The 72,089-nt window shown below is 48.4% G+C and overlaps 1 protein-coding gene across 1 annotated transcript; it reads left to right on the forward strand.

Moving 5' to 3' along the window:
* Positions 1-1,837: 1,837 nt before the first annotated feature.
* On the forward strand, positions 1,838-23,170 carry LOC146772274 (SURP and G-patch domain-containing protein 2-like). The gene is made up of 11 exons (XM_085639886.1): positions 1,838-2,023; positions 4,696-4,824; positions 5,216-6,718; positions 7,365-7,470; positions 7,562-7,869; positions 10,959-11,070; positions 11,881-12,188; positions 14,538-14,596; positions 15,218-15,360; positions 15,752-15,866; positions 21,850-23,170. The coding sequence occupies exons 2-10, from the start codon at positions 4,704-4,706 to the stop codon at positions 15,864-15,866; spliced, it is 2,775 nt and encodes a 924-aa protein (XP_085496012.1). The 5' UTR covers positions 1,838-2,023; positions 4,696-4,703; the 3' UTR covers positions 21,850-23,170.
* The last annotated feature ends 48,919 nt before the right edge of the window (positions 23,171-72,089 follow it).

Below are 72,089 nucleotides of genomic sequence, written 5' to 3' on the forward strand. Positions count from 1 at the left end.
AAAGGTTACGTTAGTAAATAACTACATTTACTCCACCTCTCTTCACCCGCCTTCTCCACTCTCTGTCGCCAACCGGTTCCTGGGTTAAAGAAAAAAGACTAAAAACAGGTTAGTGGCCCCTCCAGGGTCCCCCCGTGCAAGGGTACAAAGGGACCCTTTTGGGTCCTCAGTCGTCGTCTTCATCTGATTGGTCCAGAGATGCGTAGTCGCGCAGAAAGCTGTGGATCATCTTATGGCATGCCAGGGTCGATGTCTCCTTCTTCCCTACTACCAGGCGGATTTTGGAAAACAGAAGAACATCTTTAAAACAGTACAGGAGCCTCCAGCAGTTCTGGAGGTCACTCAGTGTGTGTGTCCCTGGGAACAAACCATACATCACAGAGTTAATGGTGATGCAACGTGTAGGTATCCAGGCCCTAAGCTCTGTGCCTAGGGCCTTCAGCAGGTCTTGCGCGTAGGTGCACTCCCAGAAGGGATGGTATGTCATCTCGTCCGCGATGTACCATCTTGGGCGGGACTTGTATCGGTTGAGTCCTCTTGCGTGCATGAAGGCTCTCAAGGGAAGTCCTCCTTGGATGGCCATCCAGGCGATGTCTTTGTGCTGGTTGGTCAGGCTCTTGAATGCAACGTTTCCGCACACATGGCCTGCTGTGGCAGAGGGGAGTGCACCGATCAGTTTGCTGATGTCCTTTGCTTGTATCTGATAAACTATCAGTAATGAGAGTCCTATTGCCATTGCAAATGTTTGTATAAACAAGCAGCTACTTCGGAACGGGTGTAATTTGTACACATTGCTGAGAGTGGGGTAGGTCTAACCTGCAGAAGTGCCCTGGCAATATATGCTCCTCACCTAAGCAAAGTATGTGATATCCATGCCCCGCAGCCGCCAGTAATCTTGTCCATCAACATGTAGAGCCCGATTCAGCAAAATAAATCCATTTACAATGCAATAGGTCTCGCATTACTTAAAGGTTGAGTAATTGCCATTACACATAATAATAATGCAAGGCCAATAGCTCAAACTTTTAGTAGAGACCTATTGCATTGCAAATTCTTGTTTTATTAGGCACAGGGAGATTAAAGGATTTTCCCAGAATCATTTTGAGCAAATGCTGAGACTTGAACCTGGCTCCCCAGCTCCAAAGTAGGCAGCTCTGGCCCTAAGGGCACTTCCTCTCCCCTTGCAAGATCCATACATGTCCAGGGATGGACTTGCCGTAGTGGGCACGGGCATTTCCCCAGTGGGATGCCAGGGTGGGTGGCAGTTTTGGGCTCCTGGGGGAACATTTTTCTTGCAGTGCCGTTTTTGCAGCATCGCAAAATTGGCCGAAACCGGCCCTGGAAAACAGCTTGGACACATCCCCAATCCCCAGGGGAGGGTGGAGGAGGCAGCTAAGCACTTTGCCAGGGTAGGTTTTGGTTCCCAGTCCGGCCCCAAAAAGCTATAGACCCAATGCAGGCCACAAAATGGGAGAAATCCATTATCCCGATTTTTTTTTTTTTTTATCTCCCACTTTCCTCTTCAAACGTTGCCATGTAGGACCACATATGATCTCTGGTTTCAGATACTGTTTATGGTTATTGTAGTTTCTGATTCTGACTGGTGTTTCAATAAAGAATGACACGCAGATTTTCACCTCAGTGACCGTGAAGGAAATTAGACGTTTCTTCGCCATAGGTAGAACATTTTAAATCCATATTGGTCTACATGATTAATGAATGGCATTGTATCCGCAACCATCTTAAAATGTCTGCCGGCGTGCCTGCCACCAGGCAGCCATAAGAATTAGTCCTCTTTCTAGCCACGTAGAATATGCGAGCAGGGGCTGCAGACAGAGCGCTGATTGGTTGAGAGGAGGCTGTTGACGCAGTGAGGGGAGAGGTGGCACGAGGAGTGCAGTGCGCAGCGTTTAAACCGTGACGCCTCGCGCGTGCCCACTACCAGTTTGTCGAGAAGGGATTCCATCAAGCGGCCGCGCGGAGAAGGGGAACCGTCGGAGGGCAGTTGAGGCACTGTTAACCGGTAAACTTTCAATTTCGCGCGGGTGGGGTTTACGAGTCAGTCGTTGATGTATACTACAGTACTATCCCGTTAACTTAGGCCCCTTCGGTCTCTTAGTCCATTGCTAGGGTCTCGAGCGGGGCAGGCGCCCTCGCCTGACGTTGTAACCGGCGCCTTGCCGGTTCCGTTTGCGCGTGGTTATGGACGTCGCTCGCGTTTGTAGCCTCTAGCGCGCGACCTCGCCATTGTTGCACATAGGGTTGGGCGCTCGCGCATGTGAGGCCCAGAGCTGCGGCGCGCGCCTCTTGGCTTGTGAGAGCCCCGTTTTCAGTTGCTCCCGAGCGTGCAACGGCGCGCGACTTTTCGCGCCAAGCGCACCGTGGCTGCACGTCTCACGCACAGTTGGTTGCACGCCCGTGTAAAATGGCGGCACCGCAGAGAAAATGGTTTCCGGCGCAGCAGGGCCTCGCCCGATTTTCTTGCCCTGCACATTGCGCCCTCAGCGGGCGTGGCAGCCACTGGAGGATCCAAATTGCTATTTTAATTCCATTGCTAGAATGTTAGGAGAAAGTTAATTTTCCACAAATTTTCTAGGAGGCTTAAATAGTATTTCAACTAAAGACCTGGAATATTTTGCGGAAAGTTATACATTCCCAAAGTATTTTTTTTTAGGAATGGTTGAAAAGTAGTAATTTTGATTGTCAGAAAGTGAGGGTGCATTGGGGAAAAACATTTGGAATACAGTAGGAGGGCCTCTGCCACGGGCCTAACAATTGCTACATATGTTGGACCCTCAATATGCACTATCCTCCCAACTCCACATTCAAGCAGTGAAGCCATGTAAGGCTTTTAATTTAAGATCGTAAACTAACTTGGCTGGCACGTTCAAACAAACCATTGTCGAACAAAGGTTAGACATAGTGGCTTCCCCTGTGATTTATAGACCTGCGGCACAGCATCAGTGATTTTGTTTAAATCTATTTTATTTCATTTTTTTTCTGTTTAAAATCTCATTACAATTGATGAGCAAATTCAGTAAAAGTATCGCAGTACATAGCATCGCTGGCAACCACTGTTACTTTTACATAGTGCATCAAAACTGAGTGACAAGCTTAACCTCCCAGCTATCGTATGCCCCGGCCGCGAGTCCTTAACCCGTAACCCATTGTTGATCGTCGGGGGGGGGGGGGGTCATCTACTGATGGAGCGTGTATGTGTCACTATTATATGATCATGATGGTGGGGGGTGGGTAATAAGTCGGGGGTAACTGAGACTTAACTGGGTTAGGGTGTAGGTTCGTGTCGCACCTCCTTGCGGCCAGAGCAATAGTCGCTGGGTTGTGATGCTTGCTGGGGCTGTTGGGTGTTCATTTGCGGGGCGTGTATGCAATGCCTGTTGTTGCTTTTAGTGTTTTCCTCTATAGTCGCTGCGCTTGGGTATCGCATGTGTGAAAGGTTGTTTCAAGGCGTGTGTAGAGGCTCCCTTTGCTAGTTGTTTGCTATTGGTTCTGGGTTCTCGATCCCGCCCAGGAATTCGTGCAGTATTGCATCCGAACCCTGCGATTGGGACTTTACGTAAGCCCAGTGCATCTTTTCTGCGCAGTGCTACGCGCTCTGTCGTGGCCCACACCTGCAAAGAACGTCCCCGAGCACCCTACGGCCGGGGGCTCGTGTGACCACCATCTCTTTGTGATCAGCCTCTTTACAACAATCAGCCCTAGTGCTAGAAACTAGGAGGTGACTCTTGTTCGTTTGGTGTTTGTGTAGAGTACAGGTCTCCCTATTCATCGGTATTGTTTGGTCTGTGCAGTCGGCTTCACAGCAGGGAGACATAGACAAAAGAGGTGCCCACCAGTTAATAAAGTGTCATATGATAGGAAAAAGTAGTTTGCCGAAAGCAAGTATAGATGCTTGTCAATTGGACACCATGAAGAGAAAATGCCCTATTGGAGGCACAAACAAAAGATTGGCAAGTTGGGGCACAAATAAGAATCTGGGATGGGAGTGACCTGAAAGGTACCCAGTGGTAAGTTGGGTCTGGTGCAAGGGAAGACTAAGGCATCCACTGTAGGTGGCTGTGTTTGACCTCATGGTCACTGGTTCAAATCCAGGAGGTGGGGAGGAGCTAGGGAAGTGGGGTGGTTCACTCAGCCTTTCATCCTTCTGATGTTGATAAAATAAGTACCGTTGGGTAACAGTTAACAAAATCTTTTTTTTCAGCGCCAAGGGGTGGGCTCCAAGCCTTTTTATGATATTGGTCAATTAGAATATACCTTGCAGCAGATGGAACATGTGCTTGACCTAAAAAGTACGATAATAACCTCCTATCCTTTGGCATTAGTGATGCCAACTGGTTGCTGCCCCAGGCCCAACAAACTCTGACCACAACAGTTACCTTTATTAAGAATTAAGGCTGCAGTTTATTGGGCAATTTTCAACCTTCAAATGCACCTAGATGGCCATTGAAAATGTTATAAATAACAAGGGAACCTGCTCAGGCTTTGCTAATGCAGTACCAATGCAATGTAATGGGAGCTTCCTTTCTACACCCCCATCAAACATTCTCCCAATGAGCATCTTTTTGCAGCACAACCTTTCATCCGTTTCTGGGAACAGGGCCTCATATGTTAAACTAAGTATGGTAGTTTTTATTTTTTATTAAGCCTATGCAAACTGTCTCTTCTCTTGTGTAGGCCCAGAAATGGCAGCAAAACGAATGACAAGGGAGATATTTGATGCCGTTGTGCAGGAGAAAGCCCGTAAATATCGGCTCACCAGAGACGAAGCCATTGAAGAAACACTGCATGAGTTGAAATTACAAGGTGACTTTAGTATCATTTGTATTTTTGAAGAGTGAGTTTGTCATTGGTGTAAAAACAAAGTGGTGGCTGCTGTGAGGTACTATATAGATATATATTTATTCTATAGAAGTGACACATTTGCAGCAATAGGGTAGCTTTTATTTAATGTATCATGTCAACCTGTTACAACAAATCTGCACTGCTACAATCTTGTCCCACCTTTTGATGCTAAGTGTTGGGAATTGAAAAGTCCTCACTGTAGCCCGGTATTCTTACTACTGTGGTGACAAATACATTACAATATACATTGAAATATCCAACAGCATGCATATTATAGTCCGAAACTGTGTGCGTTTATAGAAACAAAACTATTTTCTGTACATTAAAACATGTTTTTTTTTTTCTTTTTTAGCTGGTGTCACTAGACCGAGTTCCAGGACTGAGAGGTATGATGATTATCTGGAAGCTGAAAGATATGGCCGTGACGGACCAGGACGCAGCGGGCATGAAGTTCCAATTCGTGATGTTCCTATGCGCAGTCCACATGATGCTCCCCTACGAAGTCCTCGTGATAGTGGGAGCTGGCGAGAAGATTCTAGAAGGGACTCGTTCACCAGTCCTCCAGTGCGAGAATATGAAAGCAGCCCTTTTGATCCTTTCGCTGAACGCAGGAGATCTAGAAGCCCTCAACCTATAGCTAAGGATTACTTAACAGAACGTGCAGTTCGTTCTAAGTTTGACAGAGATGACCTTCCCAGGTCTCGAGATAAATCCTATTCTCGTGAACCGGAGTTTCGCGAACCTCATGACCCCCCTCCACGTCGTGACTATAGTCCACGAAGGTCACCTCTACGTGATTTCGTGCCGCCTCCAGTGTACGATGAATTTCGCCCCCGGGGTCCCAGAGAAGAATTTGTTGATCGGGTACCTGAGCGGTTTGATCACCCAGGGCCTATAGCTCATGAATTCAGATCTCCGAGAGATGAGGTACCAATGCGAGGACGTGGGGCACCGCGGGGTAGAGCTCCTCTACGAGGAGATGGAATGATCCCACGTGGGCGGGGGTCAAAGATTGGACCACCAGGTCGAGGGGGAACCTTTGGAGTCATAAGAGGCAGGGGAGCAGCTGGTGCAGCTAATGCTACAAGGCCACCTATAAAAGACCCTATAATCGATTTCAATGACAATCACAACATTTTTCACAGGTATGGTAATCAGTTGATACGATGGGCTGGGTTTGACTCTATTCGAATGAGCATTCATTACACGGATGAACAGGAACTATTGTTTCAACATGAGACAGAAGCATGTTCGAAAGCAGTTGCAGCTTTCAAACTCTTTCTCACACAAACGTACAGAGATTACTGCTTCTTCTTGGCAAAGGATTTGAAACACCCAGCGCTAAAAAGTCCTAGAATAGACAATGAACTGCTGAACATGCTGATAGACAAAAATGCTGTGAAAACAAAGAACTGCTTTTTCGAAATAATAAAGCCCTATGATGCAGGAATGAGGAAGATGCAGACTGGGATTCTGAAGAGCATTATACCTCTACTTATGGCTTGCAACAACTATGAGCTGAAACAAAAAGTGGGCTATGGTGGACCAGGAGATGTGTCGAGTGCCTTTGAGAAGAATATTTCTTTATGCCGCCAGTCCCTTGTCCTCCTTGGGCAAACCTTTGCGCTAGCAACATCAATCCGGCAGGAAAAAATTTTGGAATCAATGGGTCTCCAGGGCGTGGCACCAAATCCCAGCGATCACCCAAACCTCAAGGACTCGTTTCTGTTTGGGAAGGAGTATATGTTCCATTTGAAAGGTTGGCTATCAAAGAGTAGTTATCCAATCAGCATGGCCCCTTTACCTGTGAAAGAAGTGAAAGCCCCAGAAGTTAAGATTAAAAAGGAAAACAAAGGTAAATAACTTGATTTCAAATATGGGTTTTCTTTTGTGTTCTGTCCGAACTTTTTTGCACAGGAGCTGGATCCAGATGTTTGTATATTGGCTGGTGACGTGCCTAAGATCTATAGAATCCCCTCAGTGTCTGAACTATGCAAGGACACTTTCAGTATGTCAGTGTGTAGTTCTTGCATCTTAGCCAGATCCACTGGGATTATGTGATTTTGCAGTATTTCAGTATATTTATGTATTTGCTGCATTTGCCACATAAGCCATCTGCTGCGCAATCTGCAGATCTTTAAAAAAAACCTATGTAAAACGGATCCTCATTTTGCAAAAACTCAGCAATGCATGTTGCTGTGCAGTGGAAGGGCCTTGGCAAAGGGTGAGAAATCTTTGTTTCGCTTATTGATGTATTTGGCTGCTCAACTGGTACTAACCAGATGAACCTTTCCTCAGCAAGTCATCACTTGTAAAAATGACAATGAACCAATACTATCACAGTGTGCAGCATCATTTGCCCTTTATTGCCACTTAAGTTAGTGTGCCACATCATTTGGTCCTTCCCGCTGCGTAATTCCAGTAGGGCTGGACTGTGAAACTTGTAGCAAGACCACTAAATGTAAGATCTCAAATGCTAACAGTTCTTTGTTCTGCCTTAGACAAAAAACCCGCAGATTCCAAAATTGTTGAGACCATAGACAAGCTTGCGGAACACTGCATAAATCTATTTAAAGGGAAAAATACTGATAAGCAACCTGAGTTATGGTAAGTTACGGTGTCCAGTTAGAATAAAACAAAAATTACAGTAAGCACAAGGAACTATGATGACATTGGTAATTATCAATTTGTTTTGCAGGTTCTTCTTCGACGAGAAGAGCCCAGAGTACCAGTATTATCGTTCAAAACTGTTAGAGACTCAGAAGGTGCGCCAAATTGTAAAGGATGGAAGACAACAGACAGCCAAACCAACCGCAGAAGAAGCTGCTGCCGAGTCTGTGAAAGCTATAGAGTTTTCACGGAAAGTAAGAGAAATGAAGACCAAGCTATTCAAGAAAGTAGCACTTGCGAAGCGCCGGAGGCTGAGGGCAGCTTCTGAGCCACTGCAAGCAACCAAAGTCTCAGAGCGTGCTGCACCTGAGGAAACAAGTCGTCAGAGCGCAGAAGGTAGGCGATCATTGGACTTCATCCTATTGCGGTTACACCGTAAAGGGTTTGTCTTTCGACTATCTGTGTATATGAGCCTCACAATCCATTTTGTAGAGGACAACCATGGCTGATAGATTTTAGTTGATGATATTGTGAAATGAAAACCTGTGCACATTATTACTCTACAACTACAGTGGTACAGAACAGATTCCATTGTTGGTGTGTTTAGCAGCTACCACGAAAGGGGCATTTGTCATGGCACTGAGCCGTGCTTGCACTATTCGATGCATTTTGTGTAGTTCTACTGCCCATCACTGGGAGCGACACTCTTGCTTTAGTAGACTGTTGCTGCCTTGGCAAACTGCCTTGGCATAAAACTTCGAATGTTATCCATTCACTTTCATAATTGGGCAGTACAGACTCCTTCTTCCTTGTGCACAGCTGCATAGGCAGGCAAGTTTAGTAGCTTCTCAGTCCTAAAATGTAATGGTGCAATGTAGCCCTCGTTAGGTCTCGCCTATCGCAGCGCGCATGCACTGCTGTATTGGAGGGCCTCTTGTAATCACTCCACACATTCGAAAGCTTTGAGAAAGCTCGTGCATGTGGTTCTTACATTAATTGGCCTTTGCGTGTGGTTTACAAGAAATGAAAGCCGCAATTGGACAAAGACGGCAGCATGTCCCGCCTTTTCTTTTCAGGTTAACTCCCCTGGCCTAGGGAGCTCGGGAGCGAGCAGGGTGCGTGTTGTGCATACTTTCCTTATTGGGATCTCGACTCATGTTCCAAAGTAAACAACCCCGCTCGCTTTCGCGCCCCGCTTCTTGTGTTAATGCTGCATACCATTTACTTTCACAGGCAGCGTGTTACAGCTTGCTTTGTATGCTTTTGTTTACATATTTCTTATGCGTGCAATCCGTCTATTGTTAAACTGTTTGTGTGCTTTTTGTTTAACAAGATTAATGTTTATAATGCGTTCTAGTGTGAGCCTCGGTCTCTCGTTTCTGCAACTTTCCTTTATTCCAGTGGGTTCGGAACGCCACTTTCAAGCCTCGCTTTCTGGCTAGGCGCACCCCCCCGCCCCCCCCCCCCCCCTTTACCACATGTCAATTGTGGCAGTCTCTGGCGCTCATCTGAAATGATAAATAAACCATAGACTCCACCTCCTTTCATCTTCCCTTCACAGATAAATAGTAATCATGGAAAAAAGGCTCAACTCCAGTCAAATGCACAGAACATAAGATATGTTGCAAAATTCCCTTTCGGTGGCAGTAAATGCTATGGCTACCATTAAGTGCCCACCCCACAGTGTCTACCAAAGCACATCAGATTACTTGCGGGGTCCTAAGGTTTTAACTAGTCGCAAAACGCGTCATTCAGAATCCCACCGGCTCAGATCTCTGTGAACCGTGTCAATCAGTTTGTTGCACTAGATTTATTGTCACCTTTACTTGTATGTCCTGCACGAGGTGGGATGTTAGATTGATGGTGGAAAACGGTGTGCACACAAACTAAGCCAGACACAATGAATTGCTTCCTCAGTAACTGAGTTTGAATTTATTCAAATTATTAAAGGCTTCGTTCAAATAGGAGCCACTTCTTATCTGCCTCCAGCCCGCCCGTTCTCCGTTCCAACTGTGCCCCTTCTGCACCTGCGCCTCATTCCAGAATGTTTGGAAGCTCGTGCTTAGAACACTGCATGGGACACACACGAGTAATAAATGTTCTATGCAGCCATTAGTTATACGTCAGACAGTCATATCCTTGGTGACAGTGCGCTGACAAAACCTGGCAGTGACTCGAGAAATGGCAGCAGCCTGCCGCAAGCTTATGATGAATCGCTATCCGGGAAATAGATTGCACTGGCAGTTTATATTTGTGGCTGTGATATGGAGCAGAAGTGGAGCTCTCTGATCAGGGTTAAGTATATGGCTACAAGGCATTTCACAAAGTATTGGAAAACACGTGTGATCTATGCTTATTTTACGCCTGTGCTCCGTCTAGTTTATAAGTGTTGCAGGTATCTCACGCATTTCTCTGCTACACAAATGGTGTAATGCTTGTACATCTGGTTGTATATGGTGTATGTGTCCATTATTTTAAAACTGTAGAAAAGCGACCTGTTAAACAAAATCTTTTGATTTTTAATTTCTTTTTCGTTTTTTTAATATAACATTACGTTGCCTTTCACAACTACATAAAAAAGCTCAACGAAGAAAAACATAAATGCCATTACATAGTCTCATTAACACTCTTGTTGTTGGGGATGCAGCATTACTTAAAACGTTTATATTCATCACAGCCAAAGTGTCCCAACACCAAACCCAGTATCAGTATGAAGGTATTTTAGCTTCCCATGCACGACATGCGATTTAGTGAAGAAGTGTCATTGATGGCAAGGGACAGACATACTCCAGAGATCCAGGCTGCATTTGCTGTTCCTGCTCTTGTTATAAAAGCTGCATATGAGATCAGAGACAAGAGGCGAGCGGCGATGGAGTAGACAAGCAGCTGTTTGGCCAATACTGTCACTTGCTTTCAAGGGCTGGAAGAACAGAGGAAGCATGGAAAATGCTGGAACTCTTAAATTATTTAATAGAATACCCAGCAACAAAGTGATAGTTGAGTTTTCGAACTGCACCAAGCAGAGTGGTAACAAAGAGCAAGCAGTTAAGCTTGTTCAGCTGGCAGCTGGTTTTGGTTTGCCATCTGCAGGGACCTTAGCGGAAAAAGTAATGCAAAATGTCTCTCTGAGGAACAAAAACATTTTAGAATAAGCATTCGTCATAGCCAATAAGTCTAGCTTTGGGACCTTGTAAGTATTTAGTCATGCAGCACAATATCCTTGGTGCAACAACATCAACTGTTGCATGGCTAAACACTTAAAAGGTCCCAAAGGCGAGACCTATTGGCTATGCCAATGCTTGTTTTTGTTTTGCTATCGTTCAGTTACTTCATCTATTGTCCCACATGATCTAAGGCACGAGAACAAACTTTTCTGTTTGAACATGCAGCTTCTTTCTGGTTGTAATGTGCATGTTTGCCCATAAGATGTCTAAGCCGACCTCTTCCTGCTGTTTCAGTTGACCTCTGCTTAATTTTGTACTTAGTTGATGCCAAAACGAAGGATACAGCTGAGAAACTCGCCAAATTTGTTGCTCAGATGGGACCTGAAGTTGAGCAGTTCAGCAAGGAGAACAGTGAGAGCAATCCAGAGTTTTGGTATGCATTTTATTTTGGCTGTGCTTGATATGGTAATAGTGAAAATTAATCTACTTTTTAAAGCAGATCAGGCCATTCAGTAGTTGGTATATAACCTATATATGACCTAAAACAAGGTAAAGAATTCCTATCAGTCAACACCCAGGATATTGTTTGCCATCAAGAGCAAAACTTTTCAAGTTTTTGTCCTCTGTCCAAGTAGGCCCGATCACCAGCACTTGGCTGCCATTGTGCAATACCACAGTTTGGGTCTGCGAAAGGCAGATTCTTGCTTTTACGGAAAAGTATCAGTCCATATGTGTAAGTTGCTCAGAAATGTACACACGGTTCATTAATGCAAAAGTCTTTGCTGTCAGGTTGAGCGCCCTAAGGAAATGCAGGGAGCACAGCTTGTGGCATTGGCAGTAGTCCACATAACAGTGTGTACAAACAGTTGCAAAATGGTACTATTTGGGGGTGCTTAACCTCCAGGAGGCTTTCTTTTTGTATAACAATACTTGTAGAAGCTTACCATAATAGTGACCCCTGTGCTCCCGAAAAGCACAAGTGCCAAAGGGCTTCATACATCGTCTGTCCAAGGCCACCATGCATTGACTTAGTGATCTAGCTGCGGTAATTTTACCTTCATTGTGAAGAAAATGCTGCTATCCTTGGTCACTTCACTGCATTGAACCAAAAGGGACAATGGGAGCATTCCATCCCTTGGAAAGATGTTTAATAGCCCCCCCCCCCCCCCCACCTTTCACAAATAATGCTTGTTTAACTTTGCTTGTGAAGTGTTTGTCTAACAACCTTTTTCTTTATATTTAGGTTCTTAAAAGAAAAAGACAGCGCTGCTTACAAATATTATCAGGGAAAGGTAGCTGAATTGCGGAAAACTGAAACAAAAGAAAAAACAAGTGACTCCAAGAAGGACCAACAACCAGAAGTGGAAGCTGACTCTGCAGATGGCGACAGTGTTGAGGCTGCAATGGAATGTGAAATTTCTCCCGAGGCAGCAAGCCAAGATGATGTCGCAAAGAAAGCTCCTGTTCGTACACTCCCTCGTAAAAGAGTCACTGCTCTTAAAGTTGGGATGCTTCCCGCCAAGAGAGTATGTCATGTAGAAGACCCGAAAGGTGGGTGCTTTTTTAATCTTATCAATTTGTTTTGCTCTTGGCATTTTATACCCTTTACATTCTCTGGTTGCATTTAGTGTTGGCAGCTGGTTACTTTCCAGAGTACGGGGCTGGAATACTATTCCAGCAAACCCCACTTCTGGGAGGGTTTTAGTGTGTTCTTTCCTCCCTCACCCTTTGAAAAACTGTTGGGGGGGGGATGCTTAAATGTTGCATTTCTAAACATAATTTTCGCATATTTGCTCAAATCATGGGCTTTGAAAGAGCCGTTCTTAAATATCCATGAACCTCATTGATGTGCAATCAGAAGAAACTTGACACTCCCATAGGGTTGGTTGGTTGGTTACCCCCCCCCCCCTCCTTGCGCCCTCACACTCGCACACTTGTTTCGAAGCAAATTATGGGCACACCCATTTGCTAAACATTGTCCCCGGGATAGCATTGTCATGGGTGCTCCTGTATGACAAAAATGACATGCAATAGTCCAGTAGCAGGCTTGTTATTGATGCTCTCCATATATCATGGCGACCATTGCTACCAGCATTTTGTCATGGTTGCCTTCTTCCCAGATGTAATGGTCGTATGCCTAAAACTACGTACAATGTGACCGCACCTGCATTTTGTCAAAATTGCCCCATATACGAAGAACTACTTCCAGTGTGTCAGTTCCAATTTTTTTTTTCCATGGCCTTCAGTATGCCAGGGACAACTGTGAACTTAATACGTTCTCTCACTCGTGCTCGCTTACATTCCCGCACTCATAGACATTGTCTTACTCATGGGTACTCTCCCTTACCTGCTCCCATTGACATTTGAACTCACTTTTACTCCTACTTTGTCTTTAAGTTTTACTCATTTATACTCTTGCTTACTCTGCCACTTTCTCTCTAGCAAACATGTACACAAACACTGTGAGAGCACTATTTTTAGTTTTGTACCCTTCTCAGTTCTTCTTTTGGTTTCTGCTGCTTCATTTGTCCTTGTGGCGGCCACCCAGTTGCTTTCCTTTTCAGGCAGCACTGGAGTATGAAACTGAAACCTCAAACCTGCGCAATCTCTAGTTGGGAAGTGGTGGGGTAACAGACTGCCATTTTTCATGGGCCCTGAAAAAAAATCTGATTGGTGTAGGCACCTTGGTGTGCTTGAAGTCAGCCCTTGCTGCTGGCTGTCTCAGGCTGCTGCTGAACCCAAAGATCTGCATTTTTTTCTGTCATACTAATAATGAAGAATAAAGGAATTATTAATCACTCTGTGTAATAATTATAACTGTGAACCCACATAAGTGTGATCCGCTACTGACTAGCAGCCTTCTCTGGGTATTTTGCTTGTAGTAGGTTTAATATATATATTTTTTACTTTTAATTGTTTTAGAATCCTATTCGATAAGGAGATAACGAAGAAGAAAAAAGTGTTTGGGAAAGTGTCAGTAAAAGGGAAAGCTGATACAGAAAAAAGCCAAATGTCCTCAATGTATTTTGCCTACCTTCAGAACTGTTTGGCCACGGTGCATAGATGCCACTAAATCAAGCTATGAAGTACACTGAGCATAGGAAAATATAGTAGTGAAATATGAAGGTGAAGGTTTGTGTGTGCCTGCATTCTTTTCTAAAGTGCTTTCCAGAACTTTAAAGAAGCAGATCTCTGGTTTATTTCAAATGTAAAGGTATGAGGGTATCGGTGAATAAGCATATTGTGTAAGGAGAATGCGTTCACGAAACAGTTTTCAAGATTGGGAAATTAAAGAAGGCTTTTTGACCACCTGATTGATATGAGAAATATTAATATATCGATCTACTGAGCGCACTAGGCACTGATAATTGGTTTGAAAGTCATAATTAAGTGTCATTTATACTTTGAATGTTTGCATGTATTCTGAAATATCCAACATTACTCACACGTTTTATTGCTTCCTAAATTGATTTCATAATAACATACACCTCAAAGTATTAATAACTTTTATATATCTCTGGTATGCATGCAGAATTATATCATAAATGCATTGGGTGTTGATTTTTTAATCTCAAGTAGAATGTGATTTTCATATCTTTTATCACTGTATGATAGTGTGAATACTGTTTATGCAGTCTGTAATACCCTGCCCCACTGTAGCCTGAGATAGTCAGAGCAAATGGAGTATATTGTGCTTACATGTTTCTAGAGTGCTGTGAAGGGGCTAGAACAAAGGCGCTGTAGCTCAGTCTTGGGTTGTTTAATTCTCTTGGTCTAATAAAGTAATCAGGCCCCACCGGCTGAAGTATATTCTGATTTGCTTATGGGATAATCTAAATGGCATCTGCATTAGCGATTCCACAGCAGTAGAATAACAACTTCATGTTTTCTTTCCCCCAGTTCATGACCCTGTTAGGATTGCTTATGAGAGGCCAAAGGGAAGGCCAGTACAAAAGAAGGTAATGCCTGCTTTTCCCTATGTTCTATTATTAGGCTAATGTCAAAGATCACAGCACAAAGTAAAAGCCAATTTGATTAACTTTTTTCCTTGGTTATTGTTTGATCACTTACGTAAAAAATAAATGACAAACGGAGGGGAAGGAGACGCATTGTTCATTTTCTGCATGTTATCATTTCCTCTCCCCTTCAGAATTGTTTACTTGTGTAGTGATTTGTGATGTTCACTGCCCTGAGCCATGCCACAGGCCTGGCCAAATACGCCTTTCAAGGGCCACATCCCTCGCAGTCCCTTTTAAGCCCATGAATGAAAACTGGTTTTGGGAAACTTCAAAAGTGTTTTTTTTTTTTTTGTTTTTTTTTTTGTCTCCTTCCACCCACCCACTAGAACTATATAATATAACTAATTCAAGGTGATGATTTGTTTCCTTATTTTGAGGTCTGACCATTCGTCTGCTGAGGTTTTATTTTAGTTTTGTTACAGGATGACTATTCCTGGCTTAGTTTGTGAATTTTAAAACGGGAGTGGTTGCCTGTTTTTATAATCTGTAGATTTCTTTTGAGGGTTTTAAGTAACGTGTTTTCTAAGCGATTACCAATTTTTTTTTTTTCCTGCAATCCAGAAACCAGAAAAAAGAGATTTGGAGTACGCCAACAAGAAACTAACTGAGAAGAATGTGGGCTTCCAGATGCTGAGTAAAATGGGCTGGAAGGAGGGCGAAGGCCTTGGCTCTGAAGGCGCTGGGATCAAAGACCCGGTCAAAGTGTATGTTGTGGCAATGTCTTGATGTCGCTCAGGGTTTCTGTGTGTTTTTTGGGGGACATGGTACACGTTTGGGGGATATGAAGGAAAGTAATTGCTGCATAGTTTGGTTTTTCAGCTTAAAGGTAAGTTGGATTGTGTTACTGTGTTCATGAAACTACTTTATAGAATATGGTGTTGCATGTAGTGCTCTTGCATGATGCAAGTTGTCTCTAGAACTGCTACTGGAGGGGGTGTAAATTTGTCTCTTCTCTTTGGGTGGGTATGTTAGGAGGGTGCCAGGTGCAGGGGCTTCTGGGGTTATATTGACTATTACTTTCCCTCTATTCATAGTTTCTCATGTCTATGAATGTGATTCTAAATTGCCTAACTCTTTCTTAAATTTATTCTGCAGGGGTACAACTTCAAGAGGGGAGGGCTTGGGTGAAGCGAGTGTAAAGAAGGAAGATACGTTTGATTCTTTCCGTCAAAGAATGATGCAGATGTACAAGCAGAAACAAACTAATTAGGTAGGTTCAAAGGTGGTAGAGGCGGTCTTCTAAATTTCTTCCTACTTCAGTTAAGTTTTCGTAAGTTTGACATGGCTGAAAGTGGGGCCATAATTAGCAGATTCTGCTATATGTGTTTCAGTTGCAGGACATTTTGCTCCTGATAAATCATGGTTTTCTTCTTTCACCTCAGATCCTGTGACTTTAATCCTGCCTAATAACTTTCCTGGAAGTAGTCCATTTTGAGCAGCAAACTTAGTAATTCAGGCTGTCCACATTTGTCTCGGTGTTTAAAATTGTGGATTTTAAAAAAGTGGATAATTCCTAGGCCATACTTTGTATTTCCTCTTTTCTACAATTACTTGCTGATATCCCTGTTGGAATAGATTATGCTAAAGGCATTAGCTTGGCCAGTAGAGCGTACACTGCTCTGCTGGAACCTCTTCTTACAACACTAGATGTAAAATCTGTCTGACACACTTTTTGCAGGCTACTGACTATAAGGTTGTAGCTCAGATTGGTCCGTTTTCCACTAGACAGCGTGTTTGGAACACGAGTCATCCGTCTTCCCTTTTTGATTCAGTCAGGGACTCTTGACGCATGAGCCATAAGAGCTTTTTATCTTGTCAGCTGAACGGTCAAGATGCTGCAGAAGGTAAATATGCCTGTACCAAACATGGTCTTGCACGTAAACTTTGGAGGCTGCTCGCTTCAATTTTTTAGATTCTACTTCAGCAAATACAAAAAAAAGGAAATTCTTACCGGTGCGGAGAATGTTGCAATCTTGGGAAGTTGTAAGTTTGTGCCTCTGGTGATTACCAGGTCGACTTGGTGTCTCAGGAACCCGAAATATCATTGACTTTTGAGGGATGGGTAGTGATACTGTGCTGCAGGTGTTGTGTGTGTTTTACACACACAGACTGATTAGCAGGTGAGATAAATAGGTTATCGAGAGGTAGAAGGTAATGCTCAATTTACGGTACAGCAGTCTTCGAGTAAAGCGGAATGGTCATAATCCAACCAGATTTAAGATTTCTTTTGAAGCAGTGGAGGTGCCTTTTGCACGGTTGGACTGGGACAGAAAATGGGGCCAGGTACCAAAATAAGTGGCAAACACTTGATAATAGGGGCAGTTTTGAACTTAAAGATAAGCTGTCTAGGTGTCTGAGACTGTAGGTATTCTGCAGGCAATGTATGATAGCGGGGGAATCCGCCATGGAGTCTGGAGACTATCCAACAGGTCCTAAAACATTCATAAAACTCACACACTGACCTGTCAGACCAGCTGTCTGACACTACCCGATTTGCCTTGTAAGCCATTCGAACCCATGACTTTATTATAAAGTGGCTTGTTGCAGGTTATTTATTTTCCAAGCAGTTTTCCTAGGAGCACACTGCTCCGCTGACAGTATAAGAGAGACTAACCCGCATTTCTTGTCACTGCCAGTACTTTGACATTGTACCAGGGTCAGTCCAGTCTAACAGTGGTTGTGGGAGTAGCAGCTAGTCCTCTTCAGACAGCTTCATGGTGTAAGTTTAGCACCTTTAACTGGTTTTTGGAGGGAATCCCACTCTTGTGTACTTGTACATTCTACCTATGTCCATGAAGGAAATGTGCCTACCTGAACAGCTACATCGTGAGGACATTGCCCTATGTGTAACTAACCCATGCCTGGGAACACACTTTCATTGGTGTTTGAGGTTTCAAAGCTGTCTTGACTGGGGCATTTTGAAGCTCGGGATCAGGAATTAGGCTTTGTGGGGGGACTGGCCTTGATTAATAGTGAAGGTGTTGACTAGACCAGACCTAGCTGCATTACTATTGAAGGCAACACCCTACATCCCTGTACCTTAAGTCCAGATTGGTTTGCGGAACCACTCTATATACCACTATGAGCTGTTAAGAGTTTGGGTTTCTAGCTTGACAGCAAGCTGTCAATAAACGCCAAGATCATTTTGGTAGTGGCTACCTGTTTCGGAATGCTGAGCAAGATTTTAGATTGCCTTCCAATGCCAGCCCAAAGAATATTGATGCAGGCTTTGATCCTGTCACGACTACTAAAGCAGCATTCTGTTTCTGGGTGTTAAGTGTTATCTCAAGCGACTGCAGCTTCTAAAGGCATCTCAATTTACCACTACAGCTAAGCTTTTGCACGAGCTCCACTGCTGCCTGTGGAAAAAAGAATAAACTTCAAACATTGTTATATGTACAAGCTGCTATTGAACACAGGCCCTCAGTATCTCAGACACCTGGTATCGCCATACAAACCACATTGCTCCCTGCTGTCTAGCAACTCCAACTTTTCCTCAGTTTCTTTAGTAAAAGTAACACACCAAGGAGGCTGTGCATTGAACTACCTAGGGCCCAAACTATAGAATGAAACTTCAGTGAATGAGATCTCATCAGTCTTTCTATTTTTGAAAAACAACTAAAAACCTGGCTGTTTTGAATGAAGGATCCAAACATTCTCTGAGAGTCTGTGTGGAGGCATAGTGCTGGGGAACCCGTTGCAGGTAGCTGTATATTTTTCCAACAGTAATAATAATTGTGTAGGCATTCCTTTTAAGGGAAGTAGACTTTCAAGGGATTCTTACTGGTGGCTGTGTGTAGATCTGCATCAAATACTGTGGATCGCAGCTTATTAAAAGGACTTGCATTGAAGATGGGATTTCCTTATTTTTTTTAGCTGAAATAAGTTCAAGTTTGAAAGAAATAAGTTATTTTTCTTCCACTGGCAGTGTTGTTGGATCCTGCACAGCTGACCATATTCTAAAGTTCGATGATGAATTGAGAGCTATGCTACTGAAACCGGGTTCAAAGTAGTTGATCAGAGAATGGGTTCACTCTAGATGGGAGTGCAGCACAAGTGATGGTGGCAGAAATGGATGAGCTTAAGATGTAGTGGAATGGGTTGCTGCACAAGTTCCCTCCCTAACCGTTGTTTCACTAAAACAACCCTAGTTTGTGGTGGGTGGGGGGGGGGGGAAATCCTATAGCAGTCACACTGGCATTAGAGTGCTAGTAAAATTCTAGCAAAGACCAAAACCCTGTTGTGGCTGCATCTGTCAAAGGACCAGTATTCAAGCTTACAGCTAATGCCTGTGGTTCGTTACTTGGCTCTCCTCGTTTATTACAACATGGGTTCTTGTGGTTTGGAGTCCTCTGGCTGATTCTTCCTTACGATGTAGTTTGGAGAGGATGTTAAAGGTGAGTAACTTGCACTGGTATTTGGCTTTCAATTAAACAGCAAAGCTCAATCTTGTGACCCCTTGTTGGGGAGTTGATTGTCTTACTTTAGTAACTGAACACAGGCAAAATACTTGATATGGATGATTACCACTGCTTGCACTGAACACTCCTCATTTCACATTATATTGCGTCTCTAGAAACCAGAGTACAAAAGATTTATGGATTACTTGAAGACCGTGGCTGCTTTCATCTCCTGCATCACAATAAATAGGGTTCCGTCTTTGGTCTTGCACTATCACTCCCGTTAGCAAATGACAGCAAATTTCAATATTGGCATCGCACATAGGACTAACCGTGTGTCTGTCATCTTGTCTATAAGGTTACGTGCACCAAAACAGCTTCTTTGGTGCTGCCATGACCTGAAATAGAAGCAGTGTACATCTTAAGAGCCAGGTTTTTTGCTTTTTGGGAAATATGAAGCTCTAATCAAAGCTTCTGATGAATACAGGGGCTTGTGCAAAACAAGATACTGTCTTGTAATGATGCTACATGTGCTAATTGAGTGGAAGGAGGTGCAGTGTCTTCACTTTGAAAACCAGGAAAGAACGCATGCTGGGTAAGACCCACGGCTGGTCACTGAAAGCAAAAATAAACTAGTGCACTTGTGGAGGCCTTGAGATGACTGGAATTGTTTGTGATTAATTGGCAGTCTACAAACTACGCTTTCGTATCTACGACCAGGGTATGGTGAACACTGGAAAAGTGGTGCAAAACCCTATTTAACAGAGGGCAGACTTGTATAACTTTAAATATTTGTGTAAGACTCTTGCATTTAAAATGCGTTGCTACCTTTCTATAGGCACTGAACATAAAGGCCTGCTTTGGTGTCTTGGAGTATCCATGTTCTAATAAATGAGCAAGAAATTACTGTGCGCTTCTTGGCGTTCAGAAAATAGTGACATGGCAAAGCAATTTGAACTTTAAATGTGAAAGAACTCCGCATCATAGATTTTAATTCCTGCTGCCAAGCAGGCCGCCAGTGATTTAAGCCTTGCACCTGCATTGAACTCTTTCTTTCACCGCTATTATGAGGGATTTTCAAATTGGATCAGATGCTTTAAACTTTAATTTGGTGCTATTAGGTGCTTGCATAGCTAAAAGCGCACAAATCTCCGTGTAGTCCTGCCCTCTCTCGTTAAGAGCCTCATAATTGAGGTGTAAGCCAGTACAAGTGATGGTCAATTTCTCTAAAACTTCAGTTAAAAAAGGTCTGTTTTTAATGTATCCGCCTAGAAAACCTTTTCTGGGTTGACCTTAAAACTGTCAAGTCCCAGCCTTTAAAATCATGTGATATGTAGTGTGTTGTGATTGCCTTTTGAATTTGGTGATTCTTTCACCGTGGCAAAATTTGCACTGCAGTCTTCTAGCTCCCGTACCTGGAATGAACCCCACTTCAGCAAATTCGCGATGATTAGGGTTGTGACCATTACCTCAATTACAGTTGTTGGGTCTGACTCAGTGAGGCCTTTTATTTTAAGACTGCTTAGTGGCATTGCTGCAGTACTTGATACTAGGCTTGACAAATTGGATACCTAGTACTTTCCTGGGCAACCTGTAGATGGGCACGACTACTAGCCAAGAGTGGATGACCGCCCTTTTGATATTTATCTGAAGCAGCCAGTTGTACTTGTCTCTCGATGTTACATTCATTTGGAGTTTGTTTACCCTTTCACTGGCTCTTCTATCCTTTGCTCTAAATGTGCTCCGACATGCAACTGCAAATGTTTGGAAGAGTCTTCAGTGAATGCAGTTCCTCCAATACATTTTTGTGTGCTGTTCACCAAGCCCATTACTTAGTACTTCTAATAGCGTTTGTGAGATGTTACTCAGTGGAAGTGTCACCATGGTTTTTAGTAAGCCCACTAGTAAGTTTTTTTTATCTTTTCGTTTTAGCCACGTTATACAGGCACAATGGGACCTTCTAAATTGCTAGGCAATTCTGGCATTTACTAATTGAATAGTGAGTACCTTCACCCCCCCCCCAAAAAAATAGTCCTCGTGCTGCCACATGCCCAAAACTTGGCTCTTCAGATTGGCCCAGTGTTACAAACTTTCCTTTCTCTGTTAGTTCTAGTGGATCCTCTTGTTGGAGGGTGTTGGGGGCCTGATTGCCATGGGCTTGCACATAGAGGATGGTCCTGGGGAGATAGAAGGCCCGTTTTTACTGTCATTTCCAGCAGAGCACAACCTCATCACTGTAGCTGGTTTCTGTTCTTAGAGCAACCGTTAATTGGTGGCTTCAGTTTACTTTTAACTTGCATGCCAGTTAAACACAGAACACAGGTTCCATATTTTTGCCAAGAGCTTTGGAGATAACTGGCTGTTGAATTTGATATGCTTATTCTTCTAATTCTGAAATGTTGGGAATAGGCAGACTCTGCAGTTGCGCACAGGTTGTGGGATTTCCACCCTCTGCAGCTGAATTTATTCCATTTGGGTATTTGAGTCACTGAGACTATCCTGTGAATTTGCTCTAGGCATAACCATTTCGCGCCCTACAGTGGAAGAATTCAAGATGTGCTGAACCATTACATGTTTTATACCAAACAGTAGACCAGGGTATCTGCACAGTACCAGTGGGGCAACAAAAGGCTTCCTATTTGCCATGTAACCCCTTTTGTTCTGCCGAAAAACCAGTTCCCTGCGTTTGCAGGTACTGAAGCACCAGTTTGAATTTTAAATACATGTAAGTCCATGAAATATTAATGCAAATGTGATGTCTTGACACAAAATGACAGGCTTCTTTTATCTTAGTTTGCAGGTTTCCTGACTTGAGGACTTCAAGCATCCGTGTTGTATTAAGTCTGTTTTTAAAGTCTGTTTCCAGGTCAAGTTTTATACATTTTGGTTGCTAAACGTTTAGTGTTAGACGTGGACAGATTCTACATGTATTCCATGCATCTACTACAAGAAATAGTTTGTGCAAAGTTGTATTTGTAATCATTCTATATGATTTTAATAAAATGTTATTGGACACAGGTTCAGTTGTCTGTCTGTAGTTTAAACTTTGGGCACAAAGTTGTGCTGAAGATTAACCCCTTGGGTGCCAGGCCTTTTCCCCCTCCTGTGCCTGGCGCTTCCTTAGCGGGTGGGTTTCATGACGAGATAGTCGCGCTGTGCCCATGACGAGACTATCTAGTCATGGGCACAGAAGAGGTTAAAGGACTTGGGACAGTTTTCATGTTGCCTGGGGAAAAAAAGTGAGCCAACGCTCTTTTGTCTGGCTCTCAAATGAGCACACATACCCTAGCTTTTCCAACAACCGAGTGAAAACACAGATTTTCTGTGTAGAAACCTGGCTGCATAACTACTAGGCCATAAAGCGATTTTGTCCAGTTTGTACTTGGAATTTACAAAATGTTTGGCTAGACTTGTGCACAAAATGACCTTTATCAAACTCAAATAGTGCACTGGTGAAAAAATTCTTCTTTTCAACCCATCGGGAACTGAGTTTGTGGAACCATAAGCCGGGCCTCTTAATATACATGGTTTGTGTTTTATTGCACATTAAAACCATAATGCACTCTTACTTGAAACTGCTGCAGTTTGTAGTAATTGCTTGTCTTCGAGTGGAAATAATCTCGTGGACCTCACACTACTTTTAGCATGCACTCTATGCAATTCTCCTTTGTGGTGTGCACTGGCAATTGCTTCTACTAACATTGTTTCGTTTTCTCTTACATGACTCGTGAAAACAATTCTGCTTCCTGTTAAGTTAGGCATTCCCTAACAAAGGGTCTTTCTTGGGAGTACTGAAAACCTATTGGGGAGTTTAACAGTATACATGGGAACATTTAAAGAACTGTAGTAGTATTGCTAGGTACTTGGATTCCAGGTCGTTTGCCTTTTCCTGAGACAGAAAAACTGTTTTGGCCGCAAGACTGGAACACCGGGAGTTCAATAATTTGCTGGGAGCAGAGTATGGAGATGTCTCTTACCATGGGTGTCCAAACAGTAATGTCCTTATTTAGCTGTAAATGTTCCTACTGTAAATTAGCAAACAAGCGTTGTTGTATTACACAGGAGACCATATTTGTAACATCCGGTGGTATTTGAATAAACAATTTAATTGTAATGGATTACTGTTTTTATTTTTAAAGCTTTATTAATTGTCTTGGTCTGGAAAGTCCTGACACCGTTCAGTTTGATTCTGTCCCTTGTGCCCAGTAGGAACGTTCTGTGCTACTGAAACATGCACTATATAACAGTGTTGACATACAGGTTTGCGGGTGTCGATGAACCCACTAGAACTACAAACAACCATATTTCCACGCAAACCATCATTCTCTGTTGTAAAGCAAAAGACTAGCCCATTCGATTGATGACTCTTGAGACATAGTAAAAGTAATAGACCGTATTAAAAAAACCAAAAAAGTCATCTGACATATTTTGTAACAGTGCAGTATATACTCCAAGCAAGTTGCCCTTTCACTTAGTTTTGCGTGTAAGAACTATATTTTCATCTGTACTTCAGGTGTGTGATAAATGTAACAAGGATGTAAGGGAAATTCTCCACTAATCATCCAAGTTGGCATAACCAAAAACCTATTCCAGCCAATGAAATATTTAGTAAATTCACAACACCATTGGTTTGGTTTTACTTGATAATTTTCACAACACCATTGGTTTGGTTTTACTCGATAATTTTGCACATGAGCAGTTTCAGCCCACCCACATGTCCGAACAAGCTTTTCCAAAGTAATCCTTCTTCCATTAGTGAAAGTTGGAGCTATTGGCTTTTCTATGACACAGCTTTGGTACCTTATTAGTATTTTGCGATGCAGTACATTATTGCACATGACTGCTTATTAAAAGCTGTGTTCGATGCATATGAGCTGCAGATCACACACTTAGGATAGTAGATCGCCATCTGGTGTTGGGCTCGGATGCTTGCAGGTTGTTGTTGTCTTTGGGAAGGAGTCTTTGGTCACGAGATAGGTGACTCCTCCCTTGGACTACAGTGCGCATGGGCATCCACTCCATCCTCCGATTGTTTTTTTCCGCCATTGGGTTCGGATGTAACTTTTCCAACTCTGGTTGAAAATCTCAAATACAAGCTTTTCGAAGCGAAAAAACTTCTACAACTACATTGAAGCACCTTCACTCGACATCGAATTCATCGGCTCAAATCCGGACGTCGACGCGGGCTGCTGGGCCTATCCACGCCGTGAGGCCTACGGCTCATGGAAAGGACGTAGTTTAAAAAATGCCCCCAGTGTGGAGCAAAATTTCCGCACAGTGACCATCACAAAGTCTGCAACCTGTGCCTATCACCGGAACACGACGAATCCAGCTGTCTAGCCTGCTCAGCATTTTGATCCAAAAAGACCATTCAGGATCGAAGAGCTTGACGCCATATCATGGCACACAGACCAGCCCCGGAACCAGTAAACCTGTTCGATGAGGGTCCCGATGTCCCGGAAGAGGATTCCGAGAAACTTCAAATCATCTCGGAAGCAGACGACCCCATTACTCTGGGGCAATGCGTGAGTACCACTGCCCCTGCCCCAACCCCTCCAAAACCAAAGGCATTGGTCAAGACTTCGCCAGCTTGCCTCAGTCAAGACCGAAAACATCCTTCAGAAGCCCCGCCTCCGGGCTCGGTTCCGAAGAAACATAAGCCTTCTGGTGGCTCGGGCCCGAGTAAGCCGCATGTCATTGTACCTTCGGCACCAAAGACAAAAGAATTCTCGGCACCGAAATCGGATCCAACCCTTTCGGCACCGAAAACATCGAGGTCCATAGATAAACCGGCACCGAAAGTTCCAAAGCCGAAAGACTCAACTTGGGCACCGAAACCTTCATCGGCACCGAAACCACTGGCTAAGGACTATAATAAACCTCCTAAAGCCAAAGACTCCACCGATCAATCTAAACCTCGATCGGAACCATAAAAATCGGCGCCAAAATCTGTTCCTGAAGAACAAGAACTTTTCCATCCAGATACAACACAAAAAAAATCTATATTAATCCAAAGACTGGACAGGTCACTGCAGTGCCATGTAAGAAACGGAAACTGGACACAACACCTGCCACAGTTCCTATAAAAAAGGACTCTGCAACATCACTTATTCCTCCTTCCTCTCCCATACGACCTTCTACACCACCCTTACCTCTACCATCGCCATCACATACACCACCTCCACAGGATGATGACGACCTAGGGGGAGGGGGTGATCCTTATAAATCTAATGAACAGTTCACGGATCCAGATACCACACCATTGGATGATTGGGTTTACCCTCTACCAGATATACCTGACCCTACACCATATCCCTCCAAACCATCACCTCCAGATGACCACCTGGGGTTTGGACAACTAGTAAACAGAGCAGCACTTTACCATGGCATCACCATGCACTGTCATGCACCCGAGGAAGACTTCCTCTTAGACCCTTTCGAACAGTCTCAGAAGTCGGTACAAATTTTACCTATGCTTAATGGGGTGATAAAACACGCCACCGAAGTATTTAAAGACCCAGTCCGTGCCAGGGTGCTAAACCCAATAATTGAGAAAAAATATAGACCTGCCCCAGAAGATCCTTGTTACATCAAAGGGTAGCTCCCTCTGGATTCTTTGGTAGTTTCCAACGCAAGGAAACGTGCCAACTCCCAAACCACGGGAGATACACCACCCCCTGACAAAGAATCCAAACTATTAAAAGCCTCGGGCAAACGAGTAGCAGCACAAGCTGCTAATCATTGGCGTATTGCCAACACCCAAGCCCTATTAGCACGCTACAAACGGGCTCACTACGATCAGTTGGAGAATCTGCTACAACAGCTGCCAGACCAATACAAGACCCAGGCAAATGACCTTGTACAAGAGGGAAAACTTATCTCAAATGCGTCAATTAAATGTGCACTTGACGCCGCAGACACTGCCTCTCGAGCACTAAACATGTGTACTCCTTAGACGCCATGCCTGGCTACGCATTTCAGGCTTTAAGCCAGAAGTACAAAGTACCATACTTAGCCAACCTTTTAACCAAGAACAGCTGTTTGGACCAGCAGTTGACACTGCACTAGAAAAAATGAAAAAAGACACCGAGACTGCTAAGTCCATGGGAGCATTGCAGTCTCCACAACCATGCGGCTCCTTTCGATGCTCCTTCTACAGAGGAGCCTCCAAGAATATGGGAGCAGACACCTCCTCTACGTTCAAAACCTCTACACAAACATCCCCCAGTAGAGGATATTTTAGAGGAGGATATAGAGGAAACAACAAGGGACGAGGTCGAGGCAATGCCAACACTCGTACCTCCCCCGCCACAAAACTTTCCTCCACTCCCCCCAGACCATTCCACTCCAGTCGGGGGAAGACTCAAACAGTTCCTACCTTTCTGGAACTCCATCACAACATACAAGTTGGTAAGACAAATTATCCAGTGTGGTTACTGCCTGGAACTTACCACTACCCCTCCACACCTACCACCCAAGCAGCGTTCCATGTCACCAGACCATCTTACGCTCCTCAAAAAAGAAGTTCTCTCATTGCTTCAAAAACACGCACTAGAACCAGTTCCCTTACAACATCAGGGTACAGGGGTATACTCACTGTACTTCCTAATCCCCAAAAAGGACGAGACGCTCAGACCAATACTCGACCTCAGACTCCAAAAGCTGTACATAAACTCAGATCATTTCCATATGATCACTCTTCAACAAGTGCTCCCACTACTACAACAAGGCGATTTCCTTGCCACACTAGATCTCAAGGACACTTATTTCCACATTCCCATACATCCTGCTCACAGGAAGTACCTAAGGTTTGTGGTGGACGGACAACACTATCAGTTTACAGACCTTCCATTCAGGGTAACAACTGCGCCCAGAGTATTCACCAAATGTCTAGCAATAGTAGCAGCGCATCTCAGAAGACAACAAATTCATGTCTTCCCGTATCTAGACTACTGGCTAATAAAAGCCAACTGCGTTCTACACACTCACCGAACTATTCAAACCTTACACGACTTGGGATTCACAATAAACTATCACAAATCTCATCTCCAACCCTCCCACATACATAAATATCTGGGAGCCACCATAAATACCGCCAAAGCCCTAGCATATCCCAGCCCAGTCAGGATAGCCAATATACAAGCTCTCATCGCAAAATTTCAAACCCAGCACTCTCTTCCAGCAAGAGTGTTCATGCAACTCATAGGCACGATGGCGTCATGCATCTTCATTGTGCCTTCTGCAAGACTTCAAATGCGTCCCTTGCAAGAGTGTCTAGCACGTCAGTGGAATCAGGCTCACGGACAACTAACAGATCTGGTGTTGGTGGACAGCTGCTCACATCGCTCTCTAAAATGGTGCAACACAACAAACCTGTCCAAAGGGCGGCCGTTCGTCGTGCCTCGTCCACAAATAGTGCTAACAACGGACATATCACTCACGGGATGGGGAGCCCATCGCCTAGGACAACCTAGGACACACCACTCGGGGCAAATGGACCACTCAACAGAAAGTGCTCCATATCAATTACCTGGAACTGCTGGCAGTATTCCTAGCACTAAAATCATTCCAAATACATCTCCAGAACAAAACTCTCCTCATCCGGACGGACAACATGACAGCCATGTATTATACAAAAACAAGGAGGCACACATTCTCTCCAGCTGTCCCAGAACACAGAACATTTGGAGATGGGCCATTCCCCAGAAAATACATCTACTTGCAGAACACCTTCCAGGGGTTCACAATCAAATTGCCGACCTGTTAAGTCGACAGACTCAACAGATCCACGAATGGGAATTACATCCACAAGTCCTACTTCCCTTTTTCCAAAAATGGGGCCAACTAGACCTAGATCTGTTCGCCACACACAAACGCAAAATGCCCAACCTTCGCCGCCAGGTTTCCCCACCCACAGTCGAAGGGCAATGCGATATGGCTGAACTGGTCAGGCAGATTTGCGTACGCTTTTCCGCCTCTACCACTCATTCCATTCGTGGTACCGCAAACTCAGGCAACAGTCTCTCAAACTGATCCTAGTAGCCCCCACATGGGCACGCCAGCCCTGGTTCACAACACTGCTGGAACTCTCTCTAGTTCCACACCAAAAACTGCATCTCCCCGTCCTTACTAACCCAGAACCATGGAGAAATAAGACACCCAGATCCAGGTCAACTGAATCAAGTGATCTGGCTCCTGAAGTCCTAGAGTTCGGTTACCTCAACCTACCACCAGACTGCATGAAGATTATAAAAGAGGCCAGGCGACCTACCACTAGAGCCTGCTACGCTGCAAAATGGAAAAGATTTACCATTTACTGCACTAACCATGATATACGCCCAATGGATGCATCCATACACAACATCATTTGCTAATTACTACACTTGCAAAGATGTAAGTTCGAGGCATAAGAGCTGCAGATTATACACTTTTGCATAGATCGCCATCTGGTGTTGGGCCCGGATGTTTGCAGTTTGTTTTTCTTCTTGGACAGTCTTTGGAAGTCACGAGTTCGGTGACTCCTCCTTCGGTCCGTACTGCGCATGGGCTTCGGCTCCATCCTCAGATTGTTTTTTTCCGCCATCGGGCTCGGATGTGATACTTCGTGCTCCGGCTTCAAACTTTTCCAGTTCGACCTTCGACGGAAAATCCTCGTCCATCGAGATTCTTAAGACAAAAATCATCTTCTCATCTCATCTCTCTCGGCGGCACTTCTCGATTCCAGACATCGGCACCGGCCTTCGGGCCTCCCTCGACTCAGGTCCCGGCCGATGGAAAGGACTCCCTTCAAAAAGTGCCCAAAATGTGGGTCTAAATTTCCCCACACCGACCTGCATCAGGTGTGTAACCTCTGCCTCTCTCCCGAACACGAGGCCCGAGACTGCCCCGCCTACAAGTCTTTTTGATCGAAAAAGATCATCCGGGATCGAAGAGCTCGACGCACCATGGCGCACTCATCGTCTTCGGGTCCACCTGCCATCTTCGGAGACGACACCGGAGCTTCGGGGCAGCAGCACACCGAGCAGGAGGAAGATATCGTCAGCGCTTCAGAGGCCGACGACTCCGACCTGGGGGAGATAACACCGGCGCAGAGGGTCGTGAGTACTCTACCCCCTCCCACTCCCGTACCCACACCGAAAGACTCCGGTTACACCTTCGCCTCCGGGCCTAGGGAAAACCATACATACAGCTTCTATCACCCCACCTTCGGGCCCGGTGTCAAAGCATCATAAGTCTCCCGGCGGCTCTGGCTCGAGCCAGCCTACTCCTGGTGCCAAAAAACACCGTTCGGCACCGAAGAAAACTACACCCAGCTCGGCTCCGAAGCCATCGGGCTCGCAACCTGCACTCTCGGTGCCGACAAAACATAAACATAAATCCCTCGGCACCGACGCTCCGGCGCCGAAGCCTGCCTCGGCACCGAAGAAATCGGAGGCCCCGAAAAAGCATGGCATGGAGAAACCATCGAAGCCCTCGGCTCCGAAAACATCGGCACCGACAGACGATTCGGTGCCAGGAGAACTATTTAGGCCAGATCCTTATCAAAAAACTTTAACAAAGGATCCAAAGACTGGGCATTTAACTTTGTCTTCCAAAAAAAATACATTTAAACAAGCCAGATCCTCCTCCACCGCCAAAACGGAAGGACTCTGCCACATCTCCCTTCAGAGTACCCTCCCCACCGCCGCCTCCACCTCCCATATCTCCGCCACCTTTGCCTCACCGCTCTCCAACCCCATCTCCAGACCCTGATTATGGGGATCCAGATTATGATCCAGCTGACGCCCCAATAGACCCCACACCTCCAGGGACACCAGGCCCATGGGAGGATTACCACAACCCCGATGTACCAGATATGCCTCAGGATGACATTTATCCATCCAGACCATCTCCTCCAGAGGACTCCCTGGGGTTCCACCACTTAATACAGTGGGCGGCACATTACCACGGGGTAGAATTACACAGTGAGCCAGTTGTGGACGATTTCCTACTGGACACTTTTGACATACAAGATAAGGCCACAGCAATATTGCCCATGCTAAAAGGAGTAACCAAACATGCTGCAGAGGTGTTCAAGGACCCAGTCAGAGCTAGGGTATTAAACCCCAGGATAGAGAAGAAATATAAAGCAGCCCTCACAGATCCTGCATATATTAACCCCTTCAGCGCTGCGCGGATTCCCCCGCGGTGCTGAAGGGTTCTAGCGCGGGCGGGGCCATGACGGAACGGTTCCGTCATGAGCACAGCTCAACCGATGCTCATGACGGAACCGTTCCGTCATGAGCATTGAAGGGGTTAAAGGACCTGCTCCCTTAGACTCATTAGTGATATCCACAGCTAGGAAGCGGTCTAACTCTCAATCATCAGGGGAGGTTCCACCACCAGATAAGGAGTCAAAGCTCTTAGATGCGTCTGGTAAACGCACTGCCTCGCAAGCTGCAAATATGTGGCGCATCGCCAACACGCAAGCACTGCTTGCACGTTATGATGGAGCACATTACGATGAGCTGGAGGCTATCATGCAACACCTCCCAGACAAACATAAACACAGGGCTCATGAGCTAATACTGGAGGGAAAGCTCATTACCAACACCTCAATTAAATGTGCCCTCGACGCAGCAGACACAGCTTCTAGAGCTATAAACACCAGTGTTTTGCTTCGTCGTCATGCCTGGCTCAGAATCTCAGGGTTTAAGCCAGAAGTCCAGGCATCTATATTAAATCACCTCTTTGACCAACAACACCTATTTGGTCTAAAGGTTGACGAAGCATTGGAGAAAATGAAAAAGGACACGGATACAGCAAAGTCAATGGGGGCATTACAATCCCATACCCCTAGACGTTCATTTCGTCGTTCCTCCTTTCATGGCACAGGCAGAGGTTACTCTGCCGATAGCGCCTCTACTTCCTACAAGTCCCCTCCTCAGACTACCTTCTCGAAGGGCTATCAAAGAGGTGGATATAGAGGAAACAATAAGTGTAGGGGCAAAACCAACACCACCCGTTCTGCCACACCGCCCGCCCAATGACTTTCCCCCGCTCCCCCCAGACCATTCCACTCCAGTCGGGGGCAGACTACGGCCTTTTCTTCCCACCTGGGAGACCATAACATCAGACAAATGGGTGACAAAAATTGTTCCGTCAGGCTACTGTCTCGAACTAACATCTACCCCACCCAATATTCCACCCAGGCACCGTACAATGTCGCAAGAACACACCACACTGCTCAAACAGGAGGTAATCTCCCACCTGCAAAAACAAGCTATAGAGCAGGTCCCCGTCAATCAGCAAAATTTAGGGGTCTACTCTGTATTTTCTAATACCAAAGAGAGACGAGACCCTACGGCCCATTCTAGACCTCCGGCCTCTAAATGCATACATACATTCGGACCATTTCCACATGGTAACCCTCCAACAAGTTCTCCCACTCCTCTGCCAGGGAGACTTTCTCACTACACTGGACTTGAAAGACGCATACTTTCATATTCCAATACACCCTTCTCACAGGAAGTACCTCAGGTTTGTGGTGGACGGTCAGCATTACCAATTCAGGGTTCTCCCCTTCGGGGTCACAACCGCACCACGGGTGTTTACCAAATGCCTAGCGGTAGTAGCAGCACACCTCAGAAGACAACACATTCATGTCTTCCCTTACTTGGACGACTGGCTAATAAAAGCCGCGTCCTACAACCAGTGTGTGCAACATACAAACAGCACCATCCAACTGCTCCACCAGCTAGGCTTCACGGTGAATCATCAAAAGTCCCACCTCCTGCCATCTCACACAAAGCAATATCTCGGGGCCACTATAGACACCTCCAAAGCTATAGCCTATCCCAATTCAGCCAGAATCGCAAGCATACAAGCCTTGCGCCAAACATTCATTCTTCAGCACACTCTCCCAGCAAGAGTGTTTATGAAGCTAATAGGGATGATGGCATCTTGCATCTTCATAGTGCCCCATGCAAGACTCCACATGCGTCCACTCCAAGAGTGCCTAGCACGGCAGTGGAACCAGGCCCAGGGACAGCTGACGGATCTGGTGTTGTTGGACGGCCGCACCCATCACTCTCTGCAGTGGTGGAACACCACAAACCTTTCCAAAGGGCGGCCGTTCCTGGACCCGGTTCCGCAGGTGATTCTAACAACTGACGCATCGCTCTCCGGCTGGGGAGCGCACCTTCTACACCTCACAGTGCAAGGTCTATGGACGCCACAGCAAAAATTACTCCACATCAACCATCTGGAGCTATTGGCGATCTTTCTAGCCCTGAAATCCTTTCAGAAACAAATTTCAGCCAAAGCAGTCCTCATTCGCACAGACAATATGACTGCAATGTATTATATTAAAAAACGGGGGGGGGGGGACACTCTCCCTAGCTCTCCCGCTTAGCACAGAGCATATGGAGATGGGCAATTCCACAAAAAATCTTTCTCCTGGCACAACACGTCCCAGGCATACAAAACACCATGGCAGATCTGCTCAGCAGACAAACGCAGCAAATGCACGAATGGGAACTGCATCCACAAGTTCTTCGCCCATTCTTCCACAAGTGGGGGCATCCTCAGATAGACCTCTTCGCCACCCACGAAAACAAAAAATGCCCAAGCTTCGCCGCCAGATACCCACACCCATTGTCCAAAGGCAATGCGATCTGGATGAACTGGTCAGGCAAATTTGCATACGCCTTTCCACCTCTCCCGCTAATTCCATTAGTGGTAAGGAAGCTACACCAGCCCTCCCTCACACTCATTCTGGTAGCCCCAACATGGGCCAGGCAGCCGTAGTACACCACACTACTACAGCTATCGGTGGTACCACATCAAAAACTGCACCTGTCTCCATGCCTCCTAACCCAGAACCATGGAGAAATCAGGCACCCGGACCCAGCTCAGCTCAACCTTGCGATCTGGCTCCTGAAATCTTAGAATTTGGATACCTTAACCCTCCCCCCCGATTGCATGGACATTATCAAGGAAGCCAGACGTCCTACCACTCCAGCATGCTATGCCGCAAAGTGGAAGAGATTTGTTGTTTACTGCCGTAACAATACAATCAACCCTTTAGATGCATCCATACAGCACATCATTTGCTATCTGCTCCATCTTCAAAGGTGTAACCTGGCATATTCATCCATACGTCTACACCTAGCAGCAATTGCTGCTTACCTACAGAACAGACAGCATTTATCACTGTTCAGAGTGCCCGCTATTAAAGCCTTTATGGAAGGCCTTAAACGAGTAATTCCACCCAGGGCACCACCTTCCCCTGTATGGAATCTAAACGTAGTTCTTACAAGGCTAATGGGTCCGCCTTTCGAACCAATGCATAAATGGGAGCTACAGTTCCTCACTTGTAAAACAGCTTTCCTCGTAGCCATCACTTCCCTTAGAAGGGTTAGCGAGATACAAGCGTTCACTATACAAGAACCCTTTTTACAGATGCATCACAGCAAGGTGATACTTCGCACAAATCCAAAATTTCTGCCCAAGGTCATTTCCCCCTTCCATCTTAATCAATCGTTGGAATTACCGTTTTTTTTCTCGCAACCTCCATCTGTTGCGGAAAGGGCTCTACATACACTTGATGTTAAAAGGGCTTTACTGTACTACATACAAAGAACGCAACCTTTCAGAAAGACTAAACAATTGTTTGTCTCCTCTTCACCGCATAAAGGCAACCCCATCTCTAAATCAGGGATAGCTAGGTGGATTGTAAAGTGCATACAAATTTGCTATCACAAAGCAAAAAGAACATTATCTGTTCCACCTAAAGCCCACTCTACAAGAAAGATAGGGGCTTCTATGGCTTTTCTAGGGAACATACCCTTAGATGATATCTGCAAAGCAGCCACATGGTCAACACCGCACACCTTCACAAAACATTACTGTGTAGACGTGCACTCCAAACAACAAGCTAGTGTGGGCCAGGCTGTACTAAAAACACTATTTCAAACCACTGCAACGGATACCGGTGATCGCCGCTAGGGCTGGGTACTGCTATATAATCTATGCAAAAGTGTATAATCTGCAGCTCATATGCCTCGAACGGAATATGCTACTTACCAGTATACATCTGTTCTTGGCATGTAGAGCTGCAGATCTATACACGCCCACCCGCCTCCCCGGCTACCTGTATCCGTTCCAGTCTATCTTATTTAGATACAACACACATGGGTTTCTTACTATTATCACTACGCTCCATCTTTTCCCTGCTGGCGAAAAACAATCTGAGGATGGAGCCGAAGCCCATGCGCAGTACGGACCGAAGGAGGAGTCACCGAACTCGTGACTTCCAAAGACTGTCCAAGAAGAAAAACAAACTGCAAACATCCGGGCCCAACACCAGATGGCGATCTATGCAAAAGTGTATAGATCTGCAGCTCTACATGCCAAGAACAGATGCATACTGGTAAGTAGCATATTCCTTTAGCATACTCATCCATACGTCTCCACCGAGCAGCATTAGCAGCCTACTTGCAAAATCGACAACACTTGCCACTATTTAGAGTACCTGCGATCAAAGCCTTCATGGAAGGCCTTAAAAGGATTATTCGTCCCAGATTACCACCCTCTCCAGTGTGGAATCTAAACATTGTTCTTACACGGCTCATGTGACCCCCCATTTGAACCTCTGCATAAATGCGAACTACAGTTCCTCACATGGAAAGTGGCTTTCCTTATTGCTATCACATCCCGTAAGTGAGATCCAGGCTTTAACCATACAAGAACCATTCCTACAATTACACCGCAATAAAGTGGTTCTCAGAACAAATCCGAAATTCCTGCCAAAAGTCATATCTCTGTTCCATCTTAACCAATCAGTAGAGCTACCAGTGTTCTTCCGAAATCCGGACTCGGTAGCTGAAAGGGCTCTTCATACCTTAGACGTTAAAAGAGCCCTACTTTACTACATTGACAGAACCAAATCATTCCGCAAAACCAAACAATTGTTTGTTGCTTTCTCTCCACCACATAAAGGCAACCCCATTTCCAAATCCGGGATAGCCAGGTGGATAGTTAAATGTATCCAAATATGCTACCACAAGGCTAAACGCACACTAACAGTTCCCCCTGGAGCGCATTCCACACGCAAAATAGGGGCTTCCATGGCATTCTTAGGAAACATTCCCTTAGAAGATATCTGTAAGGCAGCCACATGGTCTACAACACACACCTTCACTAAACATTACTGTGTTGACGTGCAAGCAAAACAACAAGCGTCTGTAGGTCAGGCTGTCCTTAAAAAGTGTGTGGCTCTGCAGCTCTACATGCCAGGAACAGATGCATACTGGTAAGTAGCATATTCCTTTTGGAGTTGGTAGCTTAGGTTTAGATGCACTGGATGGTGGAGCCGAAACACACACAGAGCAGCACAGATAAGATTGTTGTCAGTAATGCTCTAGTGGTCTGCACCAGATAAGCTAGTCTATAAAATTGCTTAACCCCTTGCATGCCCGCCCCTTTCCCCGCCCAGTGCCGCGCCTTTCATTAGCGGGCGGAGTTCATGACGAGCTGGACTCGTCATGGGCACAGCGCCACCGCAGCCCATGACGAGTCCAGCTCGTCATGGGCATTGAAGGGGTTAAAGAGCTATGAGATGTCGATAATGTTTGTACAAGTTATGCCCTTGCGAATCACTTGTAGAAGAGGTTTAAATGATGCCCCCCCACCCCTCCAGATAATGACACTGATGGTGCCTCACTTCATACAGAGGGAAAGCAATAAAGCATAACATGAGACTGACCGATTTTGAAGCTCCGAGGTGGCCTAATAAAAATGTTGAAGCAGCGCACACTGAAGGAAAGGTAGCCATCAGATGAGGGCGAGTGCTTGGGGAAAAAAAAATAAACTCCATGCACATGGAAAGAGTGGTGGGAGGGGTTAACATGAAAAGCTGGTATTTACCAATGACCTATTCTGAACACGGCATGTCCCTTCACATCTTCTCCCCAGTCTACATCATGCCCCGTCTGTATAGCTGACCTATGTTCTCTACTCACTCTCATGGGGATTACCTACCCAGCAGCAGCAGGCATTTGTTGTACCACTTGTTAGTAGATTTGAGCCCTCGGACCATTTTTTTCCTGGGCCTTTTACCTTTTATTATTAGTATGAGGCAGTTCCCCCCCCTTTGTGAAAAACCTTCATTATGCTCCATTGATAGTACTGCATTTCCATGCTTGTTCTAAAGCTTAGGGACTCGTCAGCTATTTCTCATACTCCCAAAAGGTACGGTAAAGGATTCCACCTATTTTGGAACATCTACAGTGGGATTGGAACATCTCGTAGGCTATGTTTTACACTGTAACAGTACTGGATGGCACAATATGTGCTCCAGTCCACTAGTTACTCCGGGTACTCTTTCTATCATGTTGTAATGAAAGTAAAGTATAATTTTCTAGCAATATGCCAATTTAACCATGTGCTAAGGGTACCCCTGACACTTTACCACTGATTAGCAGGGTGAAAGTGCAGATAGTTGATAAGCCAACATAAATATAGTGTCCAACAAAATATGAAAAATACGGAGTGACCATATAGAAAAGATGGACTTTTCACAGATGTTGAAAAGAAATGCCAATAAAGAACATGTTCGCTGCTCATAAATACTGGTAACATTTAAATAATCTCCTAATACTCTTTAAAAGTAAGCCAGTTCATAATCTAAGAGCTTCCCAGGTAGTTGTTTCACAGGTCAACTGTGGCACCTTGATAATCCTCCAGCTTTTTCAGCTCCAAAAAACGTTGCTAGCATAGAACCAGTCAATCTGATTAGATATCCCTGTACGTCAGCATACAACACTTGAAACTACTTTCCTGTCTACAATATTTTTTCCTTATCATTAATACAATTACTTTGTTAAATTTTTCTGTTTGGCCATTTGCCTTGAGATAAATGTCTTTCCATGTGACACTGTTCTCTAGGAGTTCTCTTGCAAATATATCTTCAAGGAATTTCTATAACCACTTAAGAAGTCACTTTTTCCCAACACCATTACTATAGGCCATTTTGAAAAATAATCCTGTTAAAACTGTACCAAATAACGTTAAAAAAAAAAAAAACGCAGACTGCCCTAAAATACCCATGCCAAGTTGTCTAGAAGGACCTAATGGAACTTCCACTGGTCTCCCTTTGCTAACTTCTGTAGGAAGCTGAGTTCCTGTTGCAGTACACCCACCCTCCCCCCAGCCCACACTTCTTGCTATATTTCTGATGCACTTTGACTTGATGTGCCCTGGGTCCCTGCCAGTCAGGTTTCCCAGGGCCTGTGTTCTTTCCAAAAACGGTACCTTGTACCCCCAATTGGCTCGTCTGTGGCCACATTTAAATCCCTTGTAAAAGTTACCAAGGGCACTGTGACCAGGGGAGGCCTCTAAGGGCTGCAGCACATATTGTGCCACTTTTTAAGGTCCTGTACCTTAAAACGCACAAATTGCCATTGCAGGCTGCGTGTTTTGGTGCAGAGAAAAGTGAAGAGTCTACATTGCACACATACCTGTGAGCCTTGGCTGCAACCCACAGCCTATAGTTTAGTTAAGACACCCCTTTAGCTGGGTGCACTATACCACTGGTGAGGGTACAGTTGCATGAGCACTGTACCCCTATAGCTATTATGTCCATTCTTGGATATTGTACTTGCAGTAAAGCCATGAAAAAGAGTATATGGTCTGGGAGTTTGTCATTACAAACTTCACAGCACCATAATGGCTTTACTGAATTCTGGGAAGTTTGGTATCAAACTTCTCAGCATAATAAATCCACACTGATACCAGTGTGGGATTTATTATACAATGCACTCAGAGGGCATCTTAGAGATGTCCCCTGAAAATCGACTTGCCTCTGGTGGGTCCCCTGACTGGTAAACACCAGCCTGTCACCACAAGACCTGCTTCTGGACCCAAAGTCTTTCCTGGGTGGAGGTTGTCACATATCCCCCAGGCCATGAACAGCTATCTGTGGCAGGGGAGCTTCAAAGGCTTTGCCGACTTTGTAACGTGACCCCCCCAGCCTCTCCTGCATTCAGTAGCAGGCCCCCTTCCGGTCTCCCCTCGTTTTTGTCAGGAAAAATTAGAATAGCCCTGAAGGTGTACCCACCTCTCGGGTGGGGGGGAGGCGAGGTGAAGCCCACTTTTCAGTGCCCACCATCTTGCAGATAGCAGGCACTCTTCAATCGGGAATGTGCCTTCCCCCCCTACGTGGGGAGAGCACACCAAGGGTGTAGTCACCTTAAGGTCAGTAGCCAATAACTACACCCTCAAGACCTCTTAAACAGTATTTAGGGGGCAGCCCTGAACCAAGAAGAGAGATTCCCGCAACCTAAGAAGGATGAAAGAAGACGCCCAGCAGAGGAGAGTGCGGAAAAGAACTGACTTGGCCCCTGGCCCGTCTGCGGTTTCCAGAGATCCTGCACCAAAAGTTGCCTTTTCCTGCAGCCAGCGGCCTCCAGAACCCCTTGGAGGGCGGACTGCCTTCCACAAAGACTGGATCTCCTGTGAACAGCAGCTCTGTTGAAAAGAAACAGCCAAGAAAGACTCTGAGCCTGCTGACGACAAAGCAAACTGACACCTGGAACCACCACTGCACGACGCCTACGGTCCGACGAACCATGCGTATAGTCCTCAACAGTTTACACACCATGGTATGTTCTATTGGTTTACTATCAACTGGACTATGTGAAAATTGTTAACCATTCTGTACGCCATAGATGTCAACGCCAGGGAATATAAAGTGTTTTATCACCAGACAGACATCTGCTTCAACTGGATTGGCATCCCATTCACTGCACCAGCCACACCAACATTTCCAGGCAGAAATGCATTGCTTACCACGGGTAGGTCCCGCACTGGGAACCTCGTGGTCACAAATTGATCCCCCTCGTGATTTGAGCGAGCCCTCCGGTTTGTCCCTGCTGGGGCATTACTACCTCACTCTTTGGTGCACCTATCTCCGGAAGGTATAATTGTACCTCATTATTATTTTTTTTCTCTTTTCACACACACCAGGACGACTAAGGTATCCTGACATAAGGGGATGCGACTTTGTCCTCCGTCTTACACTATCTGCCGCCCCCTTTAGAGTAGACGAGGATTACAGGTCCTGATGAATTGCCAAGATCCTGTTGTACTTCTTAAATAGGCAAGAAACATGTCGACCCTTTTGCACAGCTCACTAGAACTGACACCGGTCTAATTTTCCCTCTCAGTTCACAACTTTTTCAAGCTGTTTTTACTAATGGCCCCCGCTACTCCGCAAATAAATGCCCCTTGGAGAATCCAGGATCCATTTTTAAATCACACCAACACACTCCCACCTCTACTCCACATAGGTTCGCCTTCACATAATATCATCTAACTTCACAATTGCAAAACCGAGAAGACCTCTGGCAAAGAGCCCCCTGTGGGGCCTGTTGGGCATTGCAGTGCCCACCCAACGAGGAACTGCCCCTCAGGTGTGTGAGGGCCCTTGCTCCTAATTGGAGCTATCCCTGGACGAGCAGAAACTCTTGCTCTCTCTAGCACCTACTTATACCTGCCACTACTGACGTGGCTTCACTCCTCCCCTCCCTTTTGTTGATTTAGTTTTCCCGCTTCCCCCACTAGCCCCCTAGGAACAGCATACCCGATGTCTTCAACTGCCGAATGGGGCCTGTTTGCTGGACAAATCAAGCCCACCGTCCCTCCCGGTGAGATTTTACCCCATTCACTGCACCAGCTACACCAACGTTTCCAGGCAGAAGTGCATTGCTTGTAAGTGCTGTAGGACCAGGCCTGACTGATGAAGTCATTAGCCTCTTTCAAAAGTCCTAGGTCCGACTATCTGGGCCTGAAACCTTTCAAGCTACCAGCAAAAGATGTTGAGACAATATCAGCAGGTGGGGGGGACACGCTGGGTCCAAAAGGAGATTCCAACTAAACGGAATCAGTATCTGACTTGCACAGGTAGTTTCTAGGAGAACCAGGAACCATGCCTGCGCTATCCAAAATCGGGTCACCAACACCTGTTCCTCTCATTGATGGCGCAGTTGAGATGGCACCCTGGAGAATAACAAGAATGGGGGGAAGGCATAACACTAGTTGGGAGTACAATCCTGGAAGAAAGCATCCGTGGCTTGTGTAGGAGAGTAGGGTCTGCAATCCTATGATCACCCAGATTTTTTGCTTTTGCTTCATTGGTTTACGACTTTCCCTGGCTGTGGGTCTGCCAATCAGACCCACAGCCTAGCTGTTCTCTCTCGAAATTAACACACATGTACATTAGGTGCATCCACTAATTGGAACTTGGTCGCCCTGTCAGTCCCTGTCTCAGCATACCACAGGTATCCAGGGCATCGGTGCACCCAGGGCCTACCAGGGGCTGCAGCATGTATTATGCCACCCCTGGATGGCCGCCCAAACCTGACACAACTGGCTGCACGACAGCTGGGGCAAAGTGGTGTAATCACCCGTTGCTGTAGGTGTAGTATTCCTACACCTAACCCTAAAATGGACACATGGATTCCTATCAGTCACTCCTATGGCAGGCCTTATCAATCCTGAAGGCAGAGTGCAGGGAATCATGTGGGACGGTGCTCTGGCGCGAGCTGAGCCCGTCGACGGCTTGCGGAACCAAGTCCTAATAGCCGTTCCATGGTGACGCGGGCCAACTACTTTTAAATGCATTATAATCCTTGCGGTTATTTGCTAACTTTGGCATCGCATCACCTACACATGTCGAGTAAGGTGTCATACGAATTGGAATACGAACCCCTCGCCAGTTCTGGCGACGGGGTTAGCATTCCCCCCTTTTAGAGGGGCACGACATGGAAGTAACCTTGAACCCCGGTTAAAGTTGACTCAAGCCTCAGCATCACAAAATGGATGCTGCCACCAGACACAAGTCTGACCTCCTGCTGCTGGGAGACCTTCCAGCGAGGGGAGCTTGGACAAAGGGTTTCCTGTCGGGGGCGGTGTTAGCACCATCCCAGACAGGGTTTGTGTATCGCAGGTAGGCAGGGCTGAAAGGAAGGTGATAGCAAGTGGCACCCCGGTGCTCACTGTGCATAGCCCGGCTCAAACCAGTTTCGGGGGCACACCAGCCCCTGAGCTGGGGCGAAGCCGGACAAAGGATAGGGGTGTAACCACCCCCCTCCTGGCTCCACCCATAGGTAGGACCTGGTCACGGGCCAGCCCCTTTTCTTAGAATAAAGGTAGGAGCGAGTCCCCTTCCCAAATTGGATAATTCTGAATCTTGAACTACTTTCCACGAAAGGAACTCTTGACTATTTCTGAAGACTCTCCCTTGTGGCTAAGGAGTAGCCACCCTGCACCAGCAGGCACCACCTAAGCGCTTGCGGTTTGCTGTAAGTCTCTCCTACGGATCAAGACTGCCCAGCTCGACGAGACCCGAGTTCCCTGCCATCTCTGACCTTTTACCTACCTCATCAGCCCAGCTGAGAGTCGTAGGTGTGACGAGACCTGCGGGACCGGCCATCTTCAGAACCTGCACGACGCTTATCTAGCACGCCCACCGAGGGAGCCTCGAGTGAGTGCACCTAGGGTTTGAGAAGCCCTAACCCTGAGCAGCTCCAGCACCGAAGTCTGCCTCCCCAGCATCCACGAGATCTGCGTGGGGGCCCTTCCGCTCCTTGCTGTTCACCGCGTTGTCCGACCACTTGCCGCCCGGCTTGTGGCCCTCTTCACGACGCACCACGATTGTTTCATCACTAGTCTGGTTGCTCCAGACTGGCCCTTGCTCCCCTACAACAGAGGAGTACCACGGACCCTCCTGGTCCACTCCAGACACCATCTTGACTCCACCGCGTGGGCTTGCCACTGCCAAGATCCGCTGCCCCATTCCTGGGCCCAGCATCATCAACAGCAGACACCTTCGTGGGACAGCTCGCCCTCCATCCTGGTCGCCGCCGCGCCTCCTGGTCTGAGGAACAGCCGAATCCGACGTCATCCACTCACCTGGTCGAGGTGACTTCAGCCGGTACCCTCATGGTGCCCACACGATCGCTGGCTAGCGGTTGAGAACTGAGTCCCCTCTGCTTTCAGGTTTCCTTCATCACCGATCCAGGCTTGGATCTCGCTGAACATCGACACTGGTCGCCTGCCAGCAACTCTTCTTTCAGGCTCCTGAGACTACAACGAGGACTCCCGACATCTTACCGAACCTTCCACAGCCGCAGCCTCTGGGCTAGGTAACTCGAGCATTTCGGTGCTCCATCGCAGGTTCGCTTTACAAGTGTCCAGTTCCTTTTTCGTTTAGTCCCACTGATCGGATCACTCCGGAATCAGTAACTTTAGACTTTCTAACCTCCCCCCTTCCACTTGCAGTGTAATGGTTTCGTGCCCTCGGGCATTTGTGTAAATTGTGCAACCAGAAGTATTTTCCTAAGAGTTTTGTATTGTGCTTAGCTCCCTGACTCATAAAGAGCCAGGGTAGTCCTGTTCTAAATAAATATCCTTTATTTTCATAACAACTTGTGTGGTGTCCTTTCACTCGGTGTTCAAGGGGTATATGTGATGGTAAACAGCTGGCTTAACACGCCCTCTAGAGTTTAGCCTAAGACTGCTCGTATCCACGCTACTAGGATAGCTGGCTATAAGGTTGACTTACAACCAATCATCAATAAGGGTCGTTTGGAATGATACACAGTGATCACTAGAATAGTGAGCACTACATATCAGGCCAACTTCTCACATTGGTGAGCAGCGGGTGGGATTTGAGCTTGCTGTTGTTTTACCACACACGTATCCTAAGAATATCGAAGTGAAAGATCACATAAGTACCCAGGTACATATAACTTAACTTAGAATACTCCGAGTTCTACTGAACCGGCTGTTGTAGTGTAACAGGGCTTAGCACACCCTGACTACAACTCTTAGCAAGGGATCAGTAGGTAAACACATAGTGTAGGTAGGTGCATCACTTACACCTCACTAGAAAAGCATGTCGGTCCACGGAGAGTCTGCGTAGACTCCCTTAGTGGTCAGTGACCCTCCACAGGTCGTGTCACGATATGCAGCTCTTAGCTTCAAGGAGATGAGACAACTGTGTGCCTCCAGGAAGCTAAACCAGGGTTCTAACCCTACCATCGCAATTCTGATAGGTCTCTTAGAGGCGTACGATGCTAGGAGGTCCTCTAACACAGGTCCCCCCAGTGCTGATGGGAACATGCCTCCCTTAGAGGGAACCCTCGGTGACCCAGACCTCGACCTCCACACAGAGGAGGAGGACGAGGAGGAGTTATCAGAAGACGAGGCAGACAAAGGTCCAGTGGTAGTCAGCAGGCTTACAAGGACCAACTTAAGCAGGCATGAGAATGGAACTGGGGGAGCCCCGGGCCCACGCTCAAGCAGGCCTAACCTTGGGAACGGACGAGCTAGGTCTCTCTCCAGAGGCTCTGGCAGATCGGTTCATACACATGTCTCTCAGGCATCTTCTCAGAGAAGAATGACGTCCCCCCAGAGAAGGGAGCATGAAGCGAAGATGAGGGAAGTCAATCGGAGGATCGAGCGGGAAGAACTTGCCCTCGCCAAAGAAAGACTTGCCCTGGCCCGAGAGCAGAAGTTAAGTGGGTTAGATTTCACTGGTGGCAGCATTCTCAATACAGAGAAAGACAGGGGTATAGACACTAGACACCTGAGTAAAATAGTGCCCCCCTTTAAACAAGGGGACGACATCCACAAGTGGATAACTGCCTTGGAGAGGGCCTGCACTGTCCAGTGCGTCCCCCCAAGTCAGTGGGCAGCTATACTGTGGCTTTCCTTTGAAGGTAAAGGAAGGGACAAGCTCCTCACTACGAGAGCTGAGGATGCTAACAACTACCAGGTCCTGAAGAACACACTGATTGATGGGTTCGGCTTAACCACGGAACAGTACCGGGTGCTGTTCCGGGACACCCAGAAAATTCAGTCTCAGGATTGGACTGACTTTGTCGATTGTGCCACTAAGGCTTTGGAAGGCTGGTTGCTGGGTAGCAAGGTTACTGATTACACAGGATTGTACAATCTTATCATGCGAGAACAGATTTTAAACAACTGTCAGAACCAATTGTTGCATCAGCACCTTGTCGACTCGGATCTGACCTCTCCCCAAGAATTGGGAAAGAAGGCAGACAGATGGGTCAGAACAAGGGTCAAGCAGAACCAGGGTGGTCAGAAGAAAGCAGACCAAAAGGGTAGTAACAAGAACGAACAAAATGACCAGAAGTCTTCGACAGGTCCCCAACAAACCAAAGAGGGTGGGGGTCAGGCTTCACAGAAGAAGAAGACTCAAGAAGGCCAGTCAAAAAGGTGGTGCCAATACTGTAAAAGTAAGACTCACTGGTTTAGTGAGTGCACCAAGAAAGGAGGGCAAACTCCTGCCACTGCAGCCCCTAAGGCACCTGCAACCCCTAGTACAGTCAGCAGTGGTAGTGCGCCTCCCAAGGCATTAGTTGGGTTAACCTTGGGAACCGAGGGGAGTGACGACTTAGTCAGCACGCTCACTCAGGCCGTCCTTGTCTGTACAGGGGATATGGATATGTCCCCTGATGCCAGTCCCAATACTTTGGGCAAATACAGACAGACACCTTTGATTAATGGAAAAGTGGCTCAGGCCTACAGGGACACTTGTGCCAGTGTCACCATGGTGACGCCTAACTTTGTGGACCCTGGACAGATCATGCTAGGTACCAATTACCTAGTGACCAATGCCAGCAACGTCACTACCAATCACAGTATGGCAGTTGTTGATTTCTCCTGGGGAGGGGTAAGTGGCCCGAAAAAGGTTGTGGTTAGTTCAGACCTCCCCGTAGAATGTCTGTTGGGCAATGATTTGGAAACGTCACAATGGTCAGAAGTGGAGCAGAAGACTCACATGGAAATGTTAGGCTTGCCAGCACATGTCCTTGCTGTGACCAGGTCACAGGCCAGAAGATGCCCCACTGAACAGGTGCTGGATCCTGGAAGAACGGACCAGACACCTTCCAAGAAGAGGAGCAGTAAGGGTAAGGCTTCGCCTTCCCCCTTGCCCCAGGTCGTGGATCAAGTCTCTGAGGAGGCTGACCTTAAAGAACTGAGGGAAACTGAGCCGAAAGAGCTTGAACCTGGTCAGGTTGAGTTTCTGGGCTCAGGGGGACCCTCCAGGGAAGACCTGGGGAAGGCACAGTTAGACTGCCCCTCGCTTGAACCCCTCAGACAGCAGGCCGCTGCTGAGGCTGCAGGGAACGCCACAGGTACCCACAAAGTATACTGGGACGATGGACTCCTGTACTCCGAGGCAAGAGACCCCAAACCTGGTGCGACCAGGAGGCTGGTCATCCCCTTGTCTCTCAGAGGTTTCCTTCTTACCTTGGCCCACGAGATTCCCCTTGCAGGTCACTTAGGCCAGAATAAGACTTGGGACAGAATTGTTCCACACTTTCACTGGCCCCACATGTCCGAAGATACGAAGGAGTTTTGCCGCTCCTGTGTCACTTGCCAAGCCAGTGGTAAGTCAGGTGGCACGACAAAGGCCCCCCTCATACCACTACCGGTGGTGGGGGTACCCTTTGAACGAGTGGGGATCGACATTGTCGGACCAATGGAACCCCAGACAGCATCAGGGCACAAGTTTATACTGGTGGTGGTGGACCACGCCACTAGGTATCCTGAAGCTATTCCACTTAGGACCACTACAGCACCTGTGGTGGCACGGGCCCTACTTGGAGTGTTCTCCAGAGTGGGCTTCCCTAAGGAGCTCGTCTCAGACAGAGGTGCAAACTTCATGTCGGGATATCTGACTGCAATGTGGAAGGAGTGTGGTGTCAACTACAAGTTCACCACACCCTATCACCCACAATGCAATGGGCTTGTTGAGAGATTCAACAGGACCCTAAAAGGGATGATTCACGGACTACCTGAAAAGCTTCGGCGGAGATGGGATGTCCTGATACCCTGCCTCTTGTTCGCCTACAGAGAGGTCCCGCAGAAGGGGGTTGGCTACAGCCCTTTTGAGCTTCTGTTCGGACACCCTGTAAGGGGACCCCTTTGTTTGGTAAAGGAAGGATGGGAGAGACCTCTCAGAAAGCCGGCATCGAACATTGTGGACTATGTGCTCGGTCTCCGCTCGCGGATGGCGGAGTACATGGAAAAGGCGTCTAAAACCTTGAGGCGAGCCAAGAATTACAGAAAGCTTGGCACGACCAAAAGGCTGTCCTGACTGTGTACCAGCCTGGACAGAAGGTGTGGGTGCTGGAGCCAGTGGCCCCAGCAGCACTCAAAGACAAATGGTCTGGGCCCCACACGATCATTGAGCAAAAGGGAGAGGTCACCTACCTGGTAGACCTGGGAACTCCCCGGAGCCCCCACAGGGTGCTCCATGTAAACAGGCTCAAGGCATATGTCGACAGGGAGGGCATGGGCTTGCTCATGGCCACAGATAAGGGACAGGAGGAGGAGAGTGACCCTCTCCCGGACCTGCTCTCTCAGAACCCTGACGATGGGTCAGTAGATGGTGTTGTCTTTTGTGGCAGCCTCTCTGGACATCAACAAAAGGATTGTAAACAGGTTCTTCAATCCTTTCGACATATGTTCTCTCTGACGCCCAGTCAGACCAATTGGTGTACCCATGAGGTCGACACTGGGGACAGTCTGCCCGTAAGGAGTAAAATCTATCGGCAACCTGATCATGTCAGAGACTGCATCAAGACGGAGGTGCAGAAAATGTTGGAGCTGGGAGTCATTGAACCCTCGGACAGCCCCTGGGCTAGTCCCGTAGTTCTCGTGCCGAAACCTCACACCCAGGGCGGTAAGAAAGAGATGAGGTTTTGCGTGGACTACAGAGGTCTCAATGCAGTCACTAAGACTGACGCCCACCCAATACCAAGAGCAGTCGAACTTATCGACCGGTTGGCTTCGGCCAGCTACTTAAGTACGTTTGACCTGACAGCTGGGTATTGGCAAATCAGGTTAGCTGAGGAGGCCAAGCCCAAAACAGCATTTTCTACCCCGGGTGGGCATTATCAGTTCGTGGTAATGCCCTTTGGTTTGAAAAATGCACCTGCCACCTTCCAAAGGCTGGTGAATCGAGTTCTCACTGGGTTGGACGACTTCTGCGCGGCGTATCTAGACGATATCGCTGTCTTTAGCTCCACCTGGGAGGATCACCTGGTCCACCTGAGGAAAGTGTTAGAGGCCCTGCAAAAGGCAGGCCTCACTATCAAGGCCACTAAGTGCCAGATAGGGCAAACACAGGTTGTATACCTGGGCCACCTTGTAGGTGGAGGCCAGGTTCAGCCATTGGAGAGCAAAATACAGGCCATCCAGGACTGGGCTCCTCCAACCACCCAGACTCAGGTTCGAGCTTTCTTGGGCCTGACTGGTTATTACCGGAAATTTGTCAGAAATTATGGATCCATTGTGACCCCGCTAAACGACCTGACAAGTAAAAAGATGCCAAAAAAAGTTCAGTGGACAGCAAGCTGTCAAAAGGCATTCGATGACCTAAAGCAGGCCATGTGCACAGCGCCTATCCTAAAGAGTCCAGACTACTCCAAACCATTCATTGTCCAAACAGACGCTTCGGAGTTAGGTGTGGGAGCTGTTCTATCTCAACTGAATTTTGATGGTCATGACCAGCCCATAGCTTTTATTAGCAGGAGGCTGACCCCCAGAGAGAAGAATTGGTCAGCTATTGAGAGGGAGGCCTTTGCTGTGGTTTGGGCCCTGAAGAAGCTGAGGCCATACTTGTTTGGCACTCACTTCAAGATTCAGACCGACCATAAGCCCCTCTTGTGGCTAAATCAAATGAAGGGTGAAAACCCCAAACTACTTAGGTGGTCCATTTCCCTACAGGGGATGGACTTCACAGTGGAGCATAGACCTGGCACTGATCATGGCAATGCAGATGGGCTCTCCAGGTATTTCCACTTAGAGCAAGAAGACTCACCTGGTCAAGGTTAGCTTATTGTCCCAAAGTTTGGGGGGGGGGGTCATGTAGGAGAGTAGGGTCTGCAATCCTATGATCACCCAGATTTTTTGCTTTTGCTTCATTGGTTTACGACTTTCCCTGGCTGTGGGTCTGCCAATCAGACCCACAGCCTAGCTGTTCTCTCTCGAAATTAACACACATGTACATTAGGTGCATCCACTAATTGGAACTGGGTCGCCCTGTCAGTCCCTGTCTCAGCATACCACAGGTATCCAGGGCATCGGTGCACCCAGGGCCTACCAGGGGCTGCAGCATGTATTATGCCACCCCTGGATGGCCGCCCAAACCTGACACAACTGGCTGCACGACAGCTGGGGCAAAGTGGTGTAATCACCCGTTGCTGTAGGTGTAGTATTCCTACACCTAACCCTAAAATGGACACATGGATTCCTATCAGTCACTCCTATGGCAGGCCTTATCAATCCTGAAGGCAGAGTGCAGGGAATCATGTGGGACGGTGCTCTGGCGCGAGCTGAGCCCGTCGACGGCTTGCGGAACCAAGTCCTAATAGCCGTTCCATGGTGACGCGGGCCAACTACTTTTAAATGCATTATAATCCTTGCGGTTATTTGCTAACTTTGGCATCGCATCACCTACACATGTCGAGTAAGGTGTCATACGAATTGGAATACGAACCCCTCGCCAGTTCTGGCGACGGGGTTAGCATTCCCCCCTTTTAGAGGGGCACGACATGGAAGTAACCTTGAACCCCGGTTAAAGTTGACTCAAGCCTCAGCATCACAAAATGGATGCTGCCACCAGACACAAGTCTGACCTCCTGCTGCTGGGAGACCTTCCAGCGAGGGAAGCTTGGACAAAGGGTTTCCTGTCGGGGGCGGTGTTAGCACCATCCCAGACAGGGTTTGTGTATCGCAGGTAGGCAGGGCTGAAAGGAAGGTGATTGCAAGTGGCACCCCGGTGCTCACTGTGCATAGCCCGGCTCAAACCAGTTTCGGGGGCACACCAGCCCCTGAGCTGGGGCGAAGCCGGACAAAGGATAGGGGTGTAACCACCCCCCTCCTGGCTCCACCCATAGGTAGGACCTGGTCACGGGCCAGCCCCTTTTCTTAGAATAAAGGTAGGAGCGAGTCCCCTTCCCAAATTGGATAATTCTGAATCTTGAACTACTTTCCATGAAAGGAACTCTTGACTATTTCTGAAGACTCTCCCTTGTGGCTAAGGAGTAGCCACCCTGCACCAGCGGGCACCACCTAAGCGCTTGCGGTTTGCTGTAAGTCTCTCCTACGGATCAAGACTGCCCAGCTCGACGAGACCCGAGTTCCCTGCCATCTCTGACCTTTTACCTACCTCATCAGCCCAGCTGACAGTCGTAGGTGTGACGAGACCTGCGGGACCGGCCATCTTCAGAACCTGCACGACGCTTATCTAGCACGCCCACCGAGGGACCCTGTCAAGAATTCCTGTCATACGAGGGGAGGAAAACGGTAACCAGCGAAAACGGACTACATCTCCCAGGATGCTTAGCGGTTGAGAGGTTATGTAAACAGGAGAGCTGTTACATAACTCAAGGGAAACACGCCCTTATGTAAACAGGAGAGCTGTTACATAACTCAAGGGAAACACGCCCTTATGTAAACAGGAGAGCTGTTACATAACTCAAGGAAAACACGCCCTATAAAGGGAGGAACCGGGAGGTACAAGGCTGTCGGATATTGTGTTTACACCGACGTACCTGCTTCGTGAAGAGCAGTGTTCCGGAGTGGTGCTCCAGTAAGGCAAGAACGGAGGTAGGTCGAGTCGTTACTCCCTGGGCCGTGTCTTGCCCCATCGTCACCTGTGAAGGACCCGGAAGCTCTACCGGTCAACCATTGAGCTTCGCTTTTTGACTCGGCTGAGTCCAAGCGCAGTGGCGCTTTTGCTGGTTGGAGTCGTAACTCCCAGCCCGACCAGAGACACAGGGACTGCCAGCTGTAACGCACACCAGGAGGTGTTTGCCGCGTTACAGACTCGGAAGTCCACAGGATCGATCGAGCGGCTGCTCTCGGTTCAGTCTTCTTGCTTGTGATTGGGGTATCGGTGACGCATCACCAGGAGGTGACTCCGCGTCCCGGTGCAGTCTGAGGAAGAGGTTGAGCGGCTGCTCCCTTCAGGTAGAGACCCCGGCTGGGTGTTTCCCTGACTCCTCGATTCTCCCCAACACTCTTCGTGCCCCTCACAGCCTACCGATTGGCATTGTCGGCCATTTCATTTCTGCCCTCTGTTGGCATACGCCGGGATCGGCGTATATGCAGAGGACGGTTAGGACCATCCGTGCTGTGGGCTGGTAACGTACTTAGCCTGGAGGATTCCAGTGACTATAACTTTTGTTTGTTCTTTGTATTTTATTTGCCTTCATTAAAAGAACTAACCCTTCACAAGTGGTTGCGTCCTCATTGTCGTGTCTGTTAAACGATCCTGAGACGTTCAGGGCGTTACAGACCCTCGAGTGAGTGCACATAGGGTTTGAGAAGCCCTAACCCTGAGCAGCTCCAGCACCGAAGTCTGCCTCCCCAGCATCCACGAGATCTGCGTGGGGGCCCTTCCGCTCCTTGCTGTTCACCGCGTTGTCCGACCACTTGCCGCCCGGCTTGTGGCCCTCTTCACGACGCACCACGATTGTTTCATCACTAGTCTGGTTGCTCCAGCCTGGCCCTTGCTCCCCTACAACAGAGGAGTACCACGGACCCTCCTGGTCCACTCCAGACGCCATCTTGACTCCACCGCGTGGGCTTGCCACTGCCAAGATCCGCTGCCCCATTCCTGGGCCCAGCATCATCAACAGCAGACACCTTCGTGGGACAGCTCGCCCTCCATCCTGGTCGCCGCCGCGCCTTCTGGTCCGAGGAACAGCCGAGTCCGACGTCATCCACTCACCTGGTCGAGGTGACTTCAGCCGGTACCCTCCTGGTGCCCACACGATCGCTGGCTAGCGGTTGAGAACTGAGTCCCCTCTGCTTTCAGGTTTCCTTCATCACCGATCCAGGCTTGGATCTCGCTGAACATCGACACTGGTCGCCTGCCAGCAACTCTTCTTTCAGGCTCCTGAGACTACAACGAGGACTCCCGACATCTTACCGAACCTTCCACAGCCGCAGCCTCTGGGCTAGGTAACTCGAGCATTTCGGTGCTCCATCGCAGGTTCGCTTTACAAGTGTCCAGTTCCTTTTTCGTTTAGTCCCACTGATCGGATCACTCCGGAATCAGTAACTTTAGACTTTCTAACCTCCCCCCTTCCACTTGCAGTGTAATGGTTTCGTGCCCTCGGGCATTTGTGTAAATTGTGCAACCAGAAGTATTTTCCTAAGAGTTTTGTATTGTTCTTAGCTCCCTGACTCATAAAGAGCCAGGGTAGTCCTGTTATAAATAAATATCCTTTATTTTCATAACAACTTGTGTGGTGTCCTTTCACTCGGTGTTCAAGGGGTATATGTGATGGTAAACAGCTGGCTTAACACGCCCTCTAGAGTTGAGCCTAAGACTGCTCGTATCCACGCTACTAGGATAGCTGGTCTATAAGGTTGACTTACAACCAATCATCAATAAGGGTCGTTTGGAATGATACACAGTGATCACTAGAATAGTGAGCACTACATATCAGGCCAACTTCTCACAGCTTGGGCTTCCGGATCTGGAAGCCAACTGAAGAACGTTGAAAGTTCGCAATTGGGTCGAGAAGCAAAGAGGTCTCTCAAACAAGGGCCCCATAATCGATTCAGGGCCTGGAAGACTCTTGTATGTAGTCTGCAGTCGCTGAAATCTCGGAGATACTGAGATTGGCAATCCGCCACAGTATTGCTGCGACCCCAAAGGTATTTCGCCACCACTGATATCCCATGCTGTGGGCAAAACTGCCAGAAATCCTTGGCAATCTCTGCCAGGATGCGGGATTTTGTCCTGCCCAGTTCACGTAGCGGACAGCCAAAATGTCCAAACGAGGAAGTATGCAACAATCCGACCTCTCCGGTAAAAGACTGCAAATTGCAAAGGATCTCGCTAGGAACTCCAAGCAATTGATGTTGAGGTACTCTTGAGACCAACGACCCCCGGTGGAATTCAGGCCGCATCATGCTCCCTATCCCAAATGGCTGGCATCCGATTGAATCACAATCTCTGGAGTTGAGCTGAATATCGCTTTGCCGTTCCAGTCCGTGTTCCAGCCATCACAACATCTGACCTTGCTTCCTCTGTGAGGGGAATCTGTTCGGCATAAGAGAGGCCTTTCCGGAGATGTCTAATTTTGAGCCTCTAAAGCGCACAGTAGTGCTGTGGACTGGGGAAGATGGCCTGTATCGACCAGGCTAAAAGACAGACCGTACGAGCAATCGACTTTAAGGATACAGTCTGCTCTGAATAGACTTCTACTCCTACTTGATCTTCTTGACGTTTTGGGGAGAAAGAATCAGTTGGTGCAGGAGAGAGTCTATCTGAAACCCCAGGAATTCTATGTGCTGGGATGGTATTTGGATCTATTTCTGAACGTTTACTATGAATCCCAATTTCTGGAGAAGGGTGATCGTCCAATCCAGATAAGTAATAACTAATCAAGGGCATTGTGCCAAGAAGATGATGTCGTCTAGATAAATAATCAGACGCACCCCTCTTGCCCTTGCGGATTCTACCACTGGCCGAAGGAGCTTCGTACAGCACCATGGGGTAGAAAAGGGGCCGAATGGGAGTATCTTGTACTCCTAGCAAACGGCCTGCCAAAGGAATTGCAGAAAACGTCTGGGGCGGAAAGATGGAGACTGAAAGGTAAGCGTCCTTCAAATCTAGGTGAACCATCCAGTCCCCTTCCTGGAGAATGTCCCGTAGAAGATGGATGCCCTCCATCTTGATGTGGGTGTACACCACCCAGCCATTGAAGTCCTTGAGATTCACCACTAGGTGAGAACCACCCCCTTTCTATTCCACCATGAAAATGCAACTGAGAAACGTGCGGATGAGGAGTTTAAACCACCATAGCCCCTTTCTGAAAGAGGAAGTGAACCTCTGAGGAGATAAAATCTTGCTCTTGATGGGGAAAAATAAATCTCTGGAGGGGGAGGATTGCCTGAGGGAGCTGGAGAGTTTCAGCTTGTAACCCTGGAAAGTCTCCAGAACCCAGGCATCTTTTCTAATCTCCTTTCAAGCTTGAAGAAAAACCTGATTCCTGCCCCGCCAAAACCACTTCTGAAAACGGAATTACTCTCACCTGTGGTACCAGAGTCCTTGGAAGAGCCTCCACAGTGTCCTTTTCTGAAGCTTATTCCTGTTGGATTTGCAAGAGGTGTAGAAGGTGGGATTGTTAGGGTCCTGATTTCCCCGCCGTGTTGCTTTGTGGGCTTTGCTGGTACCCCCGGCTGAACGTGCGCCCTCTGAAACGTCTGGCCCTGCCAAAAACCTGTCTAAATAGCTTACTGAGGCATGTTTAAGCCTTGTCCAGGCAACTAAATGGTTGCCACAAACATGTACAGTTCCTTAAGGGACGGTTGGCCTAATATTAGGCCTTGCGCTATGGGAATTGCCTCTGAAGACGCCAGCTCTGTAAGTTTGGGGTCCAGCTTCAAAAGGATGGATCTGCGCTGCTCACTGGACATGGCGTGGTTTGCATTGCCCAGATGGCAAATTGCTTGTTTCGCCCAGCCGATCAATTAGTCCGGATCGATCGATAAGCAAACTCCTTTTCCCGAAAGCCCAGCTCCAAGATTTTAGTGAGGGGTCCAGTCATATCTAGAAATTTGTCCTGGCATGAGCGCCAGGCCCTATCGATCCCTTTCTTCGGTCCTTTGAATACTTCTTAAGATAAGTAGTAAGAGTGGGATCTACTTCTGGAGTTTCTGCTACTTTCCTTTGGAGGTCTGGCCCCGGGCATTCGGAGTGCAGCCTAGCGCATATGTCTTTATCAATGTCCTGGGGAAAATAAGCTTGTACGTAATCGGCCACTTCCTGGGGAACATCCAGGCTGTGGATATCTGAAAGAAACACGTTAGTTAGATTCCTCACCTTAGAATATCCCCAGGCGTCAGACTGGATCCGGAAGATTTTTCGTCAGCAATACCCCTTGCGCGTCGCTAGGCGTCGTCTGCGGCTCCGCGTCCGTCGTCGGCGCCGTGCGCCGGAATGACGTCGTCGGAGTACTTAGACGCCGCCCTCGCGCGCTGACGTCAGTTCTTCTTTTTTCCGCGCCAGTAAGCGCAGATCCGGGAGAGCTACCCCTTTAGTCAATTTTTGACTAACTTTTTTGATCCTTTTTGATCCTGCCTCGACTCCGGTGCCGGTAGGATGCCTGGTTTTAAAGCCTGTGCTGACTGTAGCCGCTTGATGTCGGTTACGGACCATCACCGCCGGTGCCTTTACTGCTTGGGCCTCGATCATGACGCGGAGTCGTGCTCGGACTGCAAGGCCCTGACCTCGAAGGCTAGACGGGAGCGGTCCCGTAAGCTTCTCGAGATTCGCCACTCGGCTCCCGGTCCAGGAGGAGGTCCAATGATCGGTCGCGGAGCGGCAGCCGACGTCACCATCGGTCGTCGGGATCCAAGTCTTCGGGTAAGTCGAAGCATTCCAAGAAGTCCAAGAGGCGACACCGCTCTTCGGACTCCCCTCGCCGGTCGCGCGACTCGGCCGAGGGTCAGGGTGGTTCCACCCCCGCGGCTCGGGCGGAGCCGCAGGCGCCACGCACGTCCCCATACCCTCCGGTCCCTGGGACTAACGCGACGCCGGCGGAAGTCAGTGCCTTCCTCTCGGCCATGAGGAACCTGGCTCCGCCGTCGGCGCCCGCTGGCGCGCCTTCGGGCCCCGCAGACCCGACTGGGCTGCCTTGCCTGCCGGTGGCTCTGGCCCCGGCGCCGTTGACGGCTCCGGCCTCGACGCCGCAAGCGCCCGAGAGACCCGTTCTCGAGTCCCCGCCGACGCCGGTCGACCTCGTCACGCCTCCTCCGCCGGCGTCGACACCGGTACCACCCCCGACGTCGACTCCGCTCGACGTCGAGCCCCAGTTCAGTCCCACTCCGGGCCCGGCGCCGGTACGGCGTCGATGGACGCCGCGATCGGCGCCGCTAGAGACACATTATGTCTACCACCCGGCTCCGTTACTTTCTCCTGTATACCAGGAATCGGATGATGGGGACAACTGGGAGGGATCCGAGGATCCTATGGCCGTTCAGGCTCAACTGTCCCAGGACTGGGCAGATGAACTGGGGGAGGCCAGTGGCCTGGATACCTCTCCAGACACTGGATTTGTCTCTCCTCCGACTGTGGCTTCGGAGGAGGGCGCTGCTTTCTCTGTGGTGCTGCGCAAGGCGGCCGCAGCCCTTGTGCTCGAGCTGCCTGCCGTGGCTGTGAGGGCTAACGTCCTTACTGAGGTGCTTCAGTCTGCAGCAAGCTCCACTGAGCCTCTGCTGCAATTCAATGAGGCCCTCATTGACGTTCTGCAGGGCACCTGGTCCAAGCCCTCCACAGTTCCTCCTGTGGACAGGAACGTCGCCAGGCGCCACTGCCCTGCTCCGGGCGACCCCAGTTTTCTGTCCCAACACCCTACCCCTGAGAGCCTGGTTATCCAGGCTTCCACCTCCCAATCCTCTTTCCCGACCGCCCCGCCGGACCGGGATTCCAAGAGACTGGAACAGTTTGGCAAGAAGCTGTTCTCCTCCCTTAGTTTGGGCCTGCGGTCTTTGAATACCGCTTGTCTCTTGGACCGTTATTCCCACTCTCTGTGGGATGCGGTGGAGGACGCGCTGCCCCTGTGTCCGGAGGAGGTCCGGACACGACTTACCCAGGCTCTGGCCGATGGGAGGGATGCCGCGCGACATGCTATACGGTGTGGGCTTGACACCACGGACTCGCTGGGTAGGGCCATTTCTACCACAGTGGCGCTTAGACGTCACGCCTGGCTGCGGTCCACGTCATTTTTGGGCGATGTCCAGAGCACTCTCATGGCCATGCCCTTTGATGGCACTCGCCTTTTTGGCGAGAAAGCGGACAGTGCGCTGAATCGCTTTAAGGACTCCCGGGCTACGGCCAAGTTCTTGGGCCTCTCGGCCCCGCGGTCGCAAACTTCCGCCTTTCGCCCCTTTCGTGGCCAAGGAAGGGGTGCCTCCTCACGTGCGCCTAGCCACCAGCCGCAGAACCAACCTGCGCGCGGACGTGGTTTCCGCCGAGGTGGTTCTGGAGGACGACGAGGTCAGCCCACATCCATCCCGGCAGCATCCGCCTCAAAGCCTTCCTAGTCTGAGCTTTCAGGCCCATTCCACGCCAGTGGGCGGCAGAGTTCGCCATCACCTGCTCCACTGGCGGTCCATCACATCGGACAGGTGGGTGCTGCAAATCGTCCGAAGGGGCTACTCCCTCCCCTTCGAGACGACCCCTCCAGCCATGCCACCGCAGCACCACCGTATCTCGGGGGATCATTTGAATCTTCTCCACGAGGAAGTTTCGGCCCTCATGGCCAAGGGGGCCGTCGAGCGCGTTCCGAGCCCAGAAGTAGGTCGTGGTTGTTATTCCCACTACTTTCTGGTTCCCAAGAAGGGCAAAGGGGGCCTACGTCCTATCTTGGACCTCCAGAACGTCAATGCCTTCCTCCGGAAGGAAAGGTTCAAGATGTTAACTTTGGCTCAGGTTCTAGCTGCCCTAGACCCCGGAGACTGGATGGTAGCGTTGGACTTGCAGGACGCATATTTCCACATCCCCGTCCTGCCGGCCCACCGGCGTTACCTGCGGTTCACGGTGGGCCCAGAGCACTTTCAGTTTACCGTGCTCCCCTTCGGCCTCACCAGTGCCCCTCGGGTGTTCACGAAAGTGATGGCGGTGGTCGCAGCTCATCTGCGCAGATCAGGGGTTCCAGTCTTCCCCTATCTCGACGACTAGTTGTTGAAGGCGGGCTCGCCCCAGACAGTCGTCTCCCACCTCCAGACTACGGCGGATCTCCTGCATTTGCTGGGATTTTCCATCAACGTGCCGAAGTCACACCTGAGTCCCTCTCAGAAGCTCCTCTTCATCGGAGCGGTTCTCGATTCGGCGCAGTTCCGGGTCCATCCACCGGAACAGCGGGTCCGGGATATACAGGCCCTGATTATCATCTTTCGGCCTCTATCCTGGGTTTCGGTCAGGCTAGTGTTGCGGCTTCTGGCCTCCTGCATCCTACTAGTGCATCACGCCAGGCGGCGCATGCGGGCTCTGCAGTGGGACCTGAAGTTTCAGTGGGCCCAGCATCACGGCAACCTGTCCGACCATGTCTTGATCTCGGAGGGCACTGCACAGCAGTTGCAGTGGTGGCTCACGGACCGCGATTGGGTCAAGGGCAAGAGCCTCTCCCTTCCCAACCGGAGCATGTCGTAGTGACGGATGCGTCCCTCCTGGGATGGGGTGGCCATATGGGAGAGCCGGAGATCAGAGGCCTCTGGTCTCCGGCGGAGTCTCGTCTCCACATCAACCGGTTGGAGTTGAGAGCGATCCGACTTGCACTGAAAGCCTTCCTTCCCTCTGTCAGGGGAAGTGTCGTGCAGGTGTTCACGGACAACACCACTGCCATGTGGTATTGCAACAAACAGGGCGGGGTGGGGTCGTGGACCCTTTGTCAGGAGGCTCTGCGCCTCTGGACGTGGCTGGAACACCAGGGCGTCACCCTAGTGGTTCAACATCTGGCGGGCTCTCTGAACGCCAGAGCAGACGAACTCAGCCGCCGGTGCATGATGGATCACGAATGGCGTCTGAACTCCGAAGTGGCGCAAGGTCTCTTTCAGCAGTGGGGAGAGCCTTGGTTAGATCTATTCGCCACCGAAGAGAACGTGCAATGTCAGCAGTTCTGCGCGTTGGAATTTCCAAGGCGGCACTCGCTCGGCGACGCTTTTCGTCACGAGTGGAGTTGCGGTCTGTTGTACGTCTTTCCGCCTATACCACTTCTGCCCAGAGTGCTGAAGAAGATCAGGCACGACCGGGCCCAAGTCATCTTGGTGGCTCCGGATTGGGCACGAAGGTACTGGTATCCCGAGCTACTCAGTATGTTGACCGATCCTCCGATACGTCTGCCCCTTCGGGAGGATCTTCTGTCGCAGCAGCAGGGGACTGTCCTCCACCCGAACCTGTCCAGCCTCCACCTCCATGCGTGGAGATTGAGCGGCGGCAGTTGATGCCATTTGACTTGCCTCCTGAAGTCTGTGATATCATTCTGGCAGCCAGGCGTCCCTCCACAAAGACGGTATACGCCTGCCGGTGGAACAAATTTGTGGCATGGTGCACAGCAAAGGCTGTGGATCCCCTTTCCGCCCCTCTTTCTGAGGTTCTACTGTTTCTTCTTTCTTTGGCCCGGCAGGGCTCTGCCCTGGGCACCCTAAAAGGTTATCTTGCTGCCATCTCTGCCTTCTTGCGGCTTCCTGATCAGCCTTCTCTTTTCAAGTCCCCTGTAGTTACACGCTTTCTAAAGGGCATTACTCACACGTTCCCTCCTGTCCCTTTTGTAATGCCTCAGTGGGACTTGAATCTTGTTCTCACATTTCTAATGTGCGCTCCCTTTGAGCCTCTTCATAATTGTCCTCTTCGTCTGCTGACGCTTAAGACTGCTTTTCTGGTAGCCATCACCTCGGCTAGACGGGTGAGTGAGCTCCAGGCTTTATCATCAAAGCCTCCTTTTCTCTCTGTTCATCCGGACATGGTTGTCCTTCGGCCTCGTCCCTCCTTTCTTCCGAAAGTGGTGACTCCATTTCATCTTGGGCAGTCTGTCACCTTGCCCACCTTCTTTCCGCCTCCGCATCCTTCCAAAGAGGAAGAGAGGCTCCACCGTCTGGACCCAAAACGTGCGCTCTCCTTTTATCTGGACCGCACAAAGCAGTTCCGGGTGGACGACCAACTTTTCGTTGGATACGTGGGTGCTAAGAAGGGGAAAGCTGTGCACAAACGGACCATCTCTCGGTGGGTCGTTTTGTGCATCAAAATTTGTTATTCCTTGGCAAAAAAGGACCCTCCTGTTGGGCTGCGCGCCCATTCTACTCGGGCCACAGCGGCTACTACTGCTTTGGGACGGGGTGTCCCTTTGCAGGACATCTGTCAGGCGGCGACGTGGGCTTCGCTACACACGTTTGCCAGGCATTATTGCCTTGACAGCCAAGTCCGGAGGGATGGCTTCTTTGGCCGTTCTGTCCTCCAGGACTTACTGGTGTGATCTTGGTTCGCAGACCCACCACCAGGGATGGTATTGCTTGGGTATCTATTCTAAGGTGAGGAATCTAACTAACGTGTTTCTTTCAGATGAACAAGTTACTTACCTTCGGTAACGATGTATCTGTAAGAAACGTTAGTTAGTTAGATTCCTCACCGACCCACCCATCCTCCCCGTTCTGCGAACTGACATCTAGGGTTAAGGTTGTCCTTTTCAGGCCCCTAGATTTTATTTTTGGCGCCAGTGTCGGTCTTTGCATGGCTCTGCGTTCCTAGCGCGGAAAGCTATGTACAAGAACTGACGTCAGCGCGCGAGGGCGGCGTCTAAGTACTCCGACGACGTCATTCCGGCGCACGACGCCGACGACGGACGCGGAGCCGCAGACGACGCCTAGCGACGCGCAAGGGGTATTGCTGACGAAAAATCTTCCGGATCCAATCTGACGCCTGGGGATATTCTAAGGTGAGGAATCTAACTAACTAATGTTTCTTACAGATACATCGTTACCGAAGGTAAGTAACTTGTTCTTTAGGTGCACAATTTCCGGGGGCTCAAAGGTAAACAACTTAGGCTGCTATGTGTGATCTATATGATGCTCTTTTCTCTTGCGCTTACTGGGCACGGGCACCTCTTCCTGATCCGACTTCTCTGAGAAGAGGATCCAGATTTTGGACCTCCAAAGGGGCACTACTGTCGTGATCCGTGGCCAGTGTGCTGGCTAAGCAAGCAAAATCTGCTTCCTGGGGGCCCTAAGGGGTCCTCCCATTGGTTTTAGCACAAATGGAGGAGTAGGCAGCCAGCCCTGCTGCTCTGCATAGCCTCAGAGATGGTGCTTTAAAGGCTCAATGGCCTTTACCAGGGCAGGGTTGATAGAATGCTGTACCCTCGCATCCAATGCGTTCACTAGGTTCTGCTAATAGTAATCCTCCTCATAGTATTATGCCGTTATGCAGATGACCTATCAATGTCTCAGATTAGGATATAACCAGAGACCAAATTAGATATTCAGGGGCAATCCAGGCCCAGTCAGGAGCACTAAGGGGGGGCGGGAGTGGACCATAACCCCCAAGGCAGGCAAATAAAAATATGTCATTATAATAGGTGGAGGGAGGGCCTGGACGAAACTGTAGGCAAAGGCTGTGAGAAGTTGGCCTGATGTATGATGTCACTAGTTATAGTGTACACCTTATATCAGTCCAAATACCCTTATGGTGATTGGTTGTAAAGTCAACCTTATAGACCAGCTATCCTAGTGGTAGCATGGACAAGAGCAGTCTTAGGCTAAACTCTGAATGGCATGTGAAGCCAGCTGTGATACCATATATAATCCCTTGAACACCAAATGAAAGGACACCACAACAGATATATGTGAGAAGTTGGCCTGATGTATGATGTCACTAGTTATAGTGTACACCTTATATCAGTCCAAATACCCTTATGGTGATTGGTTGTAAAGTCAACCTTATAGACCAGCTATCCTAGTGGTAGCATAGACAAGAGCAGTCTTAGGCTAAACTCTGAATGGCATGTGAAGCCAGCTGTGATACCATATATAATCCCTTGAATACCAAATGAAAGGACACCACAACAGATATATATATAAAATAAAGTGTATTTATTCTAAGCAAACCCTCAGCACTCTTTATGAGTTTAGAGGTAAGTACAACACAGTCTTATTAATGCATACAGTAAGTCACACAGGTAAGTAATACAGTTAGGCCCTAGGGGCCACGCAAACCATATACTAAATAAGTGGTATAAGAACCACTGTCACGGAAATAGAATAGGCCTAGGCCTAGGGAATCGCTGGGGCTACACTACACTAGCGTTAGTTAGGAAGTGGGAGGCCCACGGGATTCGTGTGCAGAGTGGAAACACTCACGCGTAATGCGTAAAAGTCAATAGCAATGTTACAGTTTAGAAATAGATAGATTTAGGACACTTCCGGAGTAGCTAGGAAGTTGAGACTTGAAAACTAGACACTAGGATAGTCACTATCCTGATGAGCACCGGAGTACCCAAGTTACCTAGCCCACAGGCTGCGGGTGCATAGGGGTGAAGATGCGTCGTTTTCGTCGTCGACTCCTATGGATGCCTGAAGAAAGATGCTGACAGGCAGTCAGGGGAGAGTGTCCGGTGGATCCCAAGCCTGGGATCAAGAAGAGAAGAAACCTGCAAGCAGAAGGGACAGAGTCAAGGTCACTAGCCAGTGACCACGTGGAACCAGGAAGGAACCAGGCGATGTCGTGAAGAGTTGCAGGTGAAGGTGAAGCTTGTCGCTGCAGCCAGGAGGACCAGGAAGCGTCGAGGACGACCAGGACCAGGAGGCGAGCTGTCCCACGAAGGCTCTTGCTGTCGGCGGCGTCGAAGTTGGACTAGGACTCACCAAGCCTTGGCAAGCGGAACCCACGAAGAACAAGGGACTTGCTTCTGGTGCAGACCAGGAAGGTCTGGGGTGCTTCTTCTTTGCAGAGAAGCGGGAGCCAGTCTGGAGGAGCCAAACCAGCGCAGAAGATTTCAGGGAGCGTCGTCACAGAGGCCACTAGCCAGCGGGCAAGCAACCGGACAGACGCGGCAAGCAGGAAAATGCTGAAGGGCCCCACGCAGGACTCGTGGAGTGTGGGGGGCTGGTCTTCGGTGCAGATGGTGCTTGGGGTTGGGGCTTCTCAATCCCCGGTGCACAACTTCGAGGGTACCTCAGAAGCTGCGCTGTAAGTTACTAGCCACTTTTCCCAGGTAGCCGGTCCCACGTCGCTCGTCGCCTCCACGGATCTCAGCTCTGCTGCAGATGTGGATGAGGGTCGGAGAAGTCTGGAAATCAAGGCTCTGGTCGGGCTCTGCAGTCGGTTCCTCGTCGAACGTTTCACAAAGCAAAGGGTAGTCACTTGATGGTGCCTGTTTGCACAGGGTAGCCACTCCTTGGCTACAAGGGAGATTCTTCAGTCTTCTTCTTTCGTCGAATGTCGAAGGTCCAGAGTTTCTGTTCAGTTTTGCAGGTTCAGGATAATCTAAAGTCTTGAGGCCCAACTCCCACTCTTATACTAATCTGGGGGGCTGGGATACCTGCTAGGTCACGCCTTATGGGTGGGACCTGGGAGGGGGTGGTTACACCCACTTCCCTTTGTCCAGTTTCGCGCCAGAGCTGGGGCTGGAGTGCCCCAGCGCCGGTTTGAACTGGACTATGCAAGGAACACCTTGTGTGCCCCAGGCATGTCTCATTCCTTTCAGCCCACCCTGCCCCAATACACTAAAGGCTGTCTGGGGAGGTGCTAGCACCTCCCCAAGCAGGAAACCTATTGTCCAGGCCTCCCTGGCTGGGATCACTCCCAGCAGCAGGAGGTCAGACTTGTGTCGTGGCAGCAGCATCCATTTTGTGATGCTGAGGCTTTGGTCAGAGGCTAACAGTTGAAGTATGATTTTAACATGTCTTTCCCTCTAGAAGGGGGGAATAATATTCTCATGTCCAGAAATGGCATGGGGGTATTATTCCCGAGTGTTAGACACCTTACACGACATGCTTTGATAAAGCCAAACCATAGTTACCATAACCGTCTAAGATTATAAGGCACTTTAAGAGTATATGGTAGGCTATATCATAGAACAGCTATAAGGACATGGTTCCGAAAGCTGCAGACAGGCTCAGCTCATGCTAGAGCACCATCTCACATGTTACCAAGCACTCTGCCTCCAGGATTGTCAAGGCCTGCCATAGGAGTGACTGATAGGTACACATGTGTCTATATGTAAGTTAGGCATAGGAATACTACACCTAAGCAAGGGGTGATTACACGACCTTGCCCCAGCTGAGTGATCAGCCAGTTGTGTCAAAATGGAAGGCCAGGCCAGGGGTGGCACAATACATGCTGCAGCCCCTGGTAGGCCTAGGGTACACCTATGCCCTGGGTACCTAGGGTACACTGTACAGGGGCCAATAAGGTGATCCTATCCAAATGGGTTATGCACCTAAAGTACATAGTGTTAATTTAGAGAGAGAACAGCAGGGCTGTGGGTCTGATTAGCAGGCCCACAGCCACATCTAAGTCGAAAACCAGTAAAGCAAAAGCAAAAAGTGGGGGTGAACATAGAAAGCAGACCCTACTCTCCTACACAACCCCCCCCCAAACTTAGGGACATTAAACTAACCTTGACCAGTTGAGTCTTCATGTTCTAAGTGGAAATATCTGGAGAGTCCATCTGCATTGGCATGGTCAGTCCCAGGTCTATGTTCCACTGTGAAGTCCATCCCCTGTAGGGAAATGGACCACCTAAGAAGTTTGGGATTTTCACCCTTCATCTGATTTAGCCACAAGAGGGGCTTATGGTCTGTCTGAATCTTGAAGTGAGTGCCAAACAAGTATGGCCTCAGCTTCTTCAGGGCCCAAACCACAGCAAAGGCCTCCCTCTCAATAGCTGACCAACGTTTCTCTCTAGGGGTCAGCCTTCTACTTATAAAAGCAATGGGCTGGTCTTGACCATCTACATTCAGTTGTGAAAGAACAGCTCCCACACCTAACTCAGAAGCATCTGTCTGGACAATGAACTCTTTGGAGTAGTCTGGACTTTTCAGAATAGGTGCACTGCACATGGCCTGCTTCAGGTCATCAAATGCTTTTTGACAGCTTGCTGTCCACTGAACTTTCTTTGGCATCTTCTTGGAGGTCAAGTCATTAAGTGGTGTCACTATGGACACATAGTTCTTAACAAACTTTCTGTAGTACCCAGACAGGCCCAAGAAAGCTCTGACCTGAGTCTGGGTAGTTGGAGGAGCCCAGTCCTTTATGGTCTGGATCTTGCTCTCCAGTGGTTGAACCTGACCCCCACCAACTAGGTGGCCCAGGTATACAACCTTGCTCTGCCCTATCTGGCACTTAGTGGCCTTGATAGTGAGGCCTGCCTTTTGCAGGGCCTCTAAAACATTCCTCAGGTGGACCAGGTGATCCTCCCAGGTGGAGCTAAAGACAGCAATATCATCAAGATAAGCTGCACAATAATCATCCAACCCAGTAAGGACTTGATTCACCAGCCTTTGGAAAGTGGCAGGTGCATTCTTCAACCCAAAGGGCATTACCACAAATTGATAATGTCCTCCTGGGGTCGAGAAAGCAGTTTTGGCCTTTGCACTCTCAGCTAGTCTGATTTGCCAGTAGCCTGCTGTTAGGTCAAATGTGCTCAAAAACTTAGCAGCTGCCAGTCTGTCAATGAGCTCATCTGCCCTAGGTATTGGGTGGGCATCTGTCCTAGTGACAGCATTGAGACCTCTGTAATCCACGCAAAACCTCATCTCTCTCTTACCATCTTGGGTGTGAGGTTTTGGCACAAGGACTACAGGACTAGCCCAAGGGCTCTCTGAAGGTTCAATGACTCCCAGCTCCAACATCTTTTGTACCTCAACTTTTATGCAGTCCCTGACATGGTCAGGTTGCCTGTAGATTTTACTCTTCACAGGCAGACTGTCACCAGTGTCCACCTCATGGGTGCACCAGTTTGTCTGACTTGGGGTCAGAGAGAACATATGTCTGTAGGCCTGCAGAACTTGTCTGCAGTCCTGTTGCTGATGGACAGTGAGGCTGTCAGAAAAGACCACACCATCAACTGAGCCATCATCAGGGTTCTGAGTCAACAGGTCTGGGAGAGGGTCACTCTCTTCCTCCTGCCCCTCATCTGTAGCCATGAGTAGCCCCATGTCTGCCCTGTCAACACATGCCTTCAATCTGTTGACATGAAGCACCCTGTGGGGGCTTCTGGGAGTCCCAAGGTCCACCAAGTAGGTGACTTCTCCCTTTTTCTCAACAATAGTGTGGGGTCCAGACCATTTGTCTTGGAGTGCTGCTGGGGCCACTGGCTCCAACACCCACACTTTCTGTCCTGGCTGGTAAACAGTCAGTACAGCCTTTTGGTCATGCCAAGCTTTTTGGAGTTCTTGGCTTGCCTCAAGGTTTTTAGAAGCCTTCTTCATATACTCTGCCATCCTGGAGCGGAGACCAAGTACATAATCCACTATGTCTAGTTTGGGTTGTCTGAGAGGTCTCTCCCATCCTTCCTTCACCAAACACAGGGGTCCTCTTACAGGATGCCCAAACAAAAGCTCAAAAGGGCTGTAGCCAACCCCCTTCTGTGGGACCTCTCTGTAAGCAAACAGAAGGCAGGGTAAAAGGATGTCCCATCTTCGCCTAAGCTTGTCTGGTAATCCTTTTATCATTCCCTTTAGGGTCTTGTTGAATCTCTCAACAAGCCCATTGCACTGTGGGTGATAGGGTGTGGTGAACTTATAGTTAACACCACACTCCTTCCACATTGCAGTCAAGTATCCTGACATAAAGTTGGCACCTCTGTCAGAAATGACCTCCTTTGGAAAGCCCACTCTGGAGAATACTCCAAGCAGGGCCCTTGCCACAACAGGAGCTGTTGTGGTCCTCAGGGGAATTGCTTCTGGGTACCTGGTGGCATGGTCCACTATCACCAGTATGAATCTGTGCCCAGATGCTGTTTGTGGGTCCATTGGTCCTACAATATCTATGCCCCCTCTTTCAAAGGGGACCCCCACCACAGGTAGTGGTATGAGGGGGGCCTTTGTGGTGCCACCTGATTTGCCACTGGCTTGGCAGGTGACACAGGAGCGACAAAACTCCTTAGTATCTTCTGACATATGGGGCCAGTGAAAGTGAGGGACAAGCCTGTCCCAAGTCTTGTTCTGGCCTAAATGTCCTGCAAGGGGAATATCATGGGCCAAGGTTAGAAGGAAGCCTCTGAACTTCAGTGGTATGACCAACCTCCTGGATGCACCAGGCTTGGGGTCTCTAGCCTCTGAGTACAGTAGCCCTTCATCCCAATACACTCTATGGGTACCTTGAGCATTCCCTGCAGCCTCAGCAGCAGCCAGCTGTCTGAGGGGTTCAAGAGAGGGGCAGTCTAATTGAGCCTGCCTCAGATCTGCCCTGGAAGGTCCCCCTGTCCCAAGAAACTCAACCTGATCAGGTTCAAGTTCTTCTAGGACAGTTCCTTCAGGGCTCTCAGAACCATCCTCCTGGGAGGGCTGATCCACCACCTGAGGCAGGGGGGAAGGCACAGCCTTAACCCTACTGCTCTTTCTCTTGGATTGTGACTGGTCCATAGTTTCAGGATCCAGCACTTGTTCAGTGTTGCACTTTTTGGCCTGTGACCTGGTCACAGCAAGGACATGTGCATCTATCCCCAGCATTTCTGCATGGGTCCTATACTCCACTTCAGACCAAACTGAAGTTTCAAGATCATTGCCCAGTAAACACTCTACAGGAAGGTCTGAACTAACAACAACTTTCTTGAGGCCAGTTACCCCTCCCCAGGAGAAGTTAACAATAGCCACACTATGGGAGGTAGTGGCATTGCTAGCGTTGGTCACTAGGTAATTCTCACCTAGTATGATCTGTCCAGGGTCCACAAAAGCAGGTGTCACCATTGTGACACTAGCCCCAGTGTCCCTGTAGGCCTGAGCCATTCTTTGGTTGATAAAAGGTGTCTGTCTGTACTTGCCCAGGTTACTGGGGCCTACAGTAGAGGACAAAGCTAAGTCCCCATCACAGATCAGGACAGCCTGAGTAGGCACTCTGACTAGGCCAGAATCCTCCTCAGTTCCCAGGGTTAACCCTACTACACCCTTTTGCTGGGAACCACCACTTACAGCTGAACTAGGGGGTACAGTTGCCTTAGGGGCAATGGTGGCTGGGGGCTTATCCTTTTTGGTGCACTCACTAAACCAATGTGAGGTAGACTTACAATAGTTGCACCATGGTTTCTTTTGGCCTTCTTTCTTCTTATCCTTTTTGGAACCACCCTCCCCCTGAGCCTTTTGGGGGCCTGGTGAAGACTTCTGGTCTTTTTGTTTCTGCTCATTACCCTTCTGGTCTGCCTTTTTCTGATCACCGCCCTGGTTCTGGTTTTTCTGCTTAACTCTAGTCCTGACCCATCTATCTGCCTTCTTTCCCAATTCTTGGGGAGAAGTCAGATCAGAATCAATCAGGTGTTGATGCAATAGCTGGTTTTGACAGTTGTTAAGTATTTGTTCTCTCATGATCAAATTATACAATCCTGTATAGTCCTTAACCTTACTTCCCAATAGCCAGCCTTCCAGAGCCTTAGTGGCACAATCTACAAAGTCAGTCCAGTCCTGAGTCTGTGTCTTCTGGGTATCCCTGAACAACAACCTGTATTGTTCAGTGGTTAGGCCAAACCCATCAATCAGAGCACTCTTCAGGACAGTGTAATTATCTGCATCCTCATCACTAACTGTGAGGAGCTTGTCTCTTCCTTTCTCAGAGAAGGAGAGCCACAAGATAGCTGCCCACTGACTTTGGGGTACCTGCTGTACTTTGCAAGCTCTCTCCAAAGCAGTTATCCATTTGTGGATGTCATCCCCACACTTGTAGGGAGGGACAATCTTGCTCAGGTTTCTATTATCATAGTGCCTGTCTCTATCTCTAGGAATGTTGCTGCCACCAGTGGGTTCTAACCCACTTAACTTTTGTTCTCTAGCCAGAGCAAGCTTCTCTTTGGCAAGGGCAAGTTCTTCCCTCTGAATCCTCAGATTAGCCTCCCTCATTCTGGCTGCATGCTCCTTTCTCTCAGGTGAAGTCATTCCCCTGTGAGAGGAAGCATTAGAGGTGTTAGAGACATGGGAGTGGATGGATTCCCTTGAAGGGGATCTGTCCCTCCTGCTTCTCTGTGAATGTCTACTTGTGGGTCTGTATGGGGGGACCCCATGCAAACTCCCATGTAAACTTAAGTTAGCCTGGCTAAGTCTCCTTACTTGGCTCTGGCTGTCTACCTCCCCATCTGAAGGCCCATCTGACTCCTCTGTGGTGGGTAGACCCTCCTCTGTGCCTAGGGCACCTTCCTGTGATGCCCTCTGAGCATCATACTCCTCTAGGAGTTGTCTTAACTGAAGGAGGGTAGGGTTTGCACCCTGTTTTATTCCTCTGGAGGTACACAATTGTCTCATCTCCTGGAATGTTAAGGTATCATACCTAGAGGGGGTCTTCTGCAGACCTGCCCCTCGTGAGAGAGCATCTACTTGATCTCCTCCCAGAGGCATGATCTAGTGAGGGTGTGGTGTGTGCACCTACCTACACTAGTTGTATCTACTGAACCTTTCTAGTAGTTGTAGTCAGGGTGTGTTATTCCCTTCAACCTACAACTACAAAGTCCAGTAGGACTTAAGTATAATAATCTATGTTATATGTACCTAGACAATATCTGTGTGATCTTTCAATTTAGTATCTCAAGATTACAATGGTATTACAACAGCAAGCTCAGATCCCAACCGCTGCTCACCAATGTGAGAAGTTGGCCTGATGTATGATGTCACTAGTTATAGTGTACACCTTATATCAGTCCAAATACCCTTATGGTGATTGGTTGTAAAGTCAACCTTAATAGACCAGCTATCCTAGTGGTAGCATGGACAAGAGCAGTCTTAGGCTAAACTCTGAATGGCATGTGAAGCCAGCTGTGATACCATATATAATCCCTTGAATACCAAATGAAAGGACACCACAACAGATATATATATAAAATAAAGTGTATTTATTCTAAGCAAACCCTCAGCACTCTTTATGAGTTTAGAGGTAAGTACAACACAGTCTTATTAATGCATACAGTAAGTCACACAGGTAAGTAATACAGTTAGGCCCTAGGGGCCACGCAAACCATATACTAAATAAGTGGTATAAGAACCACTGTCACGGAAATAGAATAGGCCTAGGCCTAGGGAATCGCTGGGGCTACACTACACTAGCGTTAGTTAGGAAGTGGGAGGCCCACGGGATTCGTGTGCAGAGTGGAAACACTCACGCGTAATGCGTAAAAGTCAATAGCAATGTTACAGTTTAGAAATAGATAGATTTAGGACACTTCCGGAGTAGCTAGGAAGTTGAGACTTGAAAACTAGACACTAGGATAGTCACTATCCTGATGAGCACCGGAGTACCCAAGTTACCTAGCCCACAGGCTGCGGGTGCATAGGGGTGAAGATGCGTCGTTTTCGTCGTCGACTCCTATGGATGCCTGAAGAAAGATGCTGACAGGCAGTCAGGGGAGAGTGTCCGGTGGATCCCAAGCCTGGGATCAAGAAGAGAAGAAACCTGCAAGCAGAAGGGACAGAGTCAAGGTCACTAGCCAGTGACCATGTGGAACCAGGAAGGAACCAGGCGATGTCGTGAAGAGTTGCAGGTGAAGGTGAAGCTTGTCGCTGCAGCCAGGAGGACCAGGAAGCGTCGAGGACGACCAGGACCAGGAGGCGAGCTGTCCCACGAAGGCTCTTGCTGTCGGCGGCGTCGAAGTTGGACTAGGACTCACCAAGCCTTGGCAAGCGGAACCCACGAAGAACAAGGGACTTGCTTCTGGTGCAGACCAGGAAGGTCTGGGGTGCTTCTTCTTTGCAGAGAAGCGGGAGCCAGTCTGGAGGAGCCAAACCAGCGCAGAAGATTTCAGGGAGCGTCGTCACAGAGGCCACTAGCCAGCGGGCAAGCAACCGGACAGACGCGGCAAGCAGGAAAATGCTGAAGGGCCCCACGCAGGACTCGTGGAGTGTGGGGGGCTGGTCTTCGGTGCAGATGGTGCTTGGGGTTGGGGCTTCTCAATCCCCGGTGCACAACTTCGAGGGTACCTCAGAAGCTGCGCTGTAAGTTACTAGCCACTTTTCCCAGGTAGCCGGTCCCACGTCGCTCGTCGCCTCCACGGATCTCAGCTCTGCTGCAGATGTGGATGAGGGTCGGAGAAGTCTGGAAATCAAGGCTCTGGTCGGGCTCTGCAGTCGGTTCCTCGTCGAACGTTTCACAAAGCAAAGGGTAGTCACTTGATGGTGCCTGTTTGCACAGGGTAGCCACTCCTTGGCTACAAGGGAGATTCTTCAGTCTTCTTCTTTCGTCGAATGTCGAAGGTCCAGAGTTTCTGTTCAGTTTTGCAGGTTCAGGATAATCTAAAGTCTTGAGGCCCAACTCCCACTCTTATACTAATCTGGGGGGCTGGGATACCTGCTAGGTCACGCCTTATGGGTGGGACCTGGGAGGGGGTGGTTACACCCACTTCCCTTTGTCCAGTTTCGCGCCAGAGCTGGGGCTGGAGTGCCCCAGCGCCGGTTTGAACTGGACTATGCAAGGAACACCTTGTGTGCCCCAGGCATGTCTCATTCCTTTCAGCCCACCCTGCCCCAATACACTAAAGGCTGTCTGGGGAGGTGCTAGCACCTCCCCAAGCAGGAAACCTATTGTCCAGGCCTCCCTGGCTGGGATCACTCCCAGCAGCAGGAGGTCAGACTTGTGTCGTGGCAGCAGCATCCATTTTGTGATGCTGAGGCTTTGGTCAGAGGCTAACAGTTGAAGTATGATTTTAACATGTCTTTCCCTCTAGAAGGGGGGAATAATATTCTCATGTCCAGAAATGGCATGGGGGTATTATTCCCGAGTGTTAGACACCTTACACGACATGCTTTGATAAAGCCAAACCATAGTTACCATAACCGTCTAAGATTATAAGGCACTTTAAGAGTATATGGTAGGCTATATCATAGAACAGCTATAAGGACATGGTTCCGAAAGCTGCAGACAGGCTCAGCTCATGCTAGAGCACCATCTCACATGTTACCAAGCACTCTGCCTCCAGGATTGTCAAGGCCTGCCATAGGAGTGACTGATAGGTACACATGTGTCTATATGTAAGTTAGGCATAGGAATACTACACCTAAGCAAGGGGTGATTACACGACCTTGCCCCAGCTGAGTGATCAGCCAGTTGTGTCAAAATGGAAGGCCAGGCCAGGGGTGGCACAATACATGCTGCAGCCCCTGGTAGGCCTAGGGTACACCTATGCCCTGGGTACCTAGGGTACACTGTACAGGGGCCAATAAGGTGATCCTATCCAAATGGGTTATGCACCTAAAGTACATAGTGTTAATTTAGAGAGAGAACAGCAGGGCTGTGGGTCTGATTAGCAGGCCCACAGCCACATCTAAGTCGAAAACCAGTAAAGCAAAAGCAAAAAGTGGGGGTGAACATAGAAAGCAGACCCTACTCTCCTACAATATATATATAAAATAAAGTGTATTTATTCTAAGCAAACCCTCAGCACTCTTTATGAGATTAGAGGTAAGTACAACACAGTCTTATTAATGCATACAGTAAGTCACACAGGTAAGTAATACAGTTAGGCCCTAGGGGCCACGCAAACCATATACTAAGTAAGTGGTATAAGGACCACTGTCACGGAAATAGAGTAGGCCTAGGCCTAGGGAATCGCTGGGGCTACACTGCACTAGCAACAGTTAGGAAGTGGGAGGCCCACGGGATTCGTATGCAGAGTGGAAACACTCACGCGTAATGCGTAAAAGTCACTAGCAATAGTACAGTTTAGAAATAGATAGATTTAGGACACTTCCGGAGTAGCTAGGAAGTCGACACTTGAAACTTAGACACTAGGATAGTCACTACCCTGATGAGCACCGGAGTACCCAAGTTACCTAGCCCACAGGCTGCGGGTGCATAGGGTTGAAGTTGCGTCGGGTTTCGTCGTCGACTCCTATGGATGCCTGAAGGAAAGATGCTGACAGGCAGTCAGTGAAGAGTGTCCGGTGGATCCCAAGGCTGGGATCAAGAAGAGAAGAGACCTGCAAGCAGAGGGGACAGAGTCAAGATCACTAGCCAGTGATCACGTGGAACCAGGAAGGAACCAGACGATGTCGTGAAGAGTTGCAGGTGAAGGTGAAGCTTGTTGCTGCAGCCAGGAGGACCAGGAAGCGTCGAGGACGACCAGGACCAGGAGGCGAGCTGTCCCACGAAGGCTCTTGCTGTCGGCGGCGTCGAAGCTGGGCTAGGACTCACCAGGCCTTGGCAAGCGGAACCCACGAGGAACGGAGGACTTGCTTCAGGATCAGACCAGGAAGGTCTGGGGTGCTTCTTCTTTGCAGGGAAGCAGGAGCCAGTCTGGAGGAGCCAA

This window comes from Triturus cristatus, chromosome 12 (genome assembly GCF_964204655.1).
Source record: "Triturus cristatus chromosome 12, aTriCri1.1, whole genome shotgun sequence".
In the NCBI taxonomy this organism is placed as follows: domain Eukaryota; kingdom Metazoa; phylum Chordata; class Amphibia; order Caudata; family Salamandridae; genus Triturus; species Triturus cristatus.

Excerpts from the sequence above, each read along its gene's own strand:
- LOC146772274 (XM_085639886.1), top strand. The coding sequence starts at position 4,704 with ATGGCAGCAAAACGAATGACAAGGGAGATATTTGATGCCGTTGTGCAG. Across the intron at positions 7,870-10,958 it reads AAGTCGTCAGAGCGCAGAAG|TTGATGCCAAAACGAAGGAT; the intron begins GTAGGCGATCAT and ends TTTTGTACTTAG. Across the intron at positions 12,189-14,537 it reads TCATGTAGAAGACCCGAAAG|TTCATGACCCTGTTAGGATT; the intron begins GTGGGTGCTTTT and ends TCTTTCCCCCAG.